General features: G+C 37.4%; 4 protein-coding genes and 1 pseudogene across 4 annotated transcripts in view; 4 read left to right on the forward strand and 1 right to left on the reverse strand.

Moving 5' to 3' along the window:
* The first annotated feature begins 3,007 nt into the window (after positions 1 to 3,007).
* LOC113279088 (flavonol synthase/flavanone 3-hydroxylase-like) lies at positions 3,008 to 4,159 on the forward strand. Its single transcript, XM_026527799.1, has 3 exons — positions 3,008 to 3,390; positions 3,468 to 3,789; positions 3,887 to 4,159. The coding sequence occupies exons 1-3, from the start codon at positions 3,008 to 3,010 to the stop codon at positions 4,157 to 4,159; spliced, it is 978 nt and encodes a 325-aa protein (XP_026383584.1).
* Positions 4,160 to 40,513: 36,354 nt separating this feature from the next.
* LOC113281644 (flavonol synthase/flavanone 3-hydroxylase-like) lies at positions 40,514 to 41,946 on the forward strand. The gene is made up of 3 exons (XM_026530431.1): positions 40,514 to 40,959; positions 41,050 to 41,371; positions 41,462 to 41,946. The coding sequence occupies exons 1-3, from the start codon at positions 40,595 to 40,597 to the stop codon at positions 41,729 to 41,731; spliced, it is 957 nt and encodes a 318-aa protein (XP_026386216.1). The 5' UTR covers positions 40,514 to 40,594; the 3' UTR covers positions 41,732 to 41,946.
* A 121-nt stretch (positions 41,947 to 42,067) lies between these two features.
* Positions 42,068 to 44,827, reverse strand: LOC113281643 (annotated as a pseudogene).
* A 188-nt stretch (positions 44,828 to 45,015) lies between these two features.
* On the forward strand, positions 45,016 to 49,014 carry LOC113281645 (glutamyl-tRNA(Gln) amidotransferase subunit A, chloroplastic/mitochondrial-like). Its single transcript, XM_026530432.1, has 10 exons — positions 45,016 to 45,632; positions 45,726 to 46,037; positions 46,387 to 46,566; positions 46,662 to 46,756; positions 46,842 to 46,917; positions 47,077 to 47,154; positions 47,402 to 47,495; positions 47,593 to 47,642; positions 47,816 to 47,929; positions 48,494 to 49,014. Exons 1-10 carry the CDS (start codon positions 45,063 to 45,065, stop codon positions 48,569 to 48,571), a joined length of 1,647 nt encoding a protein of 548 aa, XP_026386217.1. The 5' UTR covers positions 45,016 to 45,062; the 3' UTR covers positions 48,572 to 49,014.
* A 21,957-nt stretch (positions 49,015 to 70,971) lies between these two features.
* The window catches only part of LOC113281648 (transcription elongation factor B polypeptide 3-like), a 2,785-nt gene continuing 1,667 nt past the window's right edge, over positions 70,972 to 72,089 (forward strand). Inside the window, exons 1-3 of the mRNA XM_026530436.1 lie at positions 70,972 to 71,121; positions 71,539 to 71,765; positions 71,867 to 72,004. Of these exons, the coding sequence (XP_026386221.1) occupies positions 71,601 to 71,765; positions 71,867 to 72,004 (303 nt within the window). The 5' untranslated portion in view covers positions 70,972 to 71,121; positions 71,539 to 71,600. The remainder of the gene's footprint in view (positions 71,122 to 71,538; positions 71,766 to 71,866; positions 72,005 to 72,089) is intronic.

A 72,089-nucleotide genomic window follows, 5' to 3' on the forward strand; every position in this document is an offset into this window, starting at 1 on the left:
CTAGACTCATACTTTCATTGGATTTTAAACATCATAACAGGGATTGCATTCTAAAATACAACTAATTCCATCTAAAACCTTTGCATAATGCTAAGATAACAATTTTTCCTTTCACAACTGTGTCAGTACATATTTGCTTCACTCATATTTCAGTGGATTTTAAGTATCATAACAGGGATAACCTTTGAAAAGATAACTAATTCCATCTAACACCTATGCATAATGCGGCACAAACACAAATCAGGCTAATGTAAATTTCATTTTGGCAAATGGTGCACTTGTCTTCACAGCAGAGAGATGAGTCTGTAGTAAATCATGGTATATTGTAATTTACATAATAAGAGAGAATAGACTTACATATCTTGTAGATGTTTGCTTTAGATCTCTTGTTTGTTCATAAAATGCTTGTAAAGTCTAGTAGCACCACCACCTTTTGAGTACAAAATGAACAACACCATCAACACCATTAATGAAACGGAATAGAAAAAATTTAAGTGAAGTCGTGGCGAAGATCTCAAAGATCTAATTTAACAAAACCAAAAATTACCAAAAATCAAAAAATAAACTCAAGATAATCCTCTGAATATGAAATCAAAAACAACAATATTAGAAGCACTACTTTCAGCTAAATCATTGACAAGGAACACTACTTAGTCATTGGTTTAAACTACTCCTAAAAGTAATGAAATCTGTACCTGTGTATGAAGACTTTGCCACATATAAAGTTAGGAAGTACGAAGTACATCGTTTATGCAACGATTTTCTCTTGAGTGTAGAGTTTATAACTTGAGAAATAACACAATATAACAATTATACACTGGGATTTTGTCAGCGGTAGCGCATATACACTGGGATTTTGTCAGCGGTGCAGCATATATACACCTTGACTTTTCAGCAGTGCAACATATATATACATTGTGTCTTTTTAGTAGTGCAGTGTATATACACTGTGACTATCAAATGTAAGCTAAACAAGGTTTAGGATTGTGGAAACATTGGCATTAACATATGCACAAGGTTAAACTAGTAATCCATAACATTACTCTTTCACGAAATGACTACCATTCTAATCAAATTTCTAAATGTTGTAATTATGGGCGAACCTGTGTATGAAAGCTTGTCCTATACAAGTTTAGTAAACATTGAGCTGCTGCTGCTGCACTTTCATATCCATGTAGAAGGCATTTATGTAGGAGCTACAAAGACTATCTCTCCGTGCCTGTAAAAAATGAAAAAAATGCAACATCAGAAACATCTTAAATCTAAAAATTCAAGTACAGTTCTTATGCATTGTAAAAATATCCAGTACAACTGCTATGTAGTGTATGTTCTACTCTAGTCTCAAACATACTGCGTTGGGTAGTAGTGTGAAGACGGGTATGCAGTAAGAAGAAAAATTACTTCAATAAAAAATCCAGTATAGTTGTTATACACTGCTCAAAAATCCAGTACAGTTGTTATGTATTGTATATGTTTTATTCTATAATTTTGAACATACTGCATTGGGTAGTAGTGTGGAGATTACCAGCCTATGATTTTTCAGTAAACCAAATATACTCGCATCAAAAATTAACTCGCATGATGGGTACTATACTCGCATCAAAAATTAACAACAATTTCAGAGCCAAAAGCACAAACATATACAACCAACAAAAACATAGGAATATATCAGAACTAAAACACTTTCAATTCAGTATTTCATATGTACTGCTAGATCATATGAATTAACTGAGTATACTATGAACACAACAGAATTACAAGCAATTATTTTCAGTATTCTGTATATGTACTTCTGATTCGTAAACTAAAAATCAACTGCATGTCAAAAATAACTTATAAACCTATGAATCTAACAGAATAAAACAACTCCATTCCAGTATTGGATACAGGTACTTCAGCATCAAACAAAAAAAGTAATAAAACAATGAATATAACAAAATTAAACCAGTTTTTTTCTTCAGTATACCGTTTATGTACTGCTGAATCAAATAATCTGTAACAACAAACAATCATGATTTTAACAAAAAAAAAAGAAACAAAAAACAAAATTATGGCTATATTACTGAATAATCTAAACAATAACAATTTTTTTTCCCAAATCAACACATCAATTCTTCCTATAACGTTTCAGTGGCCAAAGTGAGATCCATTAATCCACTACCAAACGTAACAGATCATTACATCGAACCAATTCACGGATCAACAATCAAACATCCAAAATTAGATCTATTTTACCAGACTGTAACTAGTAGATCGAATCCAACAAATCACTCAAATTTCAGTAAAAACCAATTAATTGATGATAAAAAGAACTCGAACAGCAAAGAAGAAGATACTGAAAATATCAAAACCCTAAGAAAATAATAAAAAGAAGACTAAATTAAGAATCTCATCATTTTTTAGGGTGTTAGAAATGATCAATCGAAGGAGATACAGAGGAATACATCTAGGGAACAAAATCTTGCGCGGATAAACTGATTAATCGATCAAAGACCTCGTAAGAATCTTCATCGCAAGTCGCCAGAGCTCTTCAAATCGAGAGAGACAATAGAGAAAATGAAAAATGATGAATTGTGAATTGGTCTGTAAAGTAGAATGGTTATTTCTGGTATTTTTAAATTACACATAAATGTTACCGCACGTGTACAGGACCTGGGATTAAAAAGTTGGGTCCATTTTTCTGTTTTCTTTTTATTATGGACCTCTGATTACTGGGCTTTAGTGGGTGGACCTGCCACTAATCAATACTAGGATATTAGTACCTATAGGTAATTCCTACGAGTACTAATAACTATTCTTGTGCACGTGTTGATACCTAGTTATCTGCTCCTCCACAGCAATAATAAATTCCCTTACACATCGAAATCCTTACAACGGTCATTAATATTTTGGATCATTATCATAATCACACTTACATACATATTTGCTATTTATACTGTTAGATTCTTCAAATAAGAAAAAGAAGAAGAATCCTTTCAGGAGATTGTCTGACTGCATATATCGATCGATGTCTCAAACTGATAGAATTCCTACAATTGATCTCTTTCCATTCATCAACATCAATGAAGTAGATCAAAATGATGACCAGTTAGATGTTAAGAAGAAGAAAATCAAAGAGGTCATAAATCAAGCTTGTTCCGAGTATGGATTCTTCCAAATTGTGAACCATGGTGTTCCGGTAGGTCTGATGAGCCGAGCACTTGATCTCTCCAAAAAGTTCTTCGATTTCCCTGATGATGAGAAGCTCAAGTTTAGTCCTGAACCCGGTGCACCTCTTCCAGCTGGTTACAGCCGTGCTAATCCCCTTGTTGGTCAGTATGAGCGCTTGTTGATGTTCACTCCGAATTCCAGTTTTAAGAATATATACCCTGACAATCCGCCAGAGTTCAGGTTTGTTCACAATTACATGATTCGGTTATTGAGTTATTCTATTATGTGCAAGTGATGTTTGAGAAATTACTCTGCAGGGAAGTATTGCAGGAAATTTTCTCCCATCTGACAAAAACAGGCTCAGTTGTGGAGGCAATATTGAACGACTGCTTAAACCTCCCTCAAAATTTCCTGCATGAATATAACCTCGACCGAAACTGGGATTTCATGGTGAATTTAGCCTACCAACCTCCAACAGAAACTGAAAGCAGTGGTTTAAGCGAGCACCAAGATTCGAATTGTATCACTTTTGTTCTACAAGATGATGTTGGAGGTCTTGAAGTTCTCAAGGAAGGAAAATGGATTCCAGTGATTCCAGATAAAAGCAGTATCATCGTTAATATAGGCGATGCAATTCAGGTATCCTTCAAAATGTATCAATTTTTGTCAGGATAATAAGCTATTAAAACGAACTAATATTAGTAGTAACAATTTGTTTTGCTTTTTAAACTGAAAGGTACTGACCACCAACAAGTACAAGAGTGCAACACACAGGGTGGTGAGCCAGATGGGATCAAGGCGTCGGCACTCTTTTGCATTCTTTTATAACTTACAAGGAGATAAATGGGTTGAACCATTGCCTCAATTTACAACAGATATGGGAGAGGAGCCGAAATATAGAGGATTCTGTTACAAAGATTATCAAGCACTCAGGTTGAGAAATAAAACACATCCACCTTCTAGACCTGAAGATTTTATTGATATTACTCACTATGCCATACCCAATTAGCACAATCAATATTTTCATGATGGGTGTATGTACACCTTTCATCATCCACCACGTGTACAGAAAGAGACACGTGGAAGGCATGCAAAACAAGATATCAAAACATGATAGCAAGCATCTCATCAGAAGATGCCACCGGTCAGCAGATCTGACGGTCAGGGACAGAGGATCACAGAGGTATGATGGCTCAGAGGAGCACCAGATAATACCCCTTGGGTGTTATCACACCCAATCCCGAGGAAGATCCCAGATCAACGGCCGAGAGGAAGTTTGACTGACACATATGTGACCAGACAAAGAGACACTTGTCTGACACGAGCAGACACCCATCTACCCGCATTAAATACCAAAGAGATATACACGTGTCAATCGGCTCGTGGAAGAGGCGAGGATAATCCTTCGTATTCAAGCTCAGGCCGCAGCATATGCCGAAGACCTTTGCGTAATAGGCACAAAGCACAAGAAGATAAGATTACAACGGCGCCTCAGAAATGGGACCCACGTTCCAACCATATAACTACCCCTCTCCACTAAGAGAGAAAGGGTCGACTAATTTAGAGCAATTATAGGAGAATATAGGAGAGAGAAATAGGAAGATTAAGTAATCCCCCTACTTCCGCAGACCTATGTATACTCTAAAGTCATTCGACTATCTTTGTAACCATTCAATACATAGTGAAACACCAGTCCCGTGGATGTAGGCCTTAGTGCCGAACCACGTAAATCTGTCTTATTTACATTTCAGCACCTTACATTCAGCGTCAAACTTCATATGCTTTACATTTATACTTGATTCTTGGTTTATTCCTTTATACGAACATTATTTATGATAATATTCGACTAGACAATGACAAGCCCGAAGGCTTCGAGTCGATGAATCGATATAATCATCCCCTTTACGCATACGACGTACAATTCTAGAATTAGGATGTATGCGAGTATTGTTTGTGAACACGTGGATGGCTTCGTGATTTATGTGTTCACAATCTGGCGCTAGAAACAGGGACTTTGTCCCGGTAAAAGATTTATCTTATTCTGTGATTTCACCTTAAACGCGCGTTATGGTTGTGCCCTATTCTGGGTTCAGCGTTCTTTCAAAACCTTTTTTATTCTGGGTTCAGCGTGCTTTCAAAAACTTTTTTATTCTGGGTTCAGCGTGCTTTCAAAACCTTTTTTATTCTGGGTTCATGGTCTTCATTTTCACAAACACCATTTCAAAGCAGACAAACCCACGGCTATGTATCACAGATTTGCACGTAAGGCGTTTTTCTTTTAAAACTAAGAATTAATAATCCATATTCATGAGTTCTCGCGACGGATCTGCCTTTTCAAGAGTTTTCTTTTTCAAAAGTAGCCTGAAAACAAGGTCCATGATTGTTTATTAGAGGATTTGTATTGCAAAAACTAGACCGATGGAGTCTTTACATTTTTCTTTTATTAAGGCCCTTGGGCAGCTCATTTCCTTCTATTCCAATAATCTTGCGGATACGAATGGCACTAACCCGATCCTCGTGGATATCTTTGGTTCTCTTTATTTATTCCCCTATGCAGAAAAAGATTAAAAATGGAAAAGATACTAGAGGCAGGAAAAACCAAAGCCTCATCAAAGGAGACACCGAGGAGTACCCCGGTCATGACCCGAAGAAAGCAGAAAGGAGACAAAGCTAAAACAGCTACTCAGAGGCAGGATGCTGCGGAAATCACCTCACCTATGAACACTAACTCCATTGCAGTCGCGGCTCTCAAAGCAGCAGCCACAAAGAACAACGCAACTGTTGCGGCCCTCCAGGCTACAGAAGCTAACAAGACTTTGGTTTCAAACCAAATCCATCAACAAAAAGAAGGGGTGGCAGAATCTATGACACATCAGCCCGCACATCCACCAGTCTTCGGAATGCCGTCAACCAACGGTCAGAATCAAACCATACCAGTGGTTTTAGTACCGCGGGTGGAAGCTCAACCGAGGGGACCAAACTTGGAGATACCAACAATTGAAGATGATCCTCGGCCACCCTTAATACACACAGTAGACGAAGGGGGGACTATGGTCGTAGGGGTACAAGCCGGAACTCCCAATCAGGGATCAAACCAGTCCCACCGACTGATGGTAGAGCTCGAAGAATTGAAAAAGAGCCAGCAGGTCTGCGCAGATGCCATAGCTCTTCTGGCCAGGGAGAACCAAGACTTAAAAGATAGGATTGCCCAAAGCACGAAGACTAGCCAACAAATGGACGAAGCAAATTCTAAAGCACCAGAGCCTAATCGAGACCGAAGAATCATCCTAGCAAACGCCTCCAGGGGAAGCAGTGCATCCGATCCGGAATATGCCGCCGAATACTTAGACTATTATGACAGTGAAGTTTGAAGAAAGAAACGCTCAACTGAGCATGAGAACGTGGGATATTACCGCGCAATGGAGGAGTTGCGTGATGAGATGATGGCTGAGATCAGGCAGTTAAAAGCCAGACAAGGCGGAGGAAGGCTTGAAGAGGTGATGAAAGAAGCTAACTCCACGCCCCTAACTCATCGCCTGGAAAATACCCCAATTCCGTTAAAGTGCCATGTCCCAACCTTTGAATGCTATGACGGATCTAGTGATCCCGCGGCACATATCCGGTATTATAATCGTATCTTAGCCCGATGGAGTTAAAACGACGCCGTCCTCTGTAGATATTTCCCATCAAGTATGAAGGGATCGGCTTTGTCTTGGTTTGACAACCTGCCACCTGATTCCATCAACTCCTACGATCAAATCGCAGAGAAATTCTTGAGAACCTACATGTACAACAAAGTTGTCAACACCGGAATGGATAAAAAAATTTCTCTGGCAATTGGTTACAAGGGGAACACGAGGGAATACACCAACATATGACACAAGATTTGCCAAGCCATAGGGAGTGTGGATCCCGTGGTAAGTATTGTTACAAGTGGGGATTAGACCGAATGAGTCCACTATTTGGTGAGATCCACGGAAGCGTACCTAAGACAGAAGGAGATCTTCGAATAATTATTGATAAGTAAGCTCGTCTTGAAGAAATCCAGCGTGAGAACCCGATGGCACAAACGCAGAGGTCTCACCGTACCAATTCCGCATAACAAACAAGCGGGGCCAAAAGAAATAGCTCAGTGGAACGGCCTCACGAAGATAGGAAGGAACGAAGATATGAACGACGAAAAGACGATCGAAAATTCGAAGATCAGGTTTACACGAAGCTCAATGCTAGCTATGCTCGGATATTGCGAGAGATCAAAGGAAGGGAAAATTTGGAGTGGTCATGGTCTAAGGGAAAATACCCCCCAAGAACCGAGAAGTATAAAGATTACTGTGAGTATCATTGCTTCAATGGACACTAATGAGTGCCAAATATTGTATATATTTGCACCTTTTTATTGGCATTTAACTCATCATTTGTGCACTAACGCTCCATTTTATCCCATATTTGGTGTTTTCGTTGTTTCAAGAATAAATAATTTTCTCAATTAATTTTGCAGTTTTAGGTACTAAATAAAGCCTGGTTAACTCACGGAGCGAAAAGAGCAAAGAAACGGAAAAGACTCCCGCAGAAAGGCAGCGAAGATTGATGTTTGCAAGAGCCGGATCATTTAAAAGTGGGCTTGAAGAGGAAGAATTGTTCTTAAAGAAGATATGGGATTGGCATACCCAAGGACCAAAACCCTTACCCAAATCCATTTCCATTATCCTTACCCATTTCCATGAGAGTCATCAGATTGGATCCATCTCATCATCCAACGGCCACCTCATCATTGTGCATCAAAATCCGAAGCTCCTGTCAAACACCATAGTACCTAACTCCATCTGAAGCCATCAGTTTTGTTGTATCTCATAATCCAACGGTCGCTACATACCTCTCCATCGTAGCCGTTCGATTCAATCTATACGGGATCATCCAACGCTCTTTACTCGCTATGCATCAAAGTTCGCTACTCCCGCTCAACACCCAAACGCCAAACACCTACACCACAAACCAAACAGCCCCTAACCCATTCTTCATCGACCTCTTCTCCCCAAATTCCTCTCTTCCCTATCACCTGCAACTTCCGCCACCACCATCTCCTTCCATCACTGCCACCACCAGACCTCGAACCACACCACCACCACAACCACCCGACAACTCCACCATCTCTCTACCTAGCCTAGGTGTTTCATCAAATTCACATCCCACTGACCTAGGGTGTGGAGTTGATGAGACGACTCGAGCTAGGGTTCACAGTTCACAAAGAAGAGCAGCAAAAGCAGCAGAACAAGTGGGAAGAACATAAGAAGGTATGGGTCGAGGTGAAATCGCAAGTGGGTACGTCAAATTGAAAATCCCCAAATCAAATTTTAGGTTTTCAAAAATTAGGGTTTAGAAATTTGGGGATTCTGCACTATAAATAGAACATGGTGTTTGTAATGTTAGGGGTATGCCTGGGCTAGCCAGAGCACCAATAGTGTTAGTTTTAGGTTTTTACTTTTTTTTGTTTCAATTCTAATTTTAATTCACAGTTCATGTTCTAAGTTGTTCTGCTAGGGTTAGATGAAACCCTAATTTTCTATTTGTTGTTCATGTTCATGATAATAACCTTGTTATGCTTAATTGTTTAGGATGGAATTTAGTCTTAGGACTTCAACACTTAACTTTCACAGTGTATGTAATGCATCCATTGTAGTTAGATTTATTCGGTGTTGTAGAACTGCAACTCATACTTAACAGTATATATGAACCTTTTGATTAGTTGTACCTTGAAAAGACAGTTAATGCTTAGGAGGATTATCTTAGTTGTGATTGAATCATCCATATCAGATTGACCTTAGATATGTAGAGGATTGACATCCCTTTCATTATCAGTTGTAAGGACAAGGTTAGTGTTAGGATCAGAACAAGTAATGTAAATTAGTGGTGGACTCAAAGGCCCTAGTATACTTCCCATTGTTTAGCTCTTGTCACTGCCACTTTAGGAAATTAGTTAGGAAAACACAAAGAAATAGCATTACACCCTCCTTGTCCCTGAGTACAAACCCCTTCTTACCTCACTCACTACAACTGACCCTGTATACTTGCAGGTCTAAGTTGTAGGTTCTTTTAAAACCACACCAAGTTTTTGGCGCCGCTGCCGGCGACTCGGTAGCGGTGTGATTGTTTCTTTTCTTCCACTTTACTGATTTTTAATATACTGCTTGTATATATGTGTTATATTTTTGGTTTTTCTGTTGTTAATAGTGTTATATGTAACTAGTTTATTTGATCTGCCATTTTGTAATAGTTTAATAACATCATCATTCCACTTCATCTTAGCTGTAGTTTATCTGCCATTTTGTAGTTGTTAACTTAGCATCAATGCATTTTCATTTTCACTGCACTTTCATTTTCCCTGCATTCCACTTCATCTTGGCTTACTGTTTGTATATATATGTTAGCTTAGCCTGCCATGTGTTAGCTTAGTCTGCCATGTAACATAGTCTGCCTCATTTGCATACTTAGCAAACAGTAACCTTGTGTATATATGTGTTAGCTTTCTCTTTGTTCTGTCACCTGCATACCTGCAAAGCATCACTGCATCTGTGGCTTTGCTCTTAATTTTTTTGGCTTTGCTCATTTTGTCATTGTCTGTAGCTTTGCCCTGCCCTGTAACTGCCTGCTTCCCAGTCTTGGCCTTGCCACAACTGCATCTGTTACTGCATTTGCTTGGAGTACTTGATCATTAAGTCTGCATATTGACCATTGGGTCATTTTTGGTTCTATAACAAGTGCAACTGTGAAGTTTAACATACTGTGAAGTTTAACATACTGTGAATGCTTGAATGTGCTGGTGTCACCTTGAATGCATGAAATTTCATGCTGTGAGAACTAATTCTCTCTTCTAAAAACCACCGGGTACCTGCAACTGTTGTGCAAAACAAGGAGAAGGAGAAGCAGAACAAAACTGTTCTAGTGCCTCAAACAGGTGGTGTGGTGCTGTGAAGAAAAGAGCTGAAGAAATTCTGAATTGTGGTGTTGCATTGGTTTGCCAAAGACAAAGACCCAACTGGTTTGTGCAATGGCTAAAAAGGGGTAAGCCTAAACTTTGGGCTCAACTTCAGCCAAACTAAAGTGTAAACCCAACTGAATTGTAAACTGTGGGCTTGTTTAAAACTGAATTTTGGGCTTGTCCTAAACTGAATTGTGGGCCTCAAAACCCAACTAAAACTTCTCTGCTGGGCTTCGTCCAAACTGCCTAGTGGGTTGTGCATTCTCCCACCAATGTGGGCTTGCTTCCAATTTTAAAACCAAATTTGCTCCCAATAACCAAAATTTTTCTCCCACATTCAAACCAAATTTTCTTTTCAAAACCCAACAAATCCAAAAAATTTCAAAACCCATCAAAACCAAATTTTTCTGAAAACAATGGGCGAGTATGTGAATAAACCCCGTAGTCTCCATGAATACATGTACTCTAACAGAATAAGTCAGTTATCATGTATCGTCTTACCCCAGACTGATGGCCCATTTGAACTAAACGCAAGCATGATACAAATACTTCCTATATTTCGAGGGTTCGATTCTGAGAATCCCTATAATCATGTAAGAGAGTTTGAACAAATTGTCCGGGCTATACAACCTGACTATATGTCTGAAGACTCTTTGAAATTGCGTTTGTTAACATTTTCTTTAAAGGAAAGGGCGAAAACATGGTTTTACAGTCTGAGACCGCAGTCAATCACCACTTGGGACCAACTCACAAATAAATTTGTCAAAAAGTTCTTTCCCCATCATAGGACCATCTCTATTCTTCAAAGTATTAATTGTTTTGTCCAGTTAGATGGAGAGACACTTTTTCATTATTTTGAACGGTTTAATGATTTGTTATTTGAGTGTCCTCACCATGGCCTTGAGAAGTGGAGACTGGTCGCCATTCTTTATGAGGGACTAGACTTTAAGTCTCGAGCCTTGGTTGAATCTATGTGTAATGGTGAGTTCATTGATAAAACTGTGGACGATGCATGGTCATTTCTAGCTGAAGTTGCAGAGAAAACCCATCAGTGGGAAACCTATAGGGAAACTAGGACCATGCCACATGATATGGGTAATCACCATGAGTCAGATGTTGATTTTCCCAGTGAGCTTAATTCTGGATATAGTGTTTCATACCCTATTGCTGAAAATGTCAATCCATATTCACCTATTTTAGAGGCAGATGTATGGACGAAAAACACTAATGGTTTTGACAAAGTAGGATTTTCATGTATTTGTGATGATGATGATGATGATGATGTTATGTTAGAAGAACATGTCTATGCTGAAAATGTTATGGAACCTTTGGGTTCAAATACATTAGGCTTTTCAACCCCGACCTTCATGAATGATGTTTCTTCTAGTATTCCATATACATGTGATGAGGCTACTGATTTAGATATTGTGCAGTTATCCTGTGAAGAGCATGACTTAGGTAATTTTGAATCTTCTGTTGACACTAATGATCCTATGCATGAAAATATAGTTGATGTGTCTGATTCCATACTTAAGCCACAATATATTGCTTCTTTTGATGCTGATATGGATATTTCGGATAACCATGATTCTGAATTTGGACTTGTGCAATTGTTTTGTGATGATAAGCATGCTACACAACTTGATTATGACTTAGAAAATGCTGATGTGACTGATAATATTGGTACTCTTGATCTCATGCATGTGAGAAACTTAGATGTCACCTTCCTACTTAAGTCGCAATCTGATAGCCTTCCACCCAACCTAGATTTGGTTTGTAACAATATTGTAAAACCAACTTTTCTGAGAATACCTAATCTAGGCCTGGAACTGTGTGCCTCCCAATTCCTCTTGGACTATTTTGCATCTAAATACAATACCTTTAAGGAGCCACAGTTGGAATATGCATATTTGCCCGTCCCTAGCAAAGTCCATTTCGAGTTAGACCTTGTGCATGATGAACCCCCAAAACTGCGAGATTTTGAATCCAATAGTATATCTAGTGTAAAATCCAGGTTTAGGGGTAGCTCATTTGGTTTTTCACTCTCACTCGCATTTCAGTCCAATTTTGGTTGCTTGAAACTGTCTATGTTTAAACACTTCGTCTTTTGGGTTGATCCTCAACTCTTTAGGCTGTATGTATATAGTGAATTTTTCTTGTATATAATCTGGTAGGTAATGTTTAGTGGAATCATATGTTTCTTGTATATATTGTGCTAACCCAATGTGAATTCAGTTGAGTTACTGTTGGGTTTCGCCTTGAATAATGGAGTTCAAAACTTGTTTTCGCCAATATCCGGTAATCTCTTTCCTTTTTCTACACTTAACATCGTTCTCATGGTATGTGTTATAATCATGTTTATCTTTTGAAACATTGAGGACAATGTTTAGTTTAGGTTTGGGGGTGAAAAGTAGATACTTTGATAACATGCTATAATTGAAAACAGAACTCTTTCTTTTTGAAAAAAAAAATGAAAAAATCAAAATTAAAAATTAAAAAATTTGAAAAAAAACATAAAAATGGAGCTCATTTACCTTGAAATGTTGACTCTTGTGCATGTATGTAAACATAAGGATTCTTAGTCTAGATATTTAGGCACCCTGATTCTAGCACAATTCACATAGTGATAAGAAACTTGCACGCGCACGATCTACCAATACATGTATAGCCTCATCCTTGAGGTGTTCTATCGGAAGTCACGATTGCCAATCACTTTAGAATACTGAACGAAACTTGACTAGCTTGTTCTTTGGTTGGTTGGGATAGAAGGTGGAGGTTACATTAAGAAAGACAACCATCGAATTTAACTGGGTCCATCAAAAAGGGCTACCTCTTGCAAAGTGTCATGTAATTTTTTTTGTTTCTTTTTGCTTATGTATCAAAAGAGTTACCATGTTGTAAATATTTTTTTCAAAAAAAAAACAAAAAAAAATGATGTATATATTCAGAAAAATATCAGAAAAAAATCAAAATGAAATAAAAATAAATAAAATTAAAAAAAAAAATCAAGTATTTATCAATTCCATCCTCTCTTGTTCCAAAAATAGAAGAGAGTAGTCAATGTAAATAAGAGTCATGTAAAGAGTCATCTTTTGTGTTTTTGTGTTATAAGCAAGGAAGGGTGTATGCCATTGATGTACAACGCGAGTAATTGTGAAATACCTCAAACTCATTCACAATTCTCGTAAAGTCCGGACAGCTAGCTATATTTCGACCTCGGTTCTTAGCCTGAGAAACTATCTCTTGGTGATTAATAGTCATAACATTCGATCTTTCTTTACACATGTGTAGATACACTTTACGCTCTTATCACATGTCTTTATTTGTTATCAGTGCTAGGATTGTGCCTTTGATAGCTAGATTGACATCTCCATTTTGCTGTGAGCTTCTACTGTCTTGCACATGTCACATTTCATGGAATCTGAGCTTATATTTTGTCCTAGAACTTTGTAGGTACGTTCTAAGCAAACCTTCACGAGACTTCAACTCGTCCACTAGGGACACTTAGTGGTTTAAAAGGCTTATTGCATTCGCTAAATGCAATCGAGAGACCAGCGACAGTGGTATAGGTAGGATTTCCTTAGTTTTGTTTTACTTGAGGACAAGTAAAATTCAGATTTGGGGGTATTTGATGAGTGCTAAAAAGTGCATATATTTGCACCTTTTTATTGGCATTAAACTCATCATTTGTGCACTAACGCTCCATTTTATCCCATATTCTGTGTTTTCGTTGTTTTCAAGAATAAATACTTTTCTCAATTAATTTTGCATTTTTAGGTACTAAATAAAGCCTGGTTAACTCACGGAGCGAAAAGAGCAAAGAAACGGCAAAGACTCCCGTAGAAAGGCAGCGAAGATTGATGTTTGTAAGAGCCGGATCAATTAAAAGTGGGCTTGAAGAGGAAGAATTGTTCTTAAAGAAGATATGGGATTGGCATACCCAAGGCCCAAAACCCTTACCCAAATCCATTTCCATTATCCATACCCATCTCCATGAGAGCCGTCAGATTGGATCCATCTCATCATCCAACGACCACCTCATCATTGTGCATCAAAATCCGAAGCTCCTGTCAAACACCATATTACCTAACTCCATCTGAAGCCGTCAGTTTTGTTGTATATCATAATCCAACGGTCGCTACATACCTCTCCATAGTAGCCGTTCGATTCAATCTATATGGGATCATCCAACGCTCTTTACTCGTTGTGCATCAAAGTTCGCTACTCCCGCTCAACACCCAAACGCCAAACACCTACACCACAAACCAAACAGCCCCTAACCCATTCTTCATCGACCTCTTCTCCTCTTCTCCCCAAATTCCTCTCTTCCCTATCACCTGCAACTTCCGCCACCACCATCTCCTGCCATCACTGCCACCACCAGACCTCGAACCACACCACCACCACAACCAACCGACAACTCCACCATCTCTCTACCTAGACTAGGTGTTTCATCAAATTCACATCCCACTGACCTAGGGTGTGGAGTTGATGAGACGACTCGAGCTAGGGTTCACAGTTCACAAAGAAGAGCAGCAAAAGCAGCAGAACAAGTGGGAAGAACAGAAGAAGGTATGGGTCGAGGTGAAATCGCAAGTGGGTACGTCAAATTGAAAATCCCCAAATCAAATTTTAGGTTTTCAAAAATTAGGGTTTAGAAATTTGGGGATTCTGCACTATAAATAGAACATGGTGTTTGTAATGTTAGGGGTATGCCTGGGCTAGCCAGAGCACCAATAGTATTAGTTTTAGGTTTTTACTTTTTTTGTTTCAATTCTAATTTTAATTCACAGTTCATGTTCTAAGTTGTTCTGCTAGGGTTAGATGAAATCCTAATTTGCTATTTGTTGTTCATGTTCATGATAATAACCTTGTTATGCTCAATTGTTTAGGATGGAATTTAGTCTTAGGACTTAAGAACTTAACTTTCACAGTGTATGTAATGCATCAATTGTAGTTAGATTTATTCGGTGTTGTATAACTGCAACTCATACTTAACAGTATATATGAACCTTTTGATTAGTTGTACCTTGAAAAGATAGTTAATGCTTAGGAGGATTATCTTAGTTGTGATTGAATCATCCATATCAGATTGACCTTAGATATATAGAGGATTGACATCCCTTTCATTATCAGTTGTAAGGACAAGGTTAGTGTTAGGATCAGAACAAGTAATGTAAATTATTGGTGGACTCAAAGGCCCTAGTATACTTCCCATTGTTTAGCTCTTGTCACTGCCACTTTAGGAAATTAGTTAGGAAAACACAAAGAAATAGCATTACACCATCCTTGTCCCTGAGGACAAACCCCTTCTTACCTCACTCACTACAACTGACCCTGTATACTTGAAGGTCTAAGTTGTAGGTTCTTTTAAAACCACACCAGACACCAGACCGAGAAATGCAAAAACCTCACAATAATGATCCAAAAATTGATTGATGCTGGCGAACTCAAGCAATACATACGAAAGGAGGTCACCGAGGACAGATCCAAACGAACCAAGCAAGTCCAACTTCCAGAGGGAAACCGCACAATCAACACCATCTCGTGTTCCGAAGCCGCAGGGCCCTCACTTACAGCGCAGATAGGAAAGAGGCTACGGAAGCAATTCGAAGACCACTGCGAATTATATAAGATTGATGGCATAGAGGTGGACGAGCATGAAGAGTGGATGGACGCACCTATCATCTTCGATACTGAAGATATCGAAGAATATATGGAAGACCATAACGATCCCTTGGTCCTCACACTACCAGTGGACGGATGTAACCTCAAAAAGATCCTCATCGACGGGGGAAGCTCAGTGAACGTTCTATTCAACGACGCCTTCAAACGGATGAAGCTCCATGATGAACAACTAATGACCTCTTATTACACCATCTACGGGTTCAACGGAGCGCCCACAAAGCCATTGGGAGACATCGTGTTGCAGGTGAACGTCGGGCCCATGAAAGTAGAAACACGATTCAGCGTGGTTGACGCCCCATCCCCTATAACGCCATTATTGGACGAAATTGGGTACATAAACTCAAGGGAGTGGCAGCAACTTACTACCAATATATCAGGTTCCCTACACCCGAGGGAGTGATGGAAATCAAGGGAGATCGGGTCTCTGCAAAAGAGTGCCAGACCACTCAGGATCGTATCAACAACGAACAGGAAGAGCAGCGAAAAACCCAAAGGATCAAAAATAAAGAAGCTGCGAAAGAAAAGGCCATAGACCTGTTCCTCAAGGAAACCACAAGGAAGGGCTTGACAAAGGATGATAATGTCCTTAACACAGAGGCAAGTACTTCAGCAGCCAACGAATGACAGAAACATACCAAACAGCAATTAAAGAACGTCCCAGTCCTTGGGGACCCGAAGCCGGTGTTCACACCAGTGGAGCCCGTAAAAGAAATCAACATAGGAACGGAAGAAAACCCTAAGATGATCAAAGTAGGGACCATAATGGACGAAAAAAGAGAAGATTCCTTAGCCAAATTACTTAAAGAATACGCGGATGTATTCGCTTGGAAGTTAGGAGACATGCCGGGGATTGATCAGAAAATAATCCAACATGAGCTGCGCATCAAACCAGGCACGCCACCTTTCAGGCAGAAAATAAGAAAAGTTGCACCAGAGTATCATAAGGCAGTAGAAAAAGAACTTCGGAAACTACTAGAAGCAGTCTTCATCAAGGAAGTCAAATACCTTACATGGATCTCCAACATGGTCGTCGTTCCTAAGAAAAATGGAGGGGTTAGGATATGCATCGACTTTACTAACCTCAACAAGGCATGTCCAAAGGACAGCTATCCCCTGCCGAGCATAGATCAACTGGTTGAAACAGTGGAAGGATACGAAGAGCTGTCATTCATGGACGGATATTCTGGTTACAACCAAGTAGCCCTGGTAGAAGAAGATAAACTACACACAACATTCTACACCCCGCATGGCCTTTATTGCTACACTAGAATGCCCTTTGGACTTCGAAACGCAGGGGCAACATACCAAAGAATGGTCGATGCTATCTTCAGGCCATGGATTGGTAGTACCCTATAAGTCTACGTTGATGACATGATCGTCAAAAGTAGGCTGCGCAAAGATCACCACCAGGACCTGAGAGATATTTTCGAAGCAATGAGGAAACATCACATGAAAGTAAATCCAGAAAAATGCACTTTCGGTGTCACCTCAGGGAAATTCCTCGGATATCTGGTAACAAAAAGGGGTATTGAGGTAGACCCCGCGAAGATTCAGGCCATAGTGGAAATGCCATCTCCGAAGAATTTAAAAGAAGTGAAAAAGCTCAATGGGTCCTTAGCATCCTTGGGCAGATTTATTGCCCGATCCTCGGACAAATGCAAACATTTTTTCAATATTCTCAAAAAAGAGAGTAAGTTTGAATGGACCGCAGAATGCGAAGAAGCCTTTCAAAGAATCAAGGAACACCTGGTTCAATTCCGATCCTGCAGAAGCCTGATCCTGATGAGGTTTTGGCATTGTACATAGCAGCGACAGAAGACGCAGTTAGTGCAGTGTTGGTCAAAACCAATACGAAGATAGAACAGCCTATCTATTATGTCAGTAAGACCCTCAATTATGCGGAAAGTAATTACACGAAGATCGAACAACTCATCCTGACATTGGTATGGGCTACTCAAAAGCTGAGAACCTATTTCCTAACTCACTTCATCTGCGTCCCATGCAAAGCACCACTAGAAGCAGTCCTCAAAAGCGCGGGAAAATTAGGTAGAATAGCCAAGTGGAACACCCACCTGGACCAATTCAACATCATTCATGAAATTCAACATTCCCAAAAATCCCAAGTTTTGGCGGATTTCTTAGCAGACCTCCCCCTGGACAACGATGAAGAGATTAGGGGAATGTCAGAAGCCGACGAGGAAAGCAAGGATCCAATTGATGTCCTCGAACCCGCGAGTCAAAGACAATGGGAGGTCTTCGTTGATGGTTCCAAAAATAAGTAAGGGGAAGGAATAGGCATTGTCATCACCACCCCAACTGGAGAAAGGATCGTACATGCACTCAGGTTAGAATTCAAAGAGCATACTAACAACATCGTCGAATACGAGGCAGTCGTACATGCCCTCCGCTTAATAATAGAGATGAGGGTAACTGATGTAAGACTGACAAGTGATTCGCAGTTTGTCATACGGCAAATAGGGCTCGAATACAATGTGTACGACGACACCCTCTCAGCTTACATGGCCTTGGTCCAAACATTGGCATCACAAATTCCGAACATCAAGTTCCGGCACTTATGCAGAAGGGATCTCAGACACGCGGATGCCCTAGCATATATATCATCCATGCTGAAGGACAAGAGTATCGAAGCTATCAAAATAACAAGGGTATACGAGCCTTTGATTGCATCACAATTTTCCTTTGCTACAAATCAAGATACAGTGGAAGAAAATATCGAAGATCAGGTGGGAGAAGACATCCGTGACGATTTTGACGAAGAAGATATCCTGTCAAGAGCAAATCAAGGCGAATATTTCAACAACGAAGATGATTGGAGAATGAAGATCCCTGCGTTTCTCAAGGATGGAACCTTACCCGCGGATCACAAACAAACCAGGAAAATACTCTCCAAAGTAGGAAGATATGATCTTCGGGATGGGATCCTGTACAAGAAATCTTTCCTCGGACCGTTACTATGTTGCTTATCCAGGAAAGAGGGGCATCGAATTCTAAACGACATCCACTATGGTGACGCAGGGAATCATAGCGGCATGAGATCACTAGCCGACAAAGCAAAAATGCAAGGATATTACTGGCCCACAATGATACAAGATGCTGCAAGAATGTCCCGACGATGTGAAGAATGTCAGCGTTTCGCCAAAAAGATACACGCACCAGCAACAACGTTGAATTCTGTGGATAGTCCGTGGCCATTTGCAAAATGGGGCATAGATATCGTTGGGCCTTTCATCGAAGGATCAGGGAAAAGACGATTTTTGATAGTAGCCACGGACTACTTCAGTAAATGGGTGGAAGCCAAAGCCTTAGCCAGGATCAGAGACGTGGACGTGTTTACTTTCATATTCCAAAACATTATTTGCAGGTTCGGCATACCAGCGGAAATCGTGTCCGATAATGGTAAACAATTACAGGGGAAAAACATAGACATGCTCTTCGACACTTTCAAAATAAGGAAAAACAAGTCCACCCCCATATACCCTCAAAGCAACGGACAAGCGGAAGCTACTAACAAGACCCTCGCCCTTATCCTCAAAAAGCAATTAGACGAACACAAGGGGATGGTGTGAACAGCTACACAATGTATTATGGGCATACAGGACAACACGAAGATCTGCCACTGGGGAGTCCCCATTTCTCCTCACTTATGGAGCTGAAGCAGTCATCCCAACGAGATCCTCATGCCAACCACAAAGACCGAAGCATGGGAGAAAAATCTCACAACAGACATGATGTTAGAGAGACTGGACGACCTGGAAGGAAGGAGGGAAGCAACATTGCAAAAGATGGAAAATTATCAACGGAGACTAGCGAGAGAGTACAACAAAAAGGTTAAGCTTCGAAATTTTGTAGAAGGGCAGTATGTGCTAAGAACAATCCCGCAGTATCAACGAGAGAAGAAATGGGGAAAGGAAGCACCTACATGGGGAGGACCTTTTATAATACACGACATTGCGGGAAACGGTTCCTACTATCTTCGCAATCTGAAAGGCGAGGTCCTCCGGCACCCTTGGAATGCTAAATGGCTCAAACCGTACTACCCATAGGAGCAGCGCAGCTTTGCATCTGCGTGAAGAATACCAGAAGAAGAAGGCAGCGTAACCGCTTTACATGTTTCTATCTCTGGACGAGGAGTAGCAGGCCTCAACCTATCAATCAAACAAACTTTTTGGGAAATCTTCAAGCAAACGAAATGGTCAAAAGGCCCGCTGGATGAACGCATGTACATTACATAATAAATTAACAATATTGGGGAAAGTAGTTAATCTACAATCTCTCAGGGCTCCCCTATCAGTGTCTATGAGTGTAAGACCAGGGGGAAGGCACCCAGCAGAAAGAGATACCCAACCAATTTTAAGGCAGCGGGTCGACGGAATGGGTGCATGTAAATATTTCAAATAAGCATTCCATATCCTAGAACGCTGCCTCGGCCCCCACCGTTTGGGAATCCTCTGGCCCAGGATTCGCCAGCGGGGTGACAGGTCTCAAGACGATCACGAAGGTATTTACCTTCGGTGTCGCACCCAAACACTCTCAACTTTTTACAAAAAGTTATTTCTAGTTTAACACTTCACAATACTTAAAATAAAAAGATGAATTGATAACGCAGGTATGCCAAAAGGATGATCCATTTCATAAAGAGTTGATTACAAGATTCAGCAAATAAGATAAAGCAGGAAACACATCAAAAAATGATCCGAAATTATATAATCAACAAGGATCAACTTTCTATGACTAATAAAAAAATCTACTTGGACGATACAGCTCCATCAACAGGGTTGTCTCTGCGAGATGAAGGTACGCTACCACCTGAAGAGGCCCAGAAGAACCAGGCAAGGGCGCGGGAAGGGGACGACGCGGATAATTCTTGACAAGACCATGTTCGACTTTAAGATCAAGTTCAATCTTATCTAGGACTTTGTTGGTCTCTTCAGCCAACTGACATCGAGCTTTATAAGTGATAACAGCGGTCCGCTGGTTGGCCTGAGACAGCAATGCAGATAGGCGTTCCGCCTCTTTGGAGGCAATCTCCGCTGCTTCCTCACGAGACGCGGCCAACCCTTTGAAATAGTTGGCTTGTCCTTCCTGCTGCACTAAGGCAGATTGAGTTTTTTAAGCTCATCATTTGCTGCGTGAAGCTGTCCCTCGAGTGCTGAAAACAAGAAATACCAAGGGGTTAAAACGAAGAAATAACAGAATCACACTCGATAAAACGAGGTTATACCTTCGACATTAGCCGAAGCCTCTTCATACTCATTGACAACTGCGTCCCGAGCCTCATCAAGAAAGTCATATTCGTGGATAGTTTCTTATAATCCGTTTGAAGGTTCGTAAGAGCAAATTGACTCGCGTCTAAGTCTACCTGCTTCATTGAATCCAAGTGACGAAGATGGTTGACTTCGTCATTCATCTCCCCCATCCTTTTATGGAGTCGATACACATTCACTTCAAGATCTCTTTCAGACTCCACTTGGCGAGCAACATCAGCTCGAGACGCTGCTAGGGCTTTACTAAGAGCACCAACCTCGCCCTAGCATTATCTCTTTCCTCGGAAAGACGCAGCATACTATCCCTAACCCCGGGGCCTAAGAAAGAACGAGCCTGTTGTAACTCTCCTTCCAAAAAGCGCACTCTAGCCTCTAAGTCCGAAGCATGTTCTCGAGCATCACGCAGGTTGTCACGCGTCCATAGCAGCGTACCATTAAACAGACAACGGTCATGATTGTACTTATTTTGCATATCAACCATCAGTGTTCGCTTTTCACGCCACTCAGCTGTTAAGGCGTTGTGCTCATCAGCACGAGCATTCCACTTTACGGCTTCGCTTTTCAACTTACCCACCAACTCTGCAATACGGGATTTCTGTCGTTCCCTTTCTTTCCGAAGCCATATCAGCTCGGGGACTCCACCCACTGAAGATAGGGTGGGGAGACTCAGACAGAACACCAAAATACAGATAGGGAATCACGAGGAGTGAAAGATCCGTAAAATACGAACCTGTGAAGGACGAGACATTTCTACGAGTCTGCTCCAATTCGTTGCGGACTATAGCAAGTTCTGAACGAAACTCTCCTCAAGCGTACCCAGCTGTTCTTTTCCTTCAGACGGCCCTCAGTTCATTTATTTCCACTTCAGCCGCAGACAGTTCCTCTTCTCTATGACGAAGCTTGGCCTCCAACTTTAAAGACTTTGCTTTGAAGAATTGGTATAGAACATGGTTACAATGTTCGCTCCTCATCATCTATGTCACAAACAACAAACATTATTATACCAAGGGATCAGATATCACGAAGAATACAATGTTCGTATCATGAGAAAAAAGTACAAGGATTCCTCTAAGACACGCTGCTGGGGAAAACCGTATTGGTACCCATCAGCTATGGCCATCATATCAGCAACAGAGGAGGGAGGGTCAACCACTAGGTTAGCTTCCGAAGCTCTCAGATTCTTCTCCCACATCTCAGCAACGCGGTTCAGAAGACAATTGCATCATCACGAGTATAAGCGTCGGAATTCTTCTCACCAGTGACCACTGGGGCAGGGTTAGGGACGAACATCAGGTTCTTCTTCTTAAGCCAAGCCAAAATGGCATCTTCACCTTCAGGCATTAGCGAGTAAGGGAAATCCTCTGAAGGAGACTCAACCGCAGACTTCCCTTTGGCGGTTATCTCCTCACCCGCGCAAGTCTCGACATTACCACCTCAGCATGACCACCTGCGTTCTCAGCTTGCTGGTCAGTGGTACCTTCTTTGCCAAGATTCCCAAGCACATCCCAATCATCATTTGGGGAAAGCAATGAGAAGTCTTCGGCAAGACCCATGGCAGCATTCACATCAAAGGATTCCCCCGCGGAATATATCCTACCGAAAGAAAATTCAGGGGAAATAACGGGCAGAGTACCCACACCAACAATATCATCGCCAACAGGGGCAGATCCACCCCCGCCAGTACCACCAACGGTAATATTACCCTCAGACTCACCATCACCACCCGCGGCAACTTCTTCTTCACCATTACCACCTTCGTCATCAGGGTGAGAAGTGTCGGTACGCTCTTCTCCATCGGACATTTCTTCATCCTCACCATACCCTTCGTTTACGGGACTCGTAACCTCCTCATAAACCTCAGCCTCACCGGTAACCGCAGTAGAAGATTGTTTGGGTCCAAGTTTCTTCTTCTTCGACACCTACAAACCAGTATACATCCCACAAAGGCTCATTTTTTCCCTCACTTCAAAAATGAAAATTATTTCAAGCAAGGAAAAAGGGGCAAATAGAATAGAGAATATAAGAAGAAACTATACCTTGGCACAGCAGCAGCACCTTCGTTGGATGGGTAGCACCAGAACCCTCCTCCTCATCTCCATCAACGACATCAAGAGCATAAGGAAAATTCATGCCCGCGAAATTCGGACGCCAAGGACAGAAATCTCCATAACGAGCAGGAGGAGTTTCACGAGGCTTGCTATTTTCAGAAGGACGCCAACCGCGGACCCGGAATCCATCCATAAGCCCAAGGACCAACTACCTCAATAACAGTAGCATGCCATTCATAATCATGGTCACGCTTAATCCTTTCACGAGCAGGAAAGAGTTTCCGTTTAGCAGATCCCTCAGTACCAGGAACATACTTCAGCTTGGCATCACTCACCTCACTCAAAAGACGAATTTCACCACGGGGAGCAGCAATATTACGAAGACTAACACTCCACGGCTTACGGTTTCTGTGTTGACATAATCCCCAAAGAACTGTTAAAATTCTGAGGAGTGTACCACTCTCTCTCAGCAGGATTTGGAACATAGCAGGTCATCATAGTCTCTCCCTTGCTTCGCAGGTAACATTCCTTCAGTGAACGAAGATAATTCCCAGATAGTTGTGACACGGAACGATTATGAGTGTTCGTGGAAGAGCCTTCGCGACTAGCCAACACGTCATAATAAAAGGAGTCACCCGACTTATATAGGGGCAACATGAGACCCGCCTCGAAGGCTCCAACCGTAGTCAACAGATGAAACTCGTCAAACTGATACTTAGCAAGGAGCTCGTAAGTGATATCGTCAGGGGCATAGAAGCGAACCTCAAAAGCTTGAAGTTCATGTTTTTCCTTGAACATCTCAAGATCAATATGCTTGAAAGTGACCTTCTTCTTACCAACTGAAATGTGCGTATCACGGGGACAGTTTCTTCTTCGTCTGCGGAATCAGAAGTAGGACTCAATTCCGAAGCTTTCCTTTTAGAAGGAAGATTTTTAGACGGATCAGCTCTCGACATAGTACCCTTGGAGTACTTCCCTTTGAAAGAAACCGGGAGGAGGCGGCAAAGATTTCTGCGGAGGCACTGAAGGAGGAGCCATTGAACGAAGGGGCGGAACATCCACTATTTCAGAGGAGGAGGAGCCCGCGTACTCCTAGAGTCATCACGAGGAGGAGCCTGCGTACTCCTAGAATCTTCACGAGGACGAGAAGGGCGCGGTTAACAGCATACCTAGATCCAGAAGGACCCTTCGGCACATCCCCTTTCTTAGTAGGCACAACCTTCGCACCGAGGAAGATGAAACCCTATGACCCCGAGGATCCGATTGCGAAGACTTGTAAGGACCTTCCCCAAGTGGAGATCTGTCAGAATCTCGACGCGGAGGGGATCTTGGCGGACTAGACGGCGGGGTTTGGTAAGGAGCCCGCGGACGATCAGACATATCTACAAGGAAACACAAAAAAGTTTAGAGAAGAATACGAGGAGATCACTAAAGATCAAAAAACCCATAATTGATGGTTCATCCGGATAAACATTAAAAACCCTAAGAACTAAAAATAACTCCATCCAACTCCAGGGATAATACTTAGATACGACTCACAGACGTTTGTAACAAAGAACAGGGGCAAGCATATATGCTTCGACATGTATGTTCTTCATCACAAAACCAAGAATACAGCAGCAGAGACAAACGGGTAGATACATAGATAAATCAATGATGAACAGCTAATGAAAAACCCCATACCTGTATAGAAGAGGACGACAAGCACCAACCACAGTCGAATAAAGGAGGATCGGAGATATCAAAATATACAGGGGCAACAACAATCGAGAGCGAAAGAAACAGAAAACTGAATGTTGTTATCTTCCTCACAAGAATGATGATAATAAATGACTAAAGAAATAAAATAGAAAACAAGAAGAGGATGAACACTAACAAGAAGAGGATAAAAGTTTTTTTTCACATTCTCTTTCATATTTATGAAGCTAGAGAAGACAATAACTGCTCCTCGTACCAAGGAGCAGTTACGGGGAAAGTTAATGCAAAATGGGAAACGTGTAGGACGACCTTTCTTCTTCAAAATTGCAAAATACGCCCAATTCAGAAGAAGAGGGGAAAATTGTATGTACACCTTTCATCATCCACCACGTGTACAGAAAGAGACACGTGGAAGGCATGCAAAACAAGATATCAAAACATGATAGCAAGCATCTCATCAGAAGATGCCACCGGTCAGCAGATCTGACGGTCAGGGACAGAGGATCACAGAGGTATGATGGCTCAGAGGAGCACCAGATAATACCCCTTTGGTGTTATCACACCCAATCCCGAGGAAGATCCCAGATCAACGGCCGAGAGAAAGTTTGGCTGACACAGATGTGACCAGACAAAGAGACACTTGTCTGACACGAGCAGACACCCATCTACCCGCATTAAATACCAAAGAGATATACACGTGTCAATCGGCTCGTGGAAGAGGCGAGGATAATCCTTCGTATTCAAGCTCAGGCCGCAGCATATTCCGAAGACCTCTGCGTGATAGGCACAAAGCACAAGAAGATAAGATTACAACGGCGCCTCAGAAATGGGACCCACGTTCCAACCCTATAAATACCCCTCTCCACTAAGAGAGAAAGGGTCGACCAATTTAGAGCAATTATAGGAGAATATAGGAGAGAGAAATAGGAAGATTAAGTAATCCCCCTACTTCCGTAGACCTATGTATACTCTAAAGTCATTCGACTATCTTTGTAACCATTCAATACATAGTGAAACACCAGCCCCTTGGATGTAGGCCTTAGTGCCGAACCACGTAAATCTGTCTTATTTACATTTCAGCACCTTACATTCAGCGTTAAACTTCATATGCTTTACATTTATACTTGATTCTTGGTTTATTCCTTTATACGAACATTATTTATGATAATATTCGACTAGACAATGATAAGTCCGAAGACTTCGAGTCGATGAATCGATATAATCATCCCCTTTACGCATACGACGTACTATTCTAGAATTAGGATGTATGCGAGTATTGTTTGTGAACACGTGGATGGCTTCGTGATTTATGTGTTCACAATGGGCAAACAAAGTTTGTGTCTGAGTGGTCTGGGCGACATTTGCCTATCAAAAAAAGGTCATGGAATGTTTTAATTGTTGGTTTAAATTCAGTTAAAAGCCTATTAGATTTTGCATGCTATCCTCTTCCGATATCAGCTCAATATATCTGCTCAGGACCACATGCTTGCATTTTATGGAGTTTGTACCTGTGTTTGTTTTGCTTAATTCATAGAGAAGTGGCATGCTGGTAACTATAGAATCCAAGGCCTTGTGGACCTTCTTGTAGCCTATCTCTCTAGCAAGAATGAACCCATCTCCACACCTTTGTACCCTTGCCGTCTTAAATAATGGCTCCATTGAGCCTCCATCATTTTCCTTTAAGGATCTGTTTATAAAACAATAACAGAATGATTAGGTTTTATCTGCTTGTAATTACTTGGTCTCCAAAATTTTAGATTTGCACCTAGACACCTAAAATGGGCACTGTAGGTGCTATGTATACAAAGTATCTCAGATTCAACCGGTCTTTCACACGGCAAGAATAGGACTACCAAAGCTTACAGCACAGTCACAAAAAGTCGAGCAAAGTAAGAATAGAGCAAGACAAGTACTTCTTCAATCAAGGTGTATCCCGATTGAATAGGGCATCCATTTTGATGACCCAGCTGCCAAAAGAAAGGGGATGGTAGAAAACCAGAACTTGGACGGTTGCACCAACTGAAAACTAAAGCTTTATATTGTAGATGGGAAAAATATGGTTTAGTCCAAAAACCAGTCCAACTGTACGATTTAGTCCGGCCCCAGTCAACTATGTACAAATTAGTCCAAAATATGTAAAAATACACTAATAATTCTTATTACAATTTAGTCCAAATATTTACAATTTAGTCCAAACATGATGTCAGCAATTTTAAATAGTATATAAATTATTAAAAAACAATTTATCTTTCGAACCGCTAATTCAAAATTTACAAATTTTATATATTCAGAAAGCTCTTTCCGAAATCTACAAAAAGAGTACCCTTATGACAATAAAATTTTCATTTTAAAAAAATATTAATTTACACTAGTGCGTACAACCATGTTTGACAAGGAATATAGACATTGAGTTAAAGTAATACATATTGCATCAACTACTACCTCTGCAATGCATATTGCATCAACTACTCCGCATGACCTCTAATAGAAACTAACGAAGATTCAATGAGACATTGATAAACTTTTTCAGAGGTGATAAGATGTGATTGGTAATCATCTGCTTCAGTAATTATCTTTCATACGTTCGCCATCGTGAGTTTCTTATCAAATTTTCCAAATCCACAGGAAATTGATTGTTGAAAACATTGTAGATTTTATCACCACATGCGCATCTGCAGCCAAATACGATGTATTAAAAAAAAAGAGTATGCACCACTTTGTACAGATAACAAAGAACCAAGCAGTTACATACATGTCGTTAAGATGTTCTTTGTAAATTCCATCGAAAAGAAACATATACAAAACAAGATTCAGGTTGTGTGTTCCCATAAGTCACCCAAAATGTATAAGATTGAAGTCCAAATTTCGACCGTAATCATAGATTGAAAGTCAGGTCAAGGGCTTCATAATTCAAAAACTATGGTCAGCATCAAAAAGAGTCAACATGTGCACAACTATGTGCACATTAACAATAATCATGTATACAACTACCTACACATGTTAGATAAAGAGTACACCATTTTCCACGCAAGACCAACAACTAACAAGAACTGAGAATAATTGCTCTGCAATATTTTGTTATCAGGCAAGCTCAAGCATACACGGAGATGAAATGAAACAGTTGTAATTAAACTCAAGCTATTATGTGCCATGCTCCTACAGAAATCTTACGAAGAAGAAAGATATGGTAACCATTCAATCACCCTTTTAAAATGTGATTTATGTTCATATAACATATCAGATTTATGTTCATATACTAAGAAACCATACGTACCAAAAAATGAGTTAAAATGTCCTAACAGTTGAAAGCATCACTTGGTTCCCTATTTCTGAAATTGCAGCTACATGTTACTACTGAATGTCGATGTTAACGTAATCTGGTACTTTATGCGAAATTAAACTTGAACAAGAAAAACTATTATTAAACATCATATGTACAACTATGTACACATTAACAATAAACAAGTGTACAATTATGTACACATTAAAACAGGTGTACAATAATGTACACTAACAACTTTCACTCACGTATTGCCTTACATAAAGTACACTTCCAATGAACACACCACAACAAGCTCTTATATGTCAATGAAAACATTATCTCAGAGAATATCAGGTGCTGCATTTTTGTCTCATTTTGACAAAGACCAACATCAACTCTGATTATTATTCAGAGTTGTTGGGTTCAAAAATGAGTTAAAATGTCCCAACGGTTGGAAGCATCACTTGGTTCCTATTTCTGAAATTGCAGCTACATGTTACTACCTAAATGCGATATTAACATAATCTAATCCTTTATGCGAAATTAAACTTGAACAAGAAAAACTATTAATAATCATCATGTGTACAACTATGTACACATTAACAATAAACAGGTGTACAACTATGTACACATTGATAATAAACAGGTGTACAACTATGTACACGTTAAAAATCACTAACAACTTTGGCTCACGTATTTTCTTACATAAAATACCCAATGAACACACCACAACAAGCTCCTATGTCAATAAAAAAACTATCTCAGAAAATATCAGGTGCTACATTTTTTTGTCTCACTTAGCATGTATCAGTATCCAGATGCCTAAGCTCCGATATCAATAAACTATATGTAAATCTATACGAGTCCCTTGAGATCATCTAGCATGTTAAGTACAAATCTAGCAAATGATGAGTAACTTCAGTTAGGTTTGAAGTTAGGTGAACTATTGATGGTTCACATACCTGTCTCATGACTAGATCGGATAGAATGTTATGAATCTCTGAATCTTGCATAGCCTCGGCCTGCACAATAAAAATAACACGATTGTTATCCAGACTCAAAACCAGAAATTTTGAAGTACTTGCAAAGAATCTTTTTTCTCGAAATGCCAACTACAAAAAAAGTGGAAAGAACAGATCAGATCTTCTCTCACCTGTCTCATAATCATCAGCACTGACATCACCATGGTTCGTTTTGTTAATTACTGCCACACATCTGCAATAACATTCTGAGACATTAACTTAGGAACGCAACTTGTACTGATTATTAAGAAGTGCAATATTCAAAATACACATATATGCTCATATAAAGTATGAAGTATGAACTGTCGCATTGCTCACATTAAGGTTCTTGGTAGCATTATCCCACATTTGAATGAATACTAACAAAATCTCAACAGGTGTACAACTTTGTGCACATTGAAAATCAACAGGTGTACAATTATGTACACGTTGAAAATCCAACCCATCATATGCTAAATCAGAAAACTTATCTGTCGTTGGAGCTCTATTCAGTGACTTTTATCGAAAGAGATTAGAACTCCACTTCCCGTATATAAAAAAATTAGATTCGGGTTAAAATTGGGCTGCAATTCATTTTAAGCAATGGAATCATACACAACGAATCTCACCTAAAATAAATCTTGGGAAAGAAATGGTATAATAAGGTGCACACAACTAATAAACTTGTTTTTTTTACTGTAAAGGTTTTAGAGCTTGTGCTGACGATAGTTTTATGACCAGACTTAAAATGAACAAAGTGGACTAAGCATATGCCACATATCAAAAATAAACGTTTTCGTGTGCAAACATACATTCAGAGTTTTTGTGTTATACACCATTTCTTTCAAGATATTACCAAGTCTCTAACTCAATAAAATTCCTAAGTCACCTCATTTGGATTAATTAATCAACTGTTCAAGCTGTGGCAAATGAAAATGAAACAAATCTAGAAATTTTGTGTTGCTTTGCATCAAGGAAAACATGTCTACTAAAAAGTCTTGCCTATGCTCACATTGGATTCATGACAGCCCCTTCAAATTAAAACTAAAGCAACCATAATAAGTAACAAACAGAAAACAGAGTCTTACTCCCAAGGCACATCTCCCACTTGCTTTCAATCGCCATCCTTATCCTCACATGCTAGAACATTTTCTGATCCATGTAGAAAATCCCTATGCTTGTTTTCTCTCCCACGAGCCCCATGCGACCCATTGACCCGAGGCATACAGAAAAAAAAAATCACCAATCCATGATAACAAAGGATTTTGAAGTGTCAAAAATTCAATACTAGGTTTAAGGTTCTTGCAGTCGGGAATACAAAATAATTTACCAATATTGAAGCAGCTGAACATCTTGTCAAGAGAAAAAGATAGCTCCTAATACTCTTAGTAAGTTCTCAAGTCTAACTTTCGCATATAAGGGGCACCATCCATGCTGAGCTTGACATACAAAGCACTGGAACCAGGTTTTCCATCTACTTCCTCGCTGGTCTTTGTAGTAATCGTTAATGTATTTTTCCGGACTGACCTTATTGGCAGCCAACCAACGGCCTGGGCCCTGTCACGCGAGGAAGGTCAGTAACTAGCTTCGTGGTAAACCAAATCCACTTATCTAAAACTCCCTTTTGTTGTAACTTAAACTAAAAATTAAGAATGTAGCTAGAAGTACCAATTGCTAAAGAATGTTACCAAAAAGACCAAGACTTAGAACTGAAAGGACTGTCAAAAAGGACATACCCTATTCCCATGATCAAGTAAAAAATTCTCCGTCTTAATACCTCTATAAATGATACTATTCTCATAGCAATAAAAATCAACTGGTATGCAATTATGTACACATTGGCAATCAACAAGTGTACAACTATGTACACCAACATATATAGTATTCGATTCTTGCAGAGAAATAGAGATAAGAAATCATTTGTAAGAAAACGACTGGATGTGTAACTATGGAAAGAAGAAAAAAGGAAGATGATAGCTTTTACATTTACATTTCATATGCATGTCTATCTCTGTTATGTGATTGACTATCAGTCCATGAGGAGAATGAAGAATTTAAGTTGTCTTAAGGTGGTGGTGGGGGGGGGTCATCTATTATGAATGCAAGAAAGTAGAAATCTATCAATAATATACAATGGTAACGGCCCTTACCCTCAGAAATGACCACCACCACCATTGCACAAAGATAGAGTTGTCGGAGACTATACCAACTGTGAGTCAAAATGAAAAACGTACCTCTCCTTCCAAATCTGACCACCCTGTAGTCTTTACTTTACTACTACACTCTTCTTTCTTCTAGTCCTTATCAGCTCTAGACCATTACTTTTTTATACTGACCATAACGGCAAACAAACACGTACCATTTGTTTATTGCTTTTAGTGTTACTGCAGATGTAATTTACTAGCTACTGCTTGTGTGTACAAAGTTTGCACATACGACATAATTAACATTGATGAGCGTATCTTTAATTATACTGTCTAAAATGTTTGTTGATAGTTGTTTAAAATTTTTGCAATTAAACTCGACCAAAACAAGGTTTGGGACCACTCTCTCATCAAAACACATCCTATATCCCAACAGCTGAGGAAAGAAATCGACATACTAATTGAAACGAGCTATATTGAGCAGATGAATTTAGTGTGTAGAACAACTGGACATTTCTTAACCAAGTATAATGAAGAAACATAATGGACATAAATGAGTAATGACCTAGTTTAGGTGACCCACAGTCAAAGCTGCTATCACCTACATGGCCAAAACTGGGTCATCCACGAGTCCACCTTGACAAATCTGCAATAACATATAAAAGTGCATCATCAATCAACAGAGAAAGTTATCGAGTAGGGGGGTGAAGAGTTACAAGATATTATCAATAGGAGCATTGTTTTACACTGAAATCTATCCCTAGGTATGTCTAGTAATTAAGCTGACAGTTTCATATTTCAGCTGCCGGAATCAGGGGAATACCCCCCACATACATGTACTGATTGCACAGATTCTTAGTTTTGCAAGTAAATCCTAATCCATGTGAGGCAGTAACCAACACAAATGGATAGCCTTTGCTCTATTTTATGACAATTTGGTAATTAATCATCCAAATTTATGATTTAAGAAAAAAATAAAATCAGATCATTTTGTTTCATTGAAATTATGTCTTTCAAAATCTCTCCAAGACATAACACCCTAAATTTGCAATATATTTATGTTCTTTGCAAGATTTTCACTTGAAATTTATAAATAAGAAGTGAACTGTAAAATCAAAACCTAAAAAGATAACAAACAGGGGGTTTTAAAGCTAAACCTCTCAATTAATGTCTAAGCATTTTCAATCTGACCTGTGCTTGATTCCTAACCTAAAACATCTAATACAAATATTAAATCTGCAAAAGGACTAAAGTATCCAAACCTACCGAATCTCGAACCCCAAAATCTACAAAAGAGATAATAAATCACATAAAGAAAATCAAAATTGGTAGGAATGATTACAATAGCTAATGTATCAACAAGATATGCTCGTCGCTTACCTTTCTTTATATCTCATCTGACAAATCCGCCGACAATCATTTCCATTTAAATGATGACTCAAATATGGAGTAGCAGAAAACCTAATCGATGATGAAAACGAAGAAAAATTGGAACTCTATCAGTAATTGTTGTTCCTAAACATTTTTGTTGCAATTTTTGTTGGTGATTTCTTCTATCTTCCATACAGTTTCAGCTAATTCTTCGAGAACAAATGTTGATGATGTCGGATTCAGGCATTGGTACTCAGATTTTGGTTTGAAGATGGAGATTAAATCGATTAACGTTTTCTTAGACTCAATTTACGAATTCTAACTCCGCTGATTTATACCAAAACTTGTTGAGACTTTCTTTCAGATTTTTCCGTCGACGAAACCTAATTCATTTCAGAAACGAGAAAGAGAGAATAAATGAATTACCTAGGATTAGGAACAAACTACTCTTGATTTTGCTTTCAGGTTTTTCCGTCGACGAAACCTAATTCATTTCAGAAACGAGAAGAGAGAAGAAATGAATTACCTAGGATTAGGAACAAACTACTCTTGATTTTGTACGAAGGTTACTTTTGTCATCCAAACAATTCATTTTGGACTGAATCGTTTGGAAAAGGATTAACTCGTTCTAAATTTTCATCGACGGAAATGTAGAACGAATTAATCCTTTTCCAAACGATTCAGTCCAAAATGAATTGTTTAGATGACAAAAGTAACCTTCGTACAGAATCAAGAGTAGTTTGTTCCTAATCCTAGGTAATTCATTTCTTCTCTCTTCTCGTTTCTGAAATGGATTAGGTTTCGTCGACGGAAAAACCTGAAAGCAAGTCTCAACAAGTTTTGGTATAAATCAGCGGAGTTAGAATTCGTAAATTGAGTCTAAGAAAACGTTAATCTATTTAATCTCCATCTTCAAACCAAAATCTGAGTATCAATGCCTGAATCCGACATCATCAACATTTGTTCTCGAAGAATTAGCTGAAACTGTATGGAAGATAGAAGAAATCACCAACAACAATTGCAACAAAAATGTTTAGGAACAACAATTACTGATAGAGTTCCAATTTTTCTTCGTCTTCATCATCGATTAGGTTTTCTGCTACTCCATATTTGAATTATCATTTTAATGGAAATGATTGTCGACGGATTTGTCAGATGAGATATAAAGAAAGGTAAGCGACGAGCATATCTTGTTGATACATTAGCTCTTGTAATCATTCCTACCAATTTTGATTTTCTTTATGTGATTTATTATCTCTTTTGTAGATTTTGGGGTTCGAGATTCGGTAGGTTTGGATACTTTAGTCCTTTTGCAGATTTAATATTTGTATTAGATGTTTTAGGTTAGGAATCAAGCACAGGTCAGATTGAAAATGCTTAGACATTAATTGAGAGGTTTAGCTTTAAAAAACCCTGTTTGTTATCTTTTTAGGTTTTGATTTTACAGTTCACTTCTTATTTATAAATTTCAAGTGAAAATCTTGCAAAGAACATAAATATATTGCAAATTTAGGGTGTTATGTCTTGGAGAGATTTTGAAAGACATAATTTTAATGAAACAAAATGATCTGATTTTATTTTTTTTCTTAAATCATAAATTTGGATGATTAATTACCAAATTGTCACAAAATAGAGCTAAGGATATCCATTTGTGTTGGTTACTGCCTCACATGGATTGGGATTTACTTGCAAAACTAAGAATTTGTGCAAGCAGAACATGTATGTGGGGGGTATTCCCCTGATTCCGGCATCTGAAACATGAAACTGTTAGCTTAATTACTAGACATACCGAGGGATAGATTTCAGTATAAAATAATGCTCCTATAGATAATATCTTGTAACTCTTCATCCCCCTACTCGATAACTTTCTCTGTTGATTGATGATGCACTTTTATATGTTATTGCAGAGTTGTCAAGGTGGACTCGTGGATGACCCAGTTTTGGCCATGTAGGTGATAGCAGCTTTGACTGTGGGCCACCTAAACTAGGTCATTACTCATTTATGTCCATTCTATTTCTTCATTATACTTGGTTAAGAAATGTCCAGTTATCCTACACACTAAATTCATCTGCTCAATATAGCTCGTTTCAATTAGTATGTCAATTTCTTTCCTCAGTTGTTGGGATATAGGATGTGTTTTGATGAGAGAGTGTTCCTAAACCTTGTTTTGGTCGAGTTTAATTGCAAACGTTTTAAACAACTATTAACAAACATTTTATACAGTATAATTAAAGATACGCTCATCAATTTTAATTATGTCGTACGTGCAAACTTTGTACACACAAGCAGTAGCTAGTAAATTACATCTGCAGTAACACTAAAAGCAATAGAACTAAAAGAAATAAACAAATGGTACGTGTTTGTTTGCCGTTATGGTCAGTATAAAAAAGTAATGGCCTAGAGATGATAAGGACTAGAAGAAAGAAGAGTGTAGTAGTAAAGTAAAGACTACAGGGTGGTCAGATTTGGAAGGGGGTACGTTTTTCACTTTGACTTACAGTTGGTATAGTCTCCAACAACTCTATCTTTGTTCCATGGTGTTGGTGGTCATTTATGAGGGTAGGGGCCGTTACCATTTGCATATTATTGATAGATTTCTACTTTCTTGCATTCAGAATAGATGACCCCCCACCACCACCATCTTAAGACAACTTAAATTCTTCATTCTCCCCATGGACTGATAGTCAATCACATAACAGAGACAGACATGCATATGAAATGTAAATGTAAAAGCTATCATCTTCCTTTTTTCTTCTTTCCATAGTTACACATCCAGTCGTTTTCTTACAAAAGATTTCTTATCTCTATTTCTCTGCAAGAATCGAATATTATATATGTTGGTGTACATAGTTGTACACTTGTTGATTTCCAATGTGTACATAATTGCATACCAGTTGATTTTTATTGCTATGAGAATAGTATCATTTATAGAGGTATTAAGACGGAGAATTTGTTACTTGATCATGGGAATAGGGTATGTCCTTTTTGACAGTCCTTTCAGTTCTAAGTCTTGGTCTTTTTGGTAACATTCTTTAGCAATTGGTACTGCTAGCTACATTCTTAATTTTTGGTTAAAGTTACAACAAAATGGAGTTTTAGATAAGTGGATTTGGTTTACCACGAAGCTAGTTACTGACCTTCCTCGCATGACAGAGCCCAGGTCGTTGGTTGGCTTCCAATAAGGTCATTCCGGAAAAATACATTAGCGACTACTACAAAGACCAGCGAGGAAGTAGATGGAAAACCTGGTTCCAGTGCTTTGTATGTCAAGGTCAGCATGGATGGTGCCCCTTATCTGCGAAAGTTGGACTTGAGAACTTATTAAGAGTATTAGGAGCTATCTTTTTCTCTTGACAATATGTTCATCTGCTTCATTATTGGTAAATTATTTTGTATTCCCGACTGCAAGAACCTTAAACCTAGTATTTAATTTTTGACACTTCAAAAGCCTTTGTTATCATGGATTGGTGATTTTTTTTCTGTATGCCTCCGGTCAATGTGGACCGCATGGGGCTCCTGGGAGAGAAAACAAGCATAGGGATTTTCTACATGGATCAGAAAATGTTATAGCATATGAGGATAAGGATGGCGATTGAAAGCAAGTGGGAGATGTGCCTTGGGAGTAAGACTCTGTTTTCTGTTTGTTACTTCTTATGGTTGCTTTAGTTTTAATTTGAAGGGGGTGTCATGAATCCAATGTGAGCATAGGCAAGACTTTTTAGTAGACATGTTTTCCCTGATGCAAAGCAACACAAAATTTCTAGATTTGTTTCATTTTCAGTTGCCACAACTTGAACAGTTGATTAATTAATCCAAATGAGGTGACTTAGGAATTTTATTGAGTTAGAGACTTGGTAATGTCTTGAAAGAAATGGTGTATAACACAAAAACTCTGAATGTATGTTTGCACACGAAAACGTTTATTTTTGATTTGTGGCATATGCTTAGTCCACTTTGTTCATTTTAAGTCTGGTCATAAAACTATCATCAGCGCAAGCTCTAAAACCTTTACAGTAAAAAAACAAGTTTATTAGTTGTGTGCACCCTATTCTACCATTTCTTTTCCAAGATTTATTTTAGGTGAGATTCGTTGTGTATGATTCCATTGCTTAAAATGACTTGCAGCCCAATTTTAACCCGAATCTAATTTTTTTATATATGAGAAGTGGAGTTCCAATCTCTTTCGATAAAAGTCACTGAATAGAGATCCAACGACAGATAAGTTTTCTGATTTAGCATATGATGGGTTGGATTTTCAACGTGTACATAATTATACACCTGTTGATTTTCAATGTGCACAAAGTTGTACACCTGTTGAGATTTTGTTAGTATTCATTCAAATGTGGGATAATGCTACCAAGAACCTTAATGTGAGCAATGCGACAGTTCATACTTCATACTTTATATGAGCATATATGTGTATTTTGAATATTGCACTTCTTAATAATCAGTACAAGTTGCGTTCCTAAGTTAATGTCTCAGAATGTTATTGCAGATGTGTGGCAGTAATTAACAAAACGAACCATGGTGATGTCAGTGCTGATGATTATGAGACAGGTGAGAGAAGATCTGATCTGTTCTTTCCACTTTTTTTGTAGTTGGCATTTCGAGAAAAAAGATTCTTTGCAAGTACTTCAAAATTTCTGGTTTTGAGTCTGGATAACAATCGTGTTATTTTTATTGTGCAGGCCGAGGCTATGCAAGATTCAGAGATTCATAACATTCTATCCGATCTAGTCATGAGACAGGTATGTGAACCATCAATAGTTCACCTAACTTCAAACCTAACTGAAGTTACTCATCATTTGCTAGATTTGTACTTAACATGCTAGATGATCTCAAGGGACTCGTATAGATTTACATATAGTTTATTGATATCGGAGCTTAGGCATCTGGATACTGATACATGCTAAGTGAGACAAAAAAATGTAGCACCTGATATTTTCTGAGATAGTTTTTTTATTGACATAGGAGCTTGTTGTGGTGTGTTCATTGGGTATTTTATGTAAGAAAATACGTGAGCCAAAGTTGTTAGTGATTTTTAACGTGTACATAGTTGTACACCTGTTTATTATCAATGTGTACATAGTTGTACACCTGTTTATTGTTAATGTGTACATAGTTGTACACATGATGATTATTAATAGTTTTTCTTGTTCAAGTTTAATTTCGCATAAAGGATTAGATTATGTTAATATCGCATTTAGGTAGTAACATGTAGCTGCAATTTCAGAAATAGGAACCAAGTGATGCTTCCAACCGTTGGGACATTTTAACTCATTTTTGAACCCAACAACTCTGAATAATAATCAGAGTTGATGTTGGTCTTTGTCAAAATGAGACAAAAATGCAGCACCTGATATTCTCTGAGATAATGTTTTCATTGACATATAAGAGCTTGTTGTGGTGTGTTCATTGGAAGTGTACTTTATGTAAGGCAATACGTGAGTGAAAGTTGTTAGTGTACATTATTGTACACCTGTTTTAATGTGTACATAATTGTACACTTGTTTATTGTTAATGTGTACATAGTTGTACATATGATGTTTAATAATAGTTTTTCTTGTTCAAGTTTAATTTCGCATAAAGTACCAGATTACGTTAACATCGACATTCAGTAGTAACATGTAGCTGCAATTTCAGAAATAGGGAACCAAGTGATGCTTTCAACTGTTAGGACATTTTAACTCATTTTTTGGTACGTATGGTTTCTTAGTATATGAACATAAATCTGATATGTTATATGAACATAAATCACATTTTAAAAGGGTGATTGAATGGTTACCATATCTTTCTTCTTCGTAAGATTTCTGTAGGAGCATGGCACATAATAGCTTGAGTTTAATTACAACTGTTTCATTTCATCTCCGTGTATGCTTGAGCTTGCCTGATAACAAAATATTGCAGAGCAATTATTCTCAGTTCTTGTTAGTTGTTGGTCTTGCGTGGAAAATGGTGTACTCTTTATCTAACATGTGTAGGTAGTTGTATACATGATTATTGTTAATGTGCACATAGTTGTGCACATGTTGACTCTTTTTGATGCTGACCATAGTTTTTGAATTATGAAGCCCTTGACCTGACTTTCAATCTATGATTACGGTCGAAATTTGGACTTCAATCTTATACATTTTGGGTGACTTATGGGAACACACAACCTGAATCTTGTTTTGTATATGTTTCTTTTCGATGGAATTTACAAAGAACATCTTAACGACATGTATGTAACTGCTTGGTTCTTTGTTATCTGTACAAAGTGGTGCATACTCTTTTTTTTAATACATCGTATTTGGCTGCAGATGCGCATGTGGTGATAAAATCTACAATGTTTTCAACAATCAACTTCCTGTGGATTTGGAAAATTTGATAAGAAACTCACGATGGCGAACGTATGAAAGATAATTACTGAAGCAGATGATTACCAATCACATCTTATCACCTCTGAAAAAGTTTATCAATGTCTCATTGAATCTTCGTTAGTTTCTATTAGAGGTCATGCGGAGTAGTTGATGCAATATGCATTGCAGAGGTAGTAGTTGATGCAATATGCATTACTTTAACTCAATGTCTATATTCCTTGTCAAACATGGTTGTACGCACTAGTGTAAATTAATATTTTTTTTAAATGAAAATTTTATAGTCATAAGGGTACTCTTTTTGTAGATTTCGGAAAGAACTTTCCGAATATATAAAATTTGTAAATTTTGAATAAGCGGTTCGAAAGATAAATTGTTTTTTAATAATTTATATACTATTTAAAATTGCTGACATCATGTTTGGACTAAATTGCAAATATTTGGACTAAATTGTAATAAGAATTATTAGTGTATTTTTACATATTTTGAACTAATTTATACCTAGTTGACTGGGGCCGGACTAAATCGTACAGTTGGACTGGTTTTTGGACTAAACCATATTTTTCCCTTTATAGAATGTATCATCTATGATTGAGACATTTGTGGATTTCCACAAAAACATCAGTCCACTACATGTCACATGGAATGAGTACCCAGAATCGGGAAACATATATAGATTGATCTGAGTTGTCTTGCCGTACATTATACGTTCGCATGTCAGTGGTGCGAGTATAACCAAAGACCAAAGAGGGAAAAAAAGATCAAATTTTGGGTTTAGTATGGTGTGTGACGCTACGGTGGAAAGACTAAATTTGGTCAGACGTACATTATACGTTCGCCTGGTGTGGGGCGTAGACTATACCAACGCCTGATTGGGACGTGCACTAAAATAAATGAAAGAAGTGGGGCGGAGGTATAATGCCCGCCCCACTAAAATGATTTTGGAAACAAAGAATGGGGCGGGGGTATAATGCCCGCCCCATACAAAATAATTAAAAAAAAAATGGGGCGTAGACTTTACGTACGCCCCATGTGAAGCGTGAACTATACCAACGCCTGGTGTGGGGCGTAGACTATACCAACGCCTGATGTGGGACGTGCACTATATGTCCGCCTGGTGGTGGGGCGTGAAGTATATCAACGCTCGACTATATCTGGGTTTAGTCTTGGTCCCAGACCAAATATACTCTGGGTTTTAGTCGTTGATCAAAATTTGATCGATAGTACGTTCCACTACGTCTGTTCAAAAGACCAAATATTTGGGTTTACTCTTCCACTGTGGACGCTCTAAGGAATTCCACTTCCCATAAAGTTCTACTAGATGGATCCTCATTACTGTGCTGGAAACTGCTATATCTTGGAATGACAGATGTAGAGTAAGTATATCGCCATATCTCATGAAGTTGACTTTGAACAACCTGTAATACACTAAGAAAAAGTCGTATATACGCTAAATTATACGCTAATTTTAATTAACGAATGCTCACGTCTGGCGTCTGGCGATCACTTATAATAATGTCCGAGTTGCATATAAGTAGAGTATAATTTTGTTATTAATACCAAGATTATGATCACTTATAATCATACACCAATCCATCTCTCATTATTTCCTTAATGGATAGAATTCCTACAGTTGACCTCTCTCCTTTCTTAAACTGTAATGAAGTAGATTCAGACGATGATCAATTACTAGCTCAGAGGAAGAAAATCAAGGAAGTTATAAATGAGGCTTGTTCTGAATTTGGCTTTTTTCAAATTTTAAACCATGGTATTCCTACTAGTTTGATGAGCCAAACACTGGATCTCTCTAAAACATTTTTCAACTACCCTGACGAGGAGAAACTCAAGTGTAGTCTTGCACCTCTTCCAGTCGGATACAACCGTCAAGCGAGTCCCCACACAGGTCAAAATGAGTACCTGCTATTCTCTCCCAGATTTGGGTTTCCAGCTATATATCCTGATACTCCTGCAGGATTCAGGTTTGTTCCAACTTAACCGATTCTATTAAGCACATCACGGTAGGTACAATAATATGTGCAGCTGATGTTTATTTACAATATCATTATCAGGGAAGTATCAGAAGATATCTTTTCCCATCTAAAAAAAACTGGGTTGGTAGTGGAAAGAATTTTGAATGAATGTTTCAATCTCCCACCTAATTTCCTCCACGAGTACAACCCTGACCGAACCCATGACGCCATGATGCATAGAAGCTACCAACCTACCACTGATATTGAGAATAATGGATTATACAGCCACCAGGATCCAAATTATTTTACTTTTGTGTTTCAAGACAAAGTAGGGGGGCTTGAAGTTCTCAAGGATGATACCTGGATTCCAGTAATTCCATCCGAGGGTTGCATCATCGTCAACATAGGCGACGTGCTTCAGGTATAAATAGAAATAAACCTCCTTTTATTATGGTTATATACGCATGTAGTATAATATCGAATAGTGTGCATATGCCCTTGTTGTTTGAAGGTGTTAAGCAACAATAAGTACAAGAGTGCAATACACAGGGTGGTGAGACCAATAGCACCTCGACAAAGTCATCACTCAGTTGTATACTTCTATGATATAAACGGAGATAAATGGGTTGAACCTTTACCTCAATTTACAAAGAAAATTGATGAGAAGCCAAAATACAAAGGGTTCTACTACAAGGACTACACTGCACTGCGGGTGAAAAACGCACAGCGATCTAGCTCGGAGGATGTTATTCGAATTACCCACTATGCTTTACCTGATTAGCATAGTGAGACATGTCCAAGGAGAGACAACTACAGAAAAGAAAAACCAAAGAAGAAGGGAGAAAAGAAAAAGTAGAACCATTTATCTCCTCTTACATTGTAACAGAACTACACAAAAGAGGACCCCTAAACCTTTATGAGCAGTCTACTAGCAATGTAATCATCTCTATGTGTTTCTGTAATAATTATTAAGTCTGCTATTACGTTTCATCTTCAGTTTTTATATTGTGTGCATAAATATACCTTGTTCCATGTAGTTAGCTAACTGAACTAAAGAGCTTGAGCAAAGAGCTTCTTACCAGATCATTGTGGATGAGTAACAAAGAGCTTGAGCAAAACTGCAAAACTGATTGATAAGAAGCCAAAGGCAAAGATGCACTTCTAAAACCAGAAATTCTTTCCTTCTGAGTGCAGTATAAGTTTGATATAAACTACCGTATAAGACTAATAACTAATCAAGTGTTTCCACTTCTCATATAGTTATTGCATCTTTCAAGCAAGATAATTCAACAAAAAAGAAAAAATGCCAAACTTAAGCTCGCGCACAGCACGCCTCGAACTGAACTAATAATCATAATCCTTAAATGGAGTTCCAGAAACAGAACAACGAGCCTTACATTCATCTCCGAGATGCTTTGGAATCTACGTAGCAGCTTCAGTGTTTGGTGCAGATAATTCCTCAACACCATTTCCTTCAACCAGCTGACACAAAAAGATATGAAAAATTATGTATCTACAATTGGCACAAAGAGTGAAGAAAGAAAAGCGATCATGTTGAAATTTGTGGATAACATGTAAAGTGCATTATCTCCGTAAAATGAATTCATGAGGCTTCCAATTTCCAACTATTCAAGAACATTTAACTACTAAATTATGTTCTCATGTCAGATTTTTTTCAGATACAGACTTAATTAGAAGCAAGAAGGGCATAGCTGAATCTCTCATTGCTTTACTTGGTTAGTACTTGGAACTAGATTTTTAGGTGTCTGACTACTTTGTCTTGAATCAAGTTTAAACCAAATATCATTAGATACGACGATCAATCGATCGGTCTAATTGACCTAATTAACTTCAGAGCTTATTAGGAAAAAAATTCTTGTAGAGACTAGATAGTAGAAAAATAAAATCATCAAGTCTGCAGTACCAAGGATCCTATTTGCTCGAAAGCGCCCATTACTTTAGGATCCTCCTCGTATTCGTATCCAACTTCCAGTATTCGTGGACCATTAACAGACCACAAAGATCTTCGACCTGCTTCCTGTACAAATATTTAAATAAAGATACATAAGCCAAGCAGTAGAATCCACTAAAATGCAAAAAACAGCAAATGAAACACCAAATTCTACGAATTTAGGTATATATATTCCCCTAGGTGTGTGAGATGGATATATCTGATAGCTACATCCTGACACTGTCAGAATTCAGAACCATGTAATTATATCATTATGCGCATGGATGAGCAGCAACAACAAAACACCAATCTGACCTGTAAAACAATCAAATAAATAGATTCCAGTGCTTGGATACGAATTTCTAGATCATCAATTTGTTCTCGTTCAATTGAGAGTGCACTTGAAAGCTCAAGCGGCATTTTAGATAAATCCTCTTTGCTATAAACCTGAACAAAAAGTGACAGATCAAGAGAAGAAACTGTAATATTAGCATGATGATGGGCGATAAATATGAAATTTCAAAAGGTCCCCTCAAACAATGTAAAAAGATGTACCATTGAGGAAACTTTACCTTCTTTCCAGCAACAGGTAGTAAAAGAGCTGGCCAAAGAAATTCTGACATCAAAATCAAATCCTGTAGCTGATCTTCAGCTTCAAAACAACAATTCTTAATGGTTCCAGAAACCTAAGATCATCCAATCAAAATCACTGCACTGGTTACAAACAGGACTTAATTACAAGATTCTGTAAACTTCAGAGAAACACCTATCGGCTAAGGAAGAACTTTAATTTCCTGACCATACCCCTTTCTTTCTCAAGAGACTAGGTGAATCAAATTGCCGAATGATTTGTTTCAGAAGACCTCGCTTAGGATTCATCAGGATTGTCCGTCCTGCTTTCATTTTTGAAATGTTCACTAGTATGGAGCCTACATGCTCAAAGGGGTCATCTGTGCAAAAGCAACAAATAAATGAACGCTATCAAGGGGTAACAACACTAAATACTGCTAAGAATGACAGCAAAATGGTTACAACCAAATTAAAACAGCAGGACTAAATGCTAATAGTAACAATGCAGGGTGAGAACCTAGAAAACATAGTCGGAACTATCAGACTGGGAAAGTTATATAGTGAAGTCGGCACTCAAAAGGAAAGCCATTTTCAGCAGAGCTCAAGGTAGCATGTCCTACACTACCTAAACATAGTCGGACTATTGGATATATAGTGCTATCTCACTTTCTAGACACACGAAAAAGAATTGGAAAACTTTTTATATACCTTTTTCATCTGTTGATGTACAGAACGATCTAACAAGCTTCATAACATACAGCCCTACCACCTTATCCTCTCCAATCTAAAGACAGGACAAAAAAAACAAATATAAACTTCATAGTTCATAACAAATAGATAATAAATGTAGCAGTGGTAGCTTAATACCTGCAGTAACGAAGTAATTCCTGCATCGAGCTGCGTGAGATTAACGAGAATCATAACCAGCAAACGCTTAATTACAGAATCTTTCTTATACAACAAGTCCATCACTATGTTAACCATTCCAATCTCAACCATCTTTGCCGATAAATTTTGGATTTTCTGAAAGATTTACAAGAGCTTCAGCTGCAGGCACAGAGACCTCCTGAAAGTTCATAACAAATTAGTCAATATAACCTCAATAAACACATAAAATTGAAAAAGAAGGGTATAATTATTATATTATCACCTGATTTTCTCCTAAGAGACGAGCAAGTGAGGGTGCTGCAACGTTGGAGTATTGTATGATACGTTGCACACCATCTTGTGAACCGGTTAAGTCTCTAACAATATCAACAGCTGCCTTCTTCACTTGTGGTAAAGGAGATGATAGGAAACCCAAAAGTTCTTCAAGTTCAGTCGCCATTGTTGAGCTAATTCACAGAAAATCTTTAAACCCTCACTCGGTTCTAATTACAGGAAAAAAGTACTGATTTTATACCGAAGGGGGTTTTAATCTCGACCATCCATTAAATACGAACATGGGTCGGTATCAAGATCTCCAGTTAATAGTTTAACCGACCCGAAATAGACCGCCCATATCACACCCCTACCTGCAGTATTATCAAGAGAAGATTACAACAAGATTGTGGAAGAACAGGGTTCAGGGTTCAAAACCCTGAGAGAGAAGATGATATCAGCAATTCAAAACCCTAGAATTCAGTTTCTATTCCAATGCCGATATCAGTTCAATTTCCCGCCAAAAACTCGACATTTTCATTGGTCAACTATACTACTGAATTCAGCATCTTCTTCTAAGGTACTTACTGAAAAAACCCTAACTTCAACTTCACCACCAACATCAGAAATCCTAACAATTCGGAAATCCTTGTTATCTCGTGAAAGAAAGGCAGTAGAAATAGCAGAAGAGTATTTGAATAGATTGAGACTTACTGAACCTACAATTAAGAGTTTCTTACACGTTTCAGAAAATGTAATGAAAGAAGCTCAAGAAATTGATTTGAAAATTGAAAGAAATGAAGAATTAGGTGTTTTAGCTGGGGTTTTGATTGGTGTTAAAGATAATATATGTACAGTTGATATGCCATCAACTGGTGGGTCAAGAATATTACAAGATTATAGACCTGCTTATGATGCAACAGCTGTGAAGAAGTTGAAAGAATCTGGTGCTATTCTTGTTGGGAAAACCAATATGGATGAGTTTGGTATGGGTAGTACTACTGAAGGTTCTGGTTTTCAGGTTTGAATTTGGATACTCCACTTCATTTTTATATCTGGAATGTGTGGTTCAGTTTGGGGACTGAAATATTTTGTGATTGATTTTGTTATGTAGGTGACATCAAATCCATGGGATGTAAGTAGGGTACCTGGAGGGTCATCGGGAGGTTCAGCTGCTGCTGTTTCTGCAAGGCAGTGCGTGGCTGCTTTGGGTAGTGATACTGGTGGAAGTGTTAGACAGCCAGCGTCTTTCTGTGGTGTTGTGGGAATGAAACCAACATATGGTCGTGTGTCAAGATTTGGGCTTATGGCGTATGCTTCATCATTGGATGTTATTGGATGCTTTGGTTCATCGGTTGCAGATACCGCGATTCTTTTAGAAGCAATTTCTGGTCATGATATATTTGATGCCACTAGTAGCAAACGTGTGAGACTTCTTCCTTGGGTGTTTTTCAATTGTTTGATAGAAAAATAATGACGGTTCTCAGATGAGGGAGCCACTCCACTCTGGTATACATAAGCTAGAATGCTTCTTAGGTAGAAATTTAATTTGTTTGGGCCAGTTTTAATGCATGTCACGTTTCCTCATTCAAAGATTTAAAGCTGTTATTTAGCGTGCTGCTTGATGTTGGAACTTACTAGAGTTACTTAAATTAATGTTCCAATTTTAAATGTCGGTTTGCAATTAATATTGTTATATTCTGAGCAGTGTTTGAACCACAAAATGCATTTTCAGTGGTGTGGCATTGCTAATGATGTGTTACGTCATGTTGCAGGAGGTCCCCAGCTTTGCATCTCAGTTCATCTCCACTGAATTGTTGGAATCCAAGCCTTTAAAGGGACTGAGGGTTGGAATAATCGGTGATACTCTGGGAGATGGTGTTGATAAGCCAGTAGTGTCCACCATTAACGCTGCTGCCTCGCATCTGGAAGAATTGGGATGTACAGTATCTGAGGTATTTTTCCCTAACTGCTTTTTCTTGTTACCTTTTCATCACTTGTCCCAATCATATGTTATGCATCTCACATGTCTGCCTATTTATGAATGCAGGTTTCTTTACCCTCCTTTTCTCTCGGATTACCGGCTTACTACATTCTAGCTTCATCTGAATCATCTTCAAACTTATCCCGTTATGATGGTGTAAGGTGATTCACATCACATCCTGATTATTTTAGGAACAATGCTACCCTCATCGGAGTTCTCTTAAATTGTTGCCTGCTTACATTTCAGGTACGGAAACCAAGCTGCAGCAGAAGAGCTTAATTCTCTTTATAGTGATTCTAGATGTAATGGGTTTGGTCCTGAGGTAAAATTGTTTGTTGCTTCTCACTGTCTATGACTGAGTTATTTATTTATGGTTAGGTACTTCAACTCAGATGCCATGCTGCCAATGTTTTGGCTGTTTTACGTTAGGTACTGAAAGTTCGAAAGTAGGTCTTATAGAGGTTAATGGTTGTCTTCACAGGTCAAAATGAGGATTTTGATGGGAACATATGCTCTCTCCGCTGGTTATTATGATGCTTATTACAAAAGGGCACAACAGGTATAACTTTCGATATGTTCACATATATTTGGATGAGATTCTTACTTCCACGACATTATAGTAGTCAACAAAGATGTTATTCTGTCTTGAAATTCTTATTTAGATGGTGATATACTTTCATTTCTGGTATGTTCTATCATTCCATAAGTTTTGGAAAATTAAGTTGATAGGTCTGACATTTCCTTGTCTTTTGTTTGTTATCTGCCCTCACAATAATAGGAAAGCTTATGATTGTAATATGTTTTAGGTAAGGACTTTGGTTCAGAAAAGCTTCAAGGACGCGTTGAGGGAGAATGATATCCTAATTTCACCTGCAGCACCATCAGCTGCTTATAAGATGGGTATGCCACATTTCAGCTTATGTGTTTTTTTTTCCTTCTTTTTTCTTTCTGTTTTTTTCCCCCTCTTATTTCTGATCATTGCCGTTGATATTTACAGGTGAAAAGAAGAATGATCCATTGGCAATGTATGCAGGTGACATCATGACTGTAAGTATATAAAACTGTTCTGTTCCCCAGAAATGCATTTGGTGTACTCTTTTGGTTGTTCTCTAACCCGGTGATCAATGATTTATGTGGTTGAACTTCAAAACTCACCATGTGACTTGTCAGTTTCAATATTTATCCTGTTGGTTCCCTAAGTCGTGTTGTTCTTAACATAGGTCAATGTTAACCTGGCTGGGCTACCTGCGCTGGTTTTGCCATGTGGATTCGTTGAAGGAGGACCTGCTGGCCTCCCTATTGGACTTCAAATGATTGGTGGACAGTTTGATGAGGTATTTAACAAAATTTCCTTTAATGGTGGTGGATGTTTTTGTTTAGCTTACGTTTTTTTTTTAAAATTTTCTCATATAAAATGCAGTTTCGCTACTATATGCCCAAACATACTACCTTATTAAAGCATTTAGGCTTCTTCTAGCAGAACTGTTGAACCGTTAGCTGTTTAGAAACGAACTAGTCAGATTAGTCTAGTCCATGTCTACATCCTTGTAGTGATTTTAAAGCTCCAGTTGTCGAACATGTATACATGATTCTAGCAGTACTGTTGAACCGTTAGCTGTTAAGAAACGAACTAGTCAGATTAGTCTAGTCCATGTCTACATCCTAGTAGTGATTTTAAAGCTCCAGTTGTTGAACATGTATACATGATCCATTTGTGTTTGATATCTCCTAAGATGGTTCCGACTTAAAATCAAACGCAGTTCCCCATTGGTCAGAAAGAGTCAATGTCATGGCCACCTGTACTGCAAAAACTTTGCGTTGCATTAGCAACACTTCTAGTAAATTATCACAAAGATAATAATATGCAGCCACTACTAATATTTTTCTCTATTGATTAGGGGAAATTGCTCAGAGTGGGCCACATCTTTGAGCAAACTCTTCAAGGTTGCAGATTTATTCCCCCATTGATAGCGTAGAGCAGGGAAGGTGTAAGCTATGGTTGTTGATGCAGGAAGCTAAAGAAAGTATGAGCACATAATGACATTTATCCGGTCCAGCTGTAAATGTAAATCAGTTCTTGCAGGACTTGACACTTTTATCTCCTGCCAGATTCGGCCTACACAGAGCCGTCTTATAGACTAGGCCGGCTAGGCTATTTGCCTAGAGCCTCAATTGTTGGCGCCCAAAACTGTAATTTTCCTTTAGCTTGTTTGTTTTTCTTCCCAATATAGGTAGTGCTGTTACATAGTGGTCTACCACTGATTTTGTCGATATTCATACTATATCTAGCTGTGCACCACTTACAACTTCCTATTGCATCTAGCCTTTACTTTATTTTTGTACACTTTTATGTAAGAAAACCAGAATTCACTGTATTAAGCATTTCTCTTCAAAGATATTGTCCTTCCTAGTGAATTCATATAATTCTGATGAATATCACTATACCACTAGCAGAGAAATTATTTAATCAAATCAGTAATTTTTTGAAGCATGCTATATTGATTTAAGCTAAAAATGAAATTAAAAAGATATTATATTGAGTCATCAATTAACTACCTATAATCTTAAAAAGTAGGGACTATGTATTCCCAAAAGATAGTTTCAAAAGATCTATGTTGACTTCCTTCTGTCAGCCCCTTGGACGTGGAGGATTTTGCCGAATGGATGGCATTAGGCTTCTGATTTCGTTGCGCAAGTACCTCATGGTGTCTCAATCCAGATAGTGATGAAATGTCTCCCCCTTTGACGTGGAGGATTTTGCCGAATGGATCGCATTAGGTTTCTGATTTCGTTGATATATCTCACAAGTACCTCATGGTGTCTTAATCCGGATAGTGATGAAATGAAGTGATGAAATGAACGAGGTTTTGTGAGTTTTACTCTAAAGCATATTTATGTTGAATGTTTGTTTGTTGTTGTTTTTCTAGAAGTTGTGACATCGTTATGATTGCGGTAGTTGAGGAACTCTAAATCCTACTATAAATTTGATGTTATAATTGATGGAAAAAAAGTATATCACAACAAAGATTATCAAATTGGAAAAGACCAAAACATCAGGAATCAACTCTTTGAATTCAAGATTCTTTCTTAAAATTGAACAAAAAGGGAAAAGTAACTGACCCTGGTCCTTCATTCATATCAAAAGTACTTCGTTGAATTTTTTTTTTATAAACTATGATGGGAATTAACAAGGAGCATTTTGGGGGAAACAGAAAAGCATAGCTTTGTGTTTATCTGATTTGATTTTAATGGTTAGAGAAACAATATGTTATTACAGAGTTTTTAGAAAATAAGAGACCAGTCCATTAAGATTATGATGAATCGATTATATTATTTGAGATTTATGGCTTGTTTTTTTATGAGGAACACGACCACACGGAGGACTCGAGGTTTTTTCTTGTAAAGGACAAAAAAAAAGAAATTGTATAATTGAAAAAGATAAAAAATTACTTTTCATACGAGGCATTAGTTGTATTTAAGGAGAGAAAACGAACCGGAACAATTATTTAATTTTCACTACCGGAACAATGATTACCCACTATTAAGATAAAGGAAGCTAACAACATAGTCTCTTGTTGTGGGTCCTACCACACATAGTGGTAGATACCGAACAGCCACTATATATTGGAAAAAAAGAAACGTATACATAGACGCCTACATTTGTATTTGGGATCTTGCATACTAGCGTTAGTTTGTAGGACCCAGATTTGGTTGGTAACCTAGTATTTTCAGATGTAAACATTAATTTTGATGTGAAGTTTAATGTGTCAACTAAACAGACAAACATACGCGTTATTCACAAATTATAAGCTTCATACATTCAAATTCTAAACATGCCTGTATGATTATACTCCATCAATCATTTTTATACTCATTGCTTATATCTTTGAAAACTTTTCAAACTTTCCAATCATGAAACTGTTGTCATGGAATGTGTAGAGGATTGGTCCTTCTTTAACTGTGAATCATGTAAAACACTTACTGAAATAGCAAAACGCATATTTGATTTATTTATTTTTTGGGCAAAATTAAAGCTCTTATTAGTTCCCTGGAAAAAGCTATTTAGAAGTTTAAGTTTATATCATGTGCTTGGATTGTACAGTGACAAGTTGGTACTAGATAGGGATGGTAAGCTCCTTGATTCCACTGAACCAAAGCCTAATGGATAAATCGATTCTTATGACTATAATTTCGTGGTATTCTCTCTATAGACTCACTGGCTTATAAGCCTCACTACTTGACCTAAGATCTACGGACATAAAGCCCCAGATGGTTACATCACAACCATCTGTTACAATGATCATTATCCACTAATTAACTGTTTGAACTAATTAAACTATCACTAATCACTAATAAATGAAACTGGCTATAGGGTACCATCCTCAAAGATGAAGCATTATGTTGGTAGTAGTCTGGTCTCTTGGCAGCTGCAACGGGGAAGACTCTAAAAGCAGATCTTCGCACAAAAATTTTCAGAGAGAATAAATAAGATTGTTCTTGTGTATCCCAGGGTACTTTGTCGAGATGGTTAGCTGGAAGGGTTAGGAAGGAGTCACCCTCTTCAGTTGTAGCTGCCAATATGCCAACAATTCCTCCTTATAATGCAAATTGTCATGCTCTTTCAATACTCTTGTGTCTATAAAAGCTTCCTTACATCCTTCAGCTAATGAATAAGTGGTAATTTTCATTTCGTTCTCCTTGTAGTAAAACACAATAACAACCAATAAACCCAACTCTCTTCTATTTACTATTCCGAGGTAAATCGGCCCACCCTCTTCATAACTCGTTGATGTAGCTTTACAGTGGTAAATAAGGGTTTGATTCTTGGACTTGGGAAGTTGATTTTAAACTCAAATTATAAAATTAAAATAGCAAATAAAATAAAAGATGATGATGATAATATTGAGAGTGATGGCTGGTAGCCATTTGGACATCCTATTGGTTAGTTCAAGTTATATTTAGACCGGTTAAATTGGCTAACCAAATTGGATGGCTGAGATGATTTGCGGCAGTTATTGGTTTCCGCTAAATTTATTTAAGACTCATATAAGAAGCGGCCAGCCATCTTTGGGCGATCGTTTAGGAGCCATATATTGGTTAGACCGCGGCTTGGACAATTGCAACTTATGGAAGGGAGGTGGTCGTTGATCGTGGCGACATCTTGTTGGTTGCCTAAAATATGAGTTAGGTCGGCCTATTCATCTGGCAAAGTTGGGCGGCCGAGATGATTTGCGGCAATTAATAACTGACGTTGATTCAATTTAAGTTTTAAAAGGCCGTGTGGCCAATCCATTTTCGGCCAACGTTTTTTTGTGTTGGCGGGTGCTGGGAGCTGTTCGATCGGCCAGCACAGTAGCCGGGATGCTGGTGAACATATCCGCTCCTCACACATTGATTAAGGTTAAATCTAGGCCGGTCAATCCGGCTGGCGAAGTTAAGCATCTAAGATCGTTTTGCGGCAGTAATATACTGCTGCTAACATAAATTAGGGTTTTGTAACCCGCGCGGCCAACCTACTTTGGGTAATCGTTTGGTGGATCCGCTTGCGAATGAGAAGGATTCCGATTGGCCTAAGCATTAATGGGCCCGCCAGTGTGCATGATGGCGCTTGTCCGGCCGTGTTAAGAAGTGCTAGACTTGATAGATCGACTTGCCAAAACGTTCGGCCGCGATCGCTTTGAGACTGACATGGGCATCCTATATTAGATTCCTTAAGGAATTAGGCGCGTCGACCAACCAACTTATAACTTTATTTAAAGCGATTTGATTGGTCGATGGGAAAGGGGGTCGGCAAGCAGCAACATGGAGCGTGACTAGCCGTCCACAGGTGGCGCCTGCTGAAGCAGATCAGCCGGCCAAGTGGCGCGGCCACGCCTCCTCTTGCCACTGCTCTCACTTGCCGCAGTTCTTCTTTATTTCTTGTTTTCTGATTTTGGTAGGATCTTGCTCCTACTAGATCCATGATGGATCAATTTCCTAATTTGCCTAGGTTTAGTTTCGACCAATAGGGTTCGAAATATCGCGCAGGGTGCAAAAACCCTAATTTTTACAAATAGGTAAAATTAGGTTAGAAAATTAAATTTCGTGAGCTGACACAAAATTAAATAATTTTCGATAAATTATATGTGCGTTGGCACAAGAAACCTCTTTATCAGATAGCGGCGCAACTTGCGTATTCTTGAGTATTTTCATGCAGATCTTAATACTGACATTTCGGGAAATTCATGCTACTCCACTGCGAGTGAACACTAATTGTCATGTCATGCAAATATTAAGAGTTCAGCTGCGGAACATAGCATAGGAAAATGCTCGACATGCAGCACATTAGTGAATAATGCAAGCAGGAGTTTAATAAAATCTACAGAATATTTGGGATTGTTACTACATGCAACATTCTGGATAAATCTTATATAAAAATATACTGAATTGCTCAATCATATGTGAGTAAAGAGGAATAGGCACTCATTACTCTAAAATGGATCTGTTTCTTTGCAGAATGACAACACATTAAATACAGGGTTTCACAATTTTATCCCGAACTAAAAACCACCATCAACAGAAGTATAACTCTTATCTTTTGAACTTCGTAGATATGACATCGACATAATCGTATGAATGCTATTGTGATTATGTGTATGGGTAAAGGTGAAGATTTCATCCTAGGAAACAATGTTTATGTTTGTTTAAAGGAAGTACATTCATGAACTTGTTTTATGAATCGAAAGGGAAATCGCTAGGCTTATTGGTATTGTTATTCCTTGCATATCTTTGGATTACCAATATGTGTGAGTTAGTAGAACCGATCATAACTTGTTATGTATCTTGGTATAACTAATCACAATGCCTAACTTATGATTTGGTATGACTAGTTTTTATTAATTAGTGTAACCAATCCTAAGTAATCACCTGGGATGGTGTGACCGATCTTAGTAATTGGTGTGACCGATCACAAAAAAATTGTGTAATTGATCCTTGTAATTGGTGTAACCGGTCCTAATAATTGGTGTAACCGATCCTGGTAATTAGTGTAACCGATACTACTGACTTGGGTAACCGATCACAAGTAATACCATGAGTATATGGTAACCGCTCCTGGTAATTGACGTAACCGGTCCTTGTAACTTGTGTGTTCGATCACAAGTAATCCATATTAAGGTATAACCGATCCCAGTGATTGGTAAAACCGATTGAACCCATGATTGTAATTTGATACTTGATAAATCACATAGTTGTCTTGGAATACATATGAACCAATTCTAAACTTGTTTGGAAGTGTGGTATAATCGATTCCAAGATTGTAAATATGAAAGATGAATTATAAAGAAAAGATGTCAACATACTTTGAACACGAACATTAACTCTTATCTTTTATTGTTCAAAGTTATTCCTTAATTACTTAAGGAGATCCCGGTCTGAAATAAATTAAGAATCTTTTAATTAAGATTGTTAGTTTTATATGCTTTAATAACCAGCAATTAAATGCATATCTCTAGAGAATAAAAATTGGTAACGTGCATTTACTAATTGGAGATTTTCTATTGAGAGATTTCGGAAAATATTGGACAGAGCATTTCCAGGAATTATGAAAACCGATTTGGGCATTTATTGCATATCTTGAGAATATTCGGTTTTGGAAATTCCTTTGTGTCCAAACATCCTTGGTCTATAAATACCTAAGTTTTCATTTCTATCAAACTATCCTAAGAGCCAAGAAAACTTCATATTTTTGTTGTTTCTGGTGGATCCGTCTATCCGGAGAGGAAAGTACCCTAATTAGGCGAAATCTCTTACGACTGCTCGTTTAAAGGCTTCTGTGGGATCAAGAAGCTCTACGAGTACCGTTGGTGGGAAACTAGATAATTGCAGTTTATTAATTTCGATTGATTTGATTGAACAATAGTTGTTGAATTTTGGTTGCACCTAGTTTTGTTATTCTTGAGAATCTTCTCTTCTGATATAAGATTCACTCAAACTAGATCGAAGTGTCGACGGGATCTTTAACCTGTTTGTAGATCTAAAGACATCTTGTGATAATCCATTATTAACAGACTTCGTTCTATGCGTGATTGATCACAAAAGATTCAAGTGGTGTTGTGCAGGTTTAATTGAAGATTAAAGAAGATTTGAAGACGAATAAGATTTGTTATTGGTTTCTCATATCTTTGTGTAGCACAAACCTTGATCGGCTGGGATCCAACTAGAATCAGATTTATCCGATTGATTAGTTGCATGAGATCGTCATCGCTTTATGGTTTCTTATTGGATTTTATATTGATTGATTGCAAATCTAAACTCTACTACTTCGGTAGTTGTTGGATAGATTAATCTAACCAAGCAAAAGAGTTTATTAGTTTAAATGGAAGAGCCTTTGCATATGACTTGAGATATCTTTATCTAGAAAGAATCAATAGAGTTGTTACCAAACAGATTTGTTGTTCCTTTACTGTTTGGAATACGATCCAAAAGAATTGTTCCAGTACGTGCACTTATAGAATGTCGGAAGCGCAGGGATACTGAAGAAACTAAGTGAACTAGGTTTTGTTGCTTGGTCTCAACTATACGAAGTTGGTTTAGATTTTTTATAGCGGCTTAATTCTGAGAGTATCCAATTATGGACTTGGTCTCGGGGTTTTTCTGCATTTGTGGCTTCCTCGTTAACAAAATCTTGTCGTGTCTTTTACTTTTCTATTTCCGCAATTATAATTGTTTATTATAATTAAAAATAAAATACACAAACGTTAACTCTGTATTACTTGATAGTGATCATGTAGAGTTTGGTTAAGTCCTAACCTATTATCAAGTAATCACACTTTGATTGTTGTATTGTCTCGATCTTGTACCCATAGACGATCACACAAAGTGTGAATACCGATTTGTCGTATTGTCTCGACTTTGTCTATAGACAATCACTTTCGGTGAGAGGACTTATAGGTGGATATTTTATATATTGTGGTGTATTTGGGTACCCTCGTCTTTTCAATCGTTTGCCACTAGCAATTGAGGCGTGAACCTAGATCTTCATATGTTCTCTGTAAATTACTAGCACATTTTGTTGAAGATGTTGGTCCCTCTCTTTTACTTCAGCGTGTCTTCCTTTTTCAGGACACATAGAAATTACAGTGATGACATGGGGCTTAAACTTGTTACCTTTTGTTGCTAGTATGGAGTCAACAACCTCTTCTTTCTTATAACGCCATTTGCGTCGAAATACGAAACACCCCAACTGATTGCAACAAGGAAAGCCTCGACATGCGTTCTCAAGGTGTGATTTATCAAATTAAGAGCTGTTGTACTCAAATGTTCCTTGACAATGATGCAAATAATTAGTTGAGCGCACAATGTTTCCTTCATGCTAGGTAGACCATATAACTGTCCTCTTTTTGGTTAAGTCATGACCTTCCTAATGATTGTATGCCGCCAAGTTTTAGCACATCTCTTTCCAAATGACCTGATAGCAGTTGTAGCTCCATTTGTTGTCACTTGCAGCACCCATATCCTTCTTTTCTTAGTATAACGAACATGTAGTTGTATGTAGTTGGCCTTACCATGGTGGAAATGAACTGCCAAACCCCAGACCACGGTTACTGCAGAACAATGCTTGGTATAATATGCCTTCAATATCTTGGAAATTGTCAACAAACTTGCTTGCAAAACTGCTAGATCATTTCTTGTAGTTGTTGCCGAAGTGCAGCTCTAAATCAGTATAATATGTAACTTCCACTTAACATTTATACTCAATCTCCAAGCTACATGTTCATTCATTTTGTCGCATAACTCTTGTATATTTGTTTTGCAGGATGAGCTACCAGTTTATTAAATATCTCATACTTCACCTGCAAGAACAGAAAACTTATACAACCACTCCAACTCCTCCTTTTATTATGATACCCTTGATCAAACAGTTCATGTGTGTCCTCACAAACTCTAGTAGCACCAACTGTACTATTATTCAAAACCATATGAACTAAGCCATACAATTTAATGCATACGCAATTTAGTAACTCCTGAAAAAGTTTGAGCTAACAGCCATAACATCCTTCTGAGACTTAACTATTGGATTAAGAAAATTGACATCTCCATCCAACCATTGAACAACCAGCTCATGTGCAATGCCAAACCTACTACCACTGAAACACAACAATGTTGTTATATCTACCCTTTGAATCATAAGTTATGCAATACTTCAAATGTAAGTATTAGTAAATCCAACACTGAACTTATATTTGAGGTATATAACTGAGCTCTGGTATTTGGAGAAACGGAGAAGATAAGCATTAGAATGATCAGCAATAGAGAACCTCCATCTTTAGTACCTCTTTGTTGAATATGGGCCTGAACAATTTTATTGAATTATTTTGATATACTTGGACAACTCCAAATATTAGAATAAGACGGACATAATATGGAGTCAAACCATTTTCCTCTGTCAAACAACAAAAGGATACCACCCAAGATACCAGTATTATTTCCTATATTGAATATTCCAGTTGTAGCAGCAAAGTGCCAACTGTTATAACCATTTGTTAGAGATAGATCGGTTGAACTCACCAAGCATTGGTATGTCAAGTTTGGTTGTCATATTTTAGTATCAAAACTCATATAAAGTCGCTGGATTAAATACTAGAGTCAACTTCGTTTAGGTTAGACTAGAAAGTCTACGAATGTTAAGATATACAAGTATTATTCTAAAGACCTGGAGAATGAGAAGAAGTAACGAACTACAATGACGAAATCATCCTTCCACTTGAGGTTAGTAACATTGGCTTGAACTTGTTTCATTTCCTAACGTATCTTTCAAGTCGTGCAATATCGAAATATAATGTCCGAATCTGTATATATTGTATATAATACTCTAGTGGATAGACATGATCATAATAGTATGATCTTAGTATTAAGGAATGATATTACGAAGCATAACGTTTATCTTTTAAACTTTGTAAGATATGACATTGACATAATCTTGTATATAGTTTTATGATTATGTGAATGGGTTGTGGTGAAGATTTCATCCAAGGAAACAATATTTTGCATTTGTTTAAAGGAACCACGTTCGTGAACTTGTTTCATGAATCGAGAGGGAAATCAATAGGTATATTGGTCCGGCTATTCATTGCATATTATTTGGGTGACCAATATGTGTGAGTTGGTAGAAACTATCTTAAATCAGATTATGTATCATGGTATAACCGATCACAATACCTAGACTTATGATTTGGTATGACCGGTTTCCTAAGTAATCATCATGAGATGGTAGAATTAATCCTTGTAATTGGTGTGACTAATCATAAGAGGTTGTGTGACCGATCCTTGTAATTGGTATGACATATCCTAGTGACTAATGTGATCGATCACAAGTAGATACCATGTGTAGATGGAACCGATCCTTGTAATTGGTATGACCGATCCTAGTGACGGATCACAAGGAGGTACCATGATTAAGTAGAACCGATCCTAGTGATTGGTATAACTGATCTGAACCCATATATGTGACTTGGTAGGAACGATCACAACTAATCATTGTGACTTGGTATGACCTATCACATAGTAGACTTTGAATTCTGGAAGAACCCATTCTAAACTTGTTTGGAAGTGTGGTAGAACCGATTCCAAGATGCAAATCCATGTAATATGAAATAGGGATTTGCAGTGTAAAGATGTCAACATACTTTGGATTTGTAGTGCAAATCCATGTACATATGAAATAAGGATTTGCAGTGTAAAGATGTCAATATACTTTGAACATGAGCAGTAACTCTTATCATTTATTGTTCAAAGATGTTCCTTGGCACTCAAGGTGATCTTATACCGAAATAAATTAAGAATCTTTTAATTTAGGTTTTTGGTTTTATATGCTTTGATTACCACCAATCAGTTATCGGTAGACACTGGACTGGTTATGGGGTACCATTCTCTCGAAAGCCCGTGATATGACAGTTTCTATTATTGGTTTTTATTTCCGAAGATAGGTCTATGAGGAGAATGTTAATTGCTTGGCATAATAATGTTAGAGTTCAGTATATTTCTTATTATTATTGTTTGTATTTTTCTAAAATCATGATAACTTTAACTATTCTTGGAGCCTTATCTCTGTCATGCAATAGGAAAACAAGATCAATGGTGAACTCATTTTAATACAAATATTAAACCCATTGGATAAAAATAGAGGACCTAAATTTCATCATACACATTAATGAGAAACAAAAAAGAAATTATTGTTCCTCAAATGCCACTAGATCAATACATGATAACATCTAAAATTTATGTTTAATAAATATTCGATATCAGGGAATTTTACTCGGTCAAATAATCGAAACAGACATGAAAATATAAATGAAAAGAATTATAGAGCTCTTATTTCAACTAGTTATCCTTTTTTATATTCTGATGTTATAGTTGATTATCTTGTTAGAGTAAGATCTGATCACAAAACTAAATCATTAGAACAACAAATTTATAAACCTTCCCAAATAAGTAGGACATGGACACCGTAGAAATATACAATGCGGATCAGGAATACCAATATTAGTGGTTACCATGCTTTAAAAAAAAACTTCAAAACTCCAAAATTTTTCAAAAATCTTTAAGAAATGGAATAAAAATGAGTTTGAAAATAGATTTACTAATATTGACAAGATTAATGTCATGACTCCTGGTTCGAGGGAGTTTGTTTTCCATAGGTTAGGATTTGCAATTCAAAAAGGACTTGCGGCGTAGCTTGTTGCGCGTTTGCCTAGTTCGTCGATGTAATGATATTGGTAAATAAGTTGGTTTTTTTTAAGATTAATAAAACGTTAAAAATCTTCGTAAATGTTATATGTGCTTGTTTCTTGAAATTAAACGTTATCATAGTCAACTTGACATTTGGTAGGAAATAGTGTGAAAACTGGAATCACCTCTCCAAAGACAAATTCCTAAAACAACATGACGTAAAACACTGCAAAATTTCCCCAAACTGCTTCAAACAAAAGGAAAATTATTCGTATTCATACTTTGAGAAATGATACTCGTTTATGGATTGAATACAATCATAATCACTCCTTATCAAACACTTTAAGAATATATGTTTCTCAAGTTGAGTTCAGCATGAGAGCATGCTAGAGAATTTAGTTACTCCTTGTTTCACAAGAGATGATAATTCCTTAACTATCATTCCCGGTGAGAAAGGATTAAAAATACCCGAACCAATATGGCTCATCATGATCAGATGGATTCCCAACCGAGTTCTTTAAAACACATTTAGATGTTGTCAAAAAGAATATAATAAAATTAGTTCAGGATTTCTTTAGGAAAAATATATATCCTAAAAAAAATGATTCATATGTACATACATCACACCTGTACCAAACGTTCAGAATCCTTCTTTACTAAATCATTTAAGATATGTCAGTTTCAGAAACATTACTTATAAAGTTATTTCTAAACTTTTTGAAAATAAGGTTAAACCTCATATCAGAAAAATGATATCTCAAAACCAATCACACTCATTTCTGGGAGGCAAATTATGAATAACATTATACTTGTCCATGAAATCCCATAAAAACTTCTAAAAACAATATAGTAATAATAAGTTACAACAAAGATTGGTACCAAATAGTATTGTAGTATATTACCACAAATTCTTTTCCAGTTCTTCTAAATGATTCACCAGTCGAAAATTCAAAGTGAAAAGATGACTTCGCCAAAGAAACATTATTTTACCTAATCATTTTATAATTTGTATGGGGGTGTTGTCTAGATTAAAACAGAAAACAATATTTCAGGAATAAAAGTAACAAAACATGCTTCCATGTCTCTCGTCTTTTTTTTTGTTCATGATTGTTTCTTATTTCCTAGAACAAACATTTCTAAAAAAAAATCTATTGTGAATATTTTTACCATTTTTGGTGAAACGATTGGACAATAAATAAACTTACGAAACTATAGAATATGTTTTGTGCCTAAAATGCATAAAAAACGGTGTAAGATTATTTCTATGATTCTCAAATGAGAAACGTATTAGAAAATGATAAAGGATAGGAACTTATATATTTTTTCAGTAAATATAAGATTAACGACTTTGAGCCGTTTTTGGATAAATACCATGTGTCTCTACAAGTATGGAGAGCTAAGTTGTTTAATCCATACGGTAGAAATCTCTTAGTTAAATCGATTGTCAATACTTACTTTAACCACCAAAAGAAATGTCTGGCATTTCCTGAACATATAATGTTAATAAAATCCATAGAAATTTTTTGCGGAACAAAAATGATGAAAAATATATTTATACAAAATCTTGAATTGATATTGGGCTAGGAATCAGGAATCAACATAGACAGAACCTAGCTTTACTATCTAAGCTATCATGAAGAATCATTAGCAATAAAGATCATCTTTTGGATGTTGTAATATAAAAACATAAGTACTACCCCAAGTCAAACCCTACTAAGAAAACAAGAAAATACACCAATTCTTAGATCTGGATAAATATTAAAAAAAAATAAAAAAGATTCAACATTATCTCTTCAGATCATATGTGGCAAGTTAATAATTGTCCTGACATAAATATATGTTGCTGTTATTTTTAATTGTGCTATAATTTATGCTCAATTCTCATTTAAACTACAGAGTGAACGTTTCAAATCTCTCGGTATAAAACAGACGCATTTGTTGCTCTAATCATGTGTGCTAGTAATAACAAAAGGTGTTTATTCCAAAAGTATATCTATATATAAAGTCTATTGAGGTCTAATTGGATTCATCATACACTAAACAGACCTGGTGGTAAGCTTGATTTTCCGCAACAACCATTTCTTATGCAAACCAGCTAATAAATCCATAAACATTCGTACACGTATTGGATCACCCTCATGATATTCCGTGGAGTTTAACAAGAACTCATCGTCTTCTACATCTTGAAGGCTATTGAGTAAAATCATCCACTCTTCTAAACATGGAATTGGTTTATTCGTTTAAGTAAGAGTTCTCAAACTTCCATTATCTTATGCATGTTTTTCTACTGCAGCCAAATTTTCCTGTTGAGCAAGCTCTCTCTCGGCAGCTTCCTTCTTGAAAAATGGAGCATTCTCCTCCCCAGAGAGGTTGTGATAGAGCTCTGCAACTTCCCCCTGAATGAAAGCTATGGGAATATCTGAGTTTGCAGCTTTTACCATTTCTCTACCAATTTTCATAAACTGGAAAAACGAGTTCGAGTACTTTGAAACAGAAACACAGGCCTCAGGAACCTTGTGTACTTCATGTTGAACCAGTGAGTGAGATAAGAAATAAAGTTGTATATTTTGTGGATTATTGATACCGTTTCTGGAACTTTTTCCTCTCCCATGCACTGTGTGAGCATTCTTGGGTGGGATCCCAAGTTCAGTCCCATCACCAAGAGTGTCATCACAAGGAAGACCATGAGAAGCATGATCTGCAGAGGTCTGAAATCAATCAGAAATAGAATCAGTTCCAACACTAAGACTACCACTAGAAATATGATCTAGAGATTTTCTATCAGCAGTAGAATGACAATGGTCTAAATCGTTTGATTTTTGGTTACCAAATCAAACCAATTATCAAACTCTCATTCTGATAGACAATTTTATACCAAAAATTGTTAACTCTTTGTTGGAGGACGATGAAAACTGTAGAATGAATATTATCCAAATATATTTTGATGTGTCGTTGAAAATATGATGGTGTCGAGTACATCGCCAACATCTTAAAGGGATTGATCTAAGATGTTGTTAATGTACAACTATAACTTTATTAATTATAAGAAAAATCAAAATGCGAAAGTAAGTAAAAACACAAATACATAAGATTTTGTTAACGAGGAAAACTGTTTTGCAGAAAAACCCCGGGACCTAGTCCAGATTTTAATACTCTCATGATTGAACCACTACACAAATTCATACTTACAACCTCATGTATTTGAGACCAAATGGACTACCCTAGTCACTCAGAATCCCTAGGCCTACAACTAATTTTGCTAACACACGTGAATCACCTAGCATAATCTACTGCCAACTTTGCTTTACCTCCCTAAAGAGTTGTGGGACCCAATTCCTTTAGAAAGTCTTAGAAACAACAAGGAATCCAATTGTCTTCTAACTACTCAAATAATTACAAAAATAAAATTATTATGATTAATTCAGATTCAAGGATATTCCATTTAGATCTTGTTAGAGCGTTGCTCAGTTGAAGCCATCAAACGTTGATATATCAATTTTGGTTGTCATATTTTAGTTACAAAACTCGAAGTTGCTTTATTTGATTACTATAGTCAGCTTCGTTAGTTTAAACTAGAAACATGGAAATGTTGATACTTTCTCTTGTTACTCGTGAAGAATCTGAAGACGTTTCGGCATCAACAAACACCTGGCACCCTTCAGTTCGAGTTTCGTAACAAAAGACTTGACTTGTTACACTTTTATCTTTGTTCTTTCAATTCATATTTATTGAATACATAACATACAAAGTAAAGTATGTTTACTCGTCTCCAATATCAGTGAATTGGTCTTCACACTATGATCAAAATATCAAGTAAATATATACGAGTTCTTTCTTACAACTTGATTATATTGTTTTACAAGGTATAGTTTATCTATGGACTTCTGGAATCGACATTACACTTTAATTAGTAACTTATTATATTTAGTGTATCGAACTTACAGATGAATTCAACCCTTGGTATTATAATCGAAAGAAATATCATAAACCTATTCAAGGAACTAGACTTACGCAATAATGTTTCGTAGTTGAAAGAGGGTTCAAGAATGATCCCTGAAGAGGGACGATCCCTAGTGGTAAGCTTGACATAGTTCAAACGTGTTTATAAATTATGGATATGTTTTTTATCTCCGGGTTCTGCAAAAATCAAGAATGTACGCGGATTGAACTTGGAATATTGTTCACATGATGTCGACATAGTGATTTAAACATGTGCTAAACTCTTATATCTTACTAATTTTTAAGTGTTCTCCTTTTATACTCAAGACAAGATCCTGAAACCGAAATATTCAATATCTTTTTAGATATTTGAATTTATGGGCTTTACCATATCCCAGAAGTTTTCATATCTCTAGTTACTATATTAGTAAAGTGTATGAATGCATGCTAGATAATATTAGTTGTCAACCAAGAGTGAGTTGGAATACAGTTGGGCGTTGTCAAACTCAGAAATAATATTCATTGCATATTTTGGGAACTTTCCAAATTGATTATACCTTGTTTTCCAAAAAAGCCTTAGTCATAACATTATGAATAGTGGAGATTGTGTTGTTACAAACTCATCCCTAGACACATTGCCTAACTGTTTGTGTGGGCCAACTCGTTGATATATGAGAGTAATTTAATTATGTGAAATATTTTGTGTTGCCTTCATTTAAAGTCTTCTTTGGTATTAGCAATAGGGGTGTGCATAAAAACCGGAACCGCGGATTTCACCCGTATCCGTCCGCAAAATTACGTGTGAAACCCAATCCGCAAGATCTATGGGTCGGGCACGGGTGGGGTTCTCAAATCCGCACTTTTAGCGGTTTGGTTGCGGCTGGTTTTTGAAATCCGCGGATTCACCTGCACCATAGGGTAGTAAGGGAATTTAATATAAATATCAAGGATAATATGGGAAGTATGAATTTTATTTATAAACATTTTATCTTTCTGAAACCTAATTCATGCTCAACTTTCTTCTCTGAGCAACAAAATGTGTTTCAGTTCAACCAGAGGCATGAAATAAGTCCAACCAAACCCCTGGTTTGTCCCTTCATGAAAAATGTGTTTCAGTTCTTTAAACCAATTAATCAATAAAATTAATCAAAACAACAACAAATCTATCTATCAATCTCTCTCTCTATATATATATATATTAATCAAAATCTTCAATGATAGGTCTGTGTATATATATACAAAATCTGAGTATGTTGTTGCGATCCTTTTGGCTAGTAATCGCAAAAGTGAATTGGGTGTCGACGGATTTTGTCAAATCGACCGGAACCAGTAAGAGTGTCGACGGATTTTGTCAAATCGACCGGAACCAGGAAGAGTGTCGATGGATATGTGGTCATACACTTCCTCCCTTCCCTTTGGACAAATACATTCTTTTGGAAAGACTTCATTCTGGTTACATCAGGCCTGCGAGTATACGAGCTAGATTGAAAGAAAGAGAAATGAGATCCTCGTCGATTTCCTGGAAAATAACACAGGAGATTAGATTAGATTTAAATCTGAAGAAGAAAAACTGAATTAAAGTAATAATAACATTAGTTATTGGATTAATCAATCGATTACCATTTGAAACCATTAACAGAAAAACATCACTGTAAGTAGAGAGAAAACATCAGAGAAAACCTAAAAACTAAGGATAATATAGGAATGAGGAAACCTAATTATAGTTTCTAAACTTAGTATTTTTGTTTGTTTTACTTTCTTTTTTTTATTTATTAAATCCACAGTTAATTCTCATCCGGTCTGTATCACCCGCTGATCTGCGGATGTGAAATCCGCGGGTATTTGGGCTAGATACAGTTGGATTTTCCAAATCCGCAACTTTGGCAGAGTGGACGTGGGTGACCCATAATCCGCAACCGTCTGTCCTTTGCACACCCCTAATTAGTAGGATTTTAGTGTTACAATTTGTGATAACTAAATCCTAACATTATTGTGATAACTAAACAGTATAGTTATCCTCGATAGATCAAAATTGATTATTCTATAAGGCCATATTCAAGATTGTTTGAGGATTGAATATTATAGATATCGTGATTCAGGATCTGTATGTAGATACTTTGATTTATCAACATTAACAGACTACGTTCTGTGTACTGATCAGTAGTAGGAATCAAGTGTTTTGTGCAGAAGTTACTTTGAAGATTGAAGATTTATTCTTTTTAGTATTCTTATCTATATCAACAACGATGATTTATCAAATTGAATTTACAATTTGCTAGTCCCGTATCACTTTATATATTTATAGTTTACCAATTGTTCAGTTGTTTATTTTCACATCACAACACATCAAAACATAACGCGACACAACAGAAAATTACTTTTCCAAAACTCACAACAATACGAAACTTGCCTTAACACCATCTTACATGCTTAGGATAAGATTTTACATTTTCATATTGGATTTTAGTTTACTTTATTTCAACTAAATAATTAGAAATTTTTAGTTTAGACTTGTCGGTAAGCAACGGAGTACCCTTGTAAAAAACTTTAACATTGATCTTATTCAAGTTTCATAAATGTAGCCATCATTCTCAGATGTCCAAAATTGGGACAAAAAAAAACGAAAAAAAAAGTCAAGATTTGTAAAGTTATTCATGTGTCCAAAAAACAAGTCTACATTGTTAAATAATTTTAGAATATTTTTTTCATAAATCTAGCTATCATTCTTTGATGTCCAAAATCGAAAAAAAAAAAAGAAAAAAAAGAGTCAAGCTTCGTAAAGTTATTCATGTGCCCAAGAACAAGTCTAAATTGTTAAATAATTTTAGAATATTTTTACAGCGGCTAAGAATCAATCTTAATAAAAAGCTTACAATTACATTTAAGCACGAGATATGAGACAAATCTCGTGCAAATTTAGTACCATGTTTATTTTTCTCTTTAATCGGCAGAAGCCTGGAGTAGATCTACATGTACAAATGAGAAGGTATGAGGATAATGAATCCCCTTGCCTAAGATATCCAGATGATTTGAATGTCTCTATAGATGCACTATTTATTATAACATGGAATAAAATCATATTCTACGTTGAAACATTAAAGTGCGCAAATCCTTGCAGAAACCAATTTTTATATCCAAAAAAGTGTTAAGAAAATCCTAGCTTGCCCGATTAAAATTTCTAATTATGTCTATTTTAACACTTACATACCGGACGTTGCCTTTTCATTTTTCACGAAATGAATCGTCTCATGAGCAACAATGGCCTAGAAAATTAAAATGAAGATTGGTAAATATGCTCGATAAAAATATTGAGTATAAGTATTGATACTAAGAACACTACATTAAATTTTATTGGGTATTAAGAATATCACAGTAAATATTATATGTATCAAGAACATTGCAGTGTGAATCTTAACTAAAGAGACATTATACTAGAAAAAAACGTTGAACATCAAGAACATTACAAAAAATCATGTTGTATCCATTGATCGACAATAGTAAGGCCTAGAGAGAATGTTTTTTTTCCTCTTGACAGTTCCTCTGCCTCTCCACAGATCATCTATCTTGTTCGGATTTTACCATAGTGTAGAAAATATGAAAGATTAGACTATAAAAGAAAGAAGAACAAAAATCCCCCAAAAACTTTCACAAGGTTATTTGAAACGACAATAGATTTTACCAGGCCATTCCATGGACGGAATAAAGTCAGACCTACCTTTAAAAAGCTCAATATCATTCCCGACCAGCAAACATGCTCCCTTGGCCAAATGATCAGCAGCAAAATTAACTTCCCTATAGATGCATAAAAAAAAATACTTTCATAAAAATCACAAGCAACCTTTCATGTCTGCATCAAGTTCCTCGAAATCTCACAATTCTTCAAATCCTAAACACAATCATTAAGTCTGATCTAACACAAATATTCTTCACATTCCATTTTCGCACCATTAACAGGTTGTAAATCACAACACTGATCTCAACAATATAATTGGTTTGCCAACCAAGATTAACACATAAAGCTCCTAAAACAACACACTTAGCATCTCTAACACTTATTCCAGCACCAACTTGGCCTGGATTGCCGCTTGATGAACCATCACAACAAATCACTATCTCTCCAAGTGACGGAGGAGACCAAGAAATCTCAACAGGTGTGGAAGTTTTAGATACTTTATACCTAACTCTGAAATAATTCATTATGCACAAATCCTCCATAGAATTAGACATATGACCTTTCATGTGGATTAGGTTACGGCGAATAACGTGATAAATTCTTGCCTTAACACCAACCCATTTTGTCTCTGCATCTTCAAAGAAAACTTTTTTTCATAATTTCCACAACTCAGTGCAAACATCTAAGTTGGCAACAAGACACAAATATTTAATCACCTACCTTTGAGACAAAATCATTCATACCCAAAGAAGTAATGCCAAGCTTCTTTTCTATTGAGAAATTTCCGCACTAATTATCGAAAAATAAGGAAGTGTTCATGTCATTACTTATAATGCAGCACATATGATTCTCCGCAAAGTTATAAATCCATGCATCTTATTTTTGGGAAAACTAAAGACATGATTAAGCTTATAATTTATAAAATTCTCATTAACTTCGAAATTTTTATCCTTTAAAAACCTAGCCTAGACCTTGTCTGCATTTCTAATGCTCAACCAAAGCTTCATAAGCACGTAAAACATCCAATCTTTTAAGGCCTAACCCACACTGTCTGGGTGGACAACAAATACTATCATATGCAATATTTAAACCCTTTGATTCTCTTCATCTCCATACAAAGAAAATTCTCGAATAACCCTTTCACTCATCTCAATTATCTTTCCAGGCCAACGAAAGATTGTCATAGGAATGAATACATAGCTGGCAATAAATGATCTAACCAACACCAATCTAGCCTGGACAGATAATAACTTACCCTTCCAACTAGCCAAATTATCCATCATCTTCTCCACTACTTTCCTGACATAAATGTTGCGAACAATGCCTGGCTTGAGCTGAAAACCCAAGTATCTGTAAGGAAATAATTCTTTTCATACCAAGAAAATTAGCCATGGCTCTTACCCTAGACCAGGAACCACTACCATAGTAAAACTTACTCTTTTTCCAATTAACAGATCGTCTAGAAGCACGTTGGTACAATCCTGACACCTTTATTAAGCTATTTAGACTATGCCGATTACCATTATAAAATTAAAATAGATCATCAGTAAATAAAAGATGTATTGGGGAAACACCTTTCTTCTTGACCATGCAATTCATCCTCTTAATAGCAAACAATATATATAGATTACGATTTGAAAATTCTCAATAAGCACAAAAATCAAAGGCGAAAATGGGTCACCTCGGCGAACCCCTATAGATACTGAAAAAAACTTTAGGACCGACATCAACTAAAACCGAGATTCTTGTCGAGCACAAATATTTAGAATCTAACTGCACCATTTTTCAGAGAAACCATACCTACAAAAAACCTCAGCCATAAAGTCACATATAGCAATGCTAAAAGCTTGTGAGACATATCTATCTAGTTTTAGACCCTCGTTGCCACATTTTCTGTCAAAACCAATTCCATTAATCATCTCACAGTCTAAAATAATGTTTCCATAAATATTTCCTCCCTTCATGAAAGCCTCGTGCTCCTCAGATACCAATTTAGACTGGGTCTTATGGGCATGCCCAAGGGCTTCCCAAACCAAAAAACCGTGGTCTAAAGTGGTGATTCCCGCAAGGGTTCCCTGGTGTGCGGGAATCCCAGCGGGAAGAGTCCTGGGACGGCTAATGGTTAACCGTTCTCAAAAAGCAGAAAACGGTTATCCATTAACCGTTATTGCATAAAATAACGGTGAACCATTGATCGTTCCTATGGAACGGCTAACCATTGTTCGTTTTCTTTTTCCTGGAACGGTTAATGGCTAGCCGTTCCTTGACCTTTTTTCGTTTACACTCCGTGTACACTCATTTGGAATTTAAAGAGATTACACATCCGTGACGAGTGACTGCAAGGGAGGGAGCACACATCCGTGAACAGTCACTGTAACGAATGGACGACACATCCTTTATTTTTTCCTATAAACAGAGTCACGTGTATTGATATTGATTGCGCAACCAACAGTGAAAATTTTATTCATCCAACATGAATATTAACTTCACTGTTGAAGAAGATACTGCAATCATAGCTGCATAGATTGCGGTAATGAAAGCTCCAGTTATTGTTGATGCTGCAACACCACCCTACAACTTCTGGGAGCTGGTTTATTCTCATTTTCGTCAAAACTTTTTGAATCCAAACCATAGATCAAAGCAAGCTTTAAGATACAGGCTTGGCAGTATAAAAAGAGATGTGAAAACTTATGTCCTCATCCAAGATACGCTATTAAGAGACTTGCCACCAACATTCATTACATATATCTCGTTAAAGACTTTTTGATTTGTATCTTCGTCATCTGAATCATCGGCCAGACGAACCCCCAATTTGATTGACATATATCTCCTTAAAGACATTCTTCAATCAACAACAACACCGGAGTGACAATAAAATGGTGTCAAAATTGATATCTAACAAACTTAACACAACAATTCAAGTAAAATTGACATATGCAAATTAATTCCAACTAAAGTGCAGCGTTTTATGACCATAATAATATCTATAACGTGTAAATTACATATACAATTAGACATACAATCTAAATTATCTCATTTTCAATCACACCAAATCATGTAACTTGTAAATAACCTATAGAATTAGATATACTAAGTAAAGTCCCTAAAATTAACAATCTTAAACAAATTCAAGTCCTCACACGGTTGTAAAACTAATTTAATTTAGGGTATTCATTAAATAATTAATGAAAATCTTTTCAATTGAAAAAAAAATAAAAAAAATTAGGGTTTTAAGTTTATTGGATTACCTTTGATTATTGAGATGATTAACCTCCTCAAAAATAACCTCCACTTTTAATAAGAGCTTCCTCAACAACCCCAAATCCTGAAATTGTGTAGGTGATGTTTATTTGGTTATTTAGTTTTGGTTGAGAAGAGAAGGAAGAAAGAAGAGGGGAAGAACAAGAACATGACGAAGGAGGAATGAACTGTGTTCGTTCTTCCTAAAACTTTTGCTTCAAAAGGGAACGGTTAATGGTTAGCCGGTTCAATTGATTTTGATCGGTCAAGATAGAAAAACGGTTAACCATTAACCGTTTCCTTCAAAACGGTCGATTAGTGACCGTTATTTATGTAACGGCTGATGAATGCCCGTTTTTTAGGGTTAGAACGGCTAACGATTAGCCGTTCCGGAAAGTCTCTGGGAAAAACCACAAGACACAGGCCCTTTCCAGGTTGATGTGTAAAGGGGTTTGGGATGGGAAGCACCACGAGACCCAAGTCTTACCCAACACCTGACCAAGTCTTGTAGTAAAACTCAATTACCCATCCGAGATACAACATTGCTAATAAAGGGTGCCAAATTAATACAAAAAGACCAATAAATGGTGTCAAATTAAGATGAGGAGACCAAAACGGAGGTAGTAACACCAAGGGCTTTCTAGTTTGTTCCATGTATGTTTTGGTCTCCTCATGGGAATCGCCGTTAGAAAGTTCATATATTGGTAATTACGTACGAATGAGGGAAGAAAACTAAAAAGATGCTTACGTGGGAAAATTACCAACCCTTAAAACAGATGTACATCTAATGGTCCTTAACTGTCCTATATGAGCTAAGATTAGGAAGCAGGGAAGAAGAAGAAGAAAAGGAAGAAGAAGGAAGCAAGAAAGTCGAAATTTGATGCTTGATTGATTCTTCTTCTTCGATTTCATCTTTTCCCAGGATCTTACACTCTTAGGTCCTTAATATTCTCCTTAAATTACGCGGTAAATCACCATCCTTTTCATCCTGTAATTATCATGATTTTTTTTTATTTGCATGTTATACTCATCGATCTAATCTGTTTTTGATTCAATTCAACCACTGAAATCTATATATGATCTGATTATTTGTTTCTTATAACCAAATTTTATTTTATTTTCGTAGATTTTTCGAATTTACTTATTAATCATCAAGTGTTTGATAGATGGTGTAAATCACTATGAGAACAATTATTTGTATTGCTAAAAGATTGAAAGGAACTGATCTTCTTTTTTATGGCTTATATTATGTAATATAGTATGTTTTATGATGAATTTTGTATACTACATGTTCGATTACTTGTATAAAGAGCTGAGGATGTTGTTGAGGTTTCGTAGGCCGTAGACATGACTCTTTTTTTGGTATGATGTTATTTGGTGCAGGTTTCTGAGGATTGATTGTCAACCCGACTATATTATTGATTCAGAGAAGTGCTACTACAAGAATGTATGGAAGAAAGATTCCAACTTTACTTGAATTATGTGTGCAGACAGCGATAGACAATGTTAGGTATCTTGGAGATGTTGGGGAAACGGATATTGATTTGTTGGGGGAAATTCTACCTCACTGTACAGCTGATCAGTTGATGCACATTGAGAAGTCATCTATAGTATGCTCGAAAAACTTTCAACTGATTGAATAGATCAATCTTGGCTTTACGGGGATATCGATGTTAATACTGTTGCTTTTGTGCTCGTTTTTGTGTTGTAAGAAAGAGACCTGAGTCCAGTTACTGATAAGTTATGGAGGAAATTTTATGAAAAGCATTTTGGTGCTGAAAGTACAAAAACGCTTATTGAGCGGATGAATAGGAAGAAAGTTACATTCAAATGGATGCAGCTATATGAGGTATGTAAATTTCATCAAAAAGAATTGTTGCTAAGAAAAAGCGTGTATGTAATAGAAATTGGAGGGTAGCAAGCATGCTTGACTT

The sequence above is a fragment of the Papaver somniferum genome, chromosome 5 (assembly GCF_003573695.1).
Source record: "Papaver somniferum cultivar HN1 chromosome 5, ASM357369v1, whole genome shotgun sequence".
NCBI lineage: Eukaryota > Viridiplantae > Streptophyta > Magnoliopsida > Ranunculales > Papaveraceae > Papaver > Papaver somniferum.

What these genes read in the sequence shown, in the direction of transcription:
- LOC113279088 (XM_026527799.1), top strand. Translation starts at nt 3,008, where the DNA reads ATGTCTCAAACTGATAGAATTCCTACAATTGATCTCTTTCCATTCATC. An exon ending in GACAATCCGCCAGAGTTCAG is followed by an intron (nt 3,391 to 3,467) that starts GTTTGTTCACAA and finishes ATTACTCTGCAG; the next exon opens with GGAAGTATTGCAGGAAATTT. An exon ending in ATATAGGCGATGCAATTCAG is followed by an intron (nt 3,790 to 3,886) that starts GTATCCTTCAAA and finishes TTAAACTGAAAG; the next exon opens with GTACTGACCACCAACAAGTA.
- LOC113281644 (XM_026530431.1), top strand. Translation starts at nt 40,595, where the DNA reads ATGGATAGAATTCCTACAGTTGACCTCTCTCCTTTCTTAAACTGTAAT. An exon ending in GATACTCCTGCAGGATTCAG is followed by an intron (nt 40,960 to 41,049) that starts GTTTGTTCCAAC and finishes TATCATTATCAG; the next exon opens with GGAAGTATCAGAAGATATCT. An exon ending in ACATAGGCGACGTGCTTCAG is followed by an intron (nt 41,372 to 41,461) that starts GTATAAATAGAA and finishes TGTTGTTTGAAG; the next exon opens with GTGTTAAGCAACAATAAGTA.
- LOC113281645 (XM_026530432.1), top strand. Translation starts at nt 45,063, where the DNA reads ATGATATCAGCAATTCAAAACCCTAGAATTCAGTTTCTATTCCAATGC. An exon ending in ATGCCACTAGTAGCAAACGT is followed by an intron (nt 46,038 to 46,386) that starts GTGAGACTTCTT and finishes GTCATGTTGCAG; the next exon opens with GAGGTCCCCAGCTTTGCATC. An exon ending in TGGGATGTACAGTATCTGAG is followed by an intron (nt 46,567 to 46,661) that starts GTATTTTTCCCT and finishes TTATGAATGCAG; the next exon opens with GTTTCTTTACCCTCCTTTTC.